Raw genomic sequence first — 65,504 nt, 5'->3', positions numbered from 1 at the left:
CTCAATAATATGTTGATTGCACGTTTATGAGAAGATAAGTCCTCTTGTTAGTTTTCTCAGAAAAAAAGAAACAGACATTTAAAACTTGGCAAGATTTCTGGCAGTCAGTATTCTACAAGGGTTCATGACATTTCCATGAAGCTGTCTATAACACATCACCTATCAACCTCTTTGACACTATCTACACCAAAACATCCCAAAGGCAGTCAGAGGTGAAGGCTCTGGAGTCTAATTAACCTGAAGTGTCAAGTTTTCAAATTCACTCCAGCCTAAAGATTCTAGGAAATTTCAATATGTTCATTAATTCAACAAATATTTATCAAGTTTAAGGCAATGTTAAGGATACAAAAATGAGCAAGAACAGGTTCTTGCCTTCAAACACCTCAAAATATATCTGTGTCATAAGAGAGTGCTAGTTTGAGGCGTAAGTGGGCTAGAAAATCCCTGACAAAAATTATTTGAGCTTTTCTGTAATAAATCAAATCTAGCCTATCAGAAAATTGTTTCCTAAGTAAAAAGGATTTTGCTAGAAGGAAAGAGATTATATGCTGTTTTGAAATGGTTGTAGTTTTTTTTAACCTGTTATACTCAAGTTTTAAAATTTCTCACAATAAATTTCTTACTGATTTAAAGCAGTTCGTCATATATAATACAAGAATTTAACACTTTTTAAAAAAAGAATATGAAGCTATTAATAGCCTTTGATAATCATGAAAGACCAAAGCTTTTAAAAATAATAATATTGTGCCTATTGTGTTACTTAAAGATAGAAAGGTAAAAGCAAACAACAGCCCCTACATGCAATTGGATGCTGGAACAGAAAAAGGGTATTAATGAAATAACTAGGGAAATCTGAATAAAGTCTGTACTTTAATTAATTGTATTGTAGCAATGTTAATTTCTTAGGTTTGATAAATGTACCAAGATTAAATAAAATGTTAACATTAGGGGAAACTGGGTGATATTGTATATGGGAACTCTATATTTTTGCGTCTCCTCTGTAAACCTAAAATTATTTTAAAACAAAACTATTAAAGAATAATGCATATCCCAAGTCATTGTTCAAAGCTATTTAGCTTTCCTCATATCTTGGTATAGACGTGAGAGAATTCAGACAGGAGCATTTGAAATTGGCCAGATAGGAAAAAAGTAAGTCCTGATAATACCTTATCTAAATAAGAGCACAGAAATATAGGCTTCTAGGGGGTCTTTCAAATGTGAAATGTACCTCTTTGCTAGGAGATTTAGAGGCAAAAGTATATAACTCTATGAAAGTAGAGTCAGAGGGATCCTTAGGTTTATTCCAGCTCTTCTCAATTTATCCATCAATAACTCCCTTATGGACAGACTGTTAATGGGCCTCCAGAAGGTATGGAGGTTTGCCAGAAGTGACACAATTACAGATAGAAACTATCTTCACAGTGTCAGGTTTAACTTCAAAACTTCTCACAATAAATTATGTTTCATATTATTTGCTTCTATAATTGTGTTTCCAAAGTTCTTATAAAATTGATGCTCAAAACAAAAACAAAAATTTCTGCTCTTATTACTTAAAAAGTATTAGCTGATTTTGCCATGTTGATCTAAGGGTATGATTTCATCTTTGGCACAACACTATGAAATTTGGTGAGGGGTGGGAGCAGGGAGAAGGGGTGGGCTGTAATTTGAGAATGACAGAGTTCTTGGCCTAATAGACATCTTGAGCAAACTGCATCAACTCTGTCAACTGAATTAAGACCAGCCACTCCTGCTGGATGGGGTGGGAAGGGGAGCGATCTTGAGCATATGGAAGTGCACACTCTCACTTTAGACTCAGGGAAGCTTTCAGCCCAGAAAGTTCCTGGGGAACTTTCCCATTTTATGTTCCCTGTCTTTGTTTTGTCATCCCCTGTCTTTTCCCCATATGGGGATGGGAAGAACCTTTTTCAATATATCAAACTCAGTCAATTTAGGAATCCAGGAGGCTGACATACATTTTTTTTTAATGTTTATTTATTTTTGAGACAGAGAGAGACAGAGCATGAACAGGGGATGGTCAGAGAGAGAGGGAGACACAGAATCCAAATCAGGCTCCAGCCTCTGAGCTGTCAGCACAGAGCCCAACGCGGTGCTCGAACTCAGAGACCGTGAGATGACCCAAGCTGAAGTCTGACGCTTAACCGACTGAGCCACCCAGGTGCTCCTGACATACATTTTTAAATGCCTTTTCTTTCAGTTTGTTACACTGATAAGCCCATTGTAATGGACTCTAAAAACTGCATGAGAATATGTGCCCTCCAGGGGCCCACTTCTGTCAGTTCTACAGAGCACAGGGTGAAGTGATTCTATTAGCCCACTTCAGGCAGTAAAGATCAGAGTGCAGCTCTGATTTGAGAAATACCACCCCAAATCTTATTTATAGAATTAAAGACAGGCCTGTTTGACTTATTTAGATAATCCCACAATTTATGGATTGGGTTGGTTTAACGGTTTTACCTGACATTTATTACTCAGATACTATTTCTGCAGTCGTTTCAAGTTCAAGATTTGCCTGTTTTTCTGTTTAACTCCAATCGATGGCCAAGATTACTACAGTAAAAATTGTTCTACTTTATATTCTATCAATTAATTAGAATTGCAATATAATGCACACTGATATAAGTTGTAATTAGTCTGATGAGCTAAAAATCATAAGTATTAAATTGCATATTTGTTCTACATATTGGAACAGGAAATACCACATCCTGTGTTTCTGGCATGGTTAATTTTATAACCACACCTCCAAAAAGCATGTTATTGTTTTTTCTTTTCTTTTCTTATTAGGAAAGAAAAAGAAAATCAGCCTGATTGGGGGAGAAAAATCCTAAGAACTTTAGTCAACTCTAACTAGCTTCTGAATAATTCTAGGAATGACATCAAATCCTCAGATGTCAAGCTTCTGAGAAACTTTACATAGATGCATTCCTTAGGGGCTGGTCAGTAAGAGTCATGTAAGAGGTGTTGGTAATGTAGCACAATAACATTTAAAAATTGTCATTTATCAGGGTGCCTGGGTGGCTCCATCAGTCAGGCATCCAACTTCGGCTTAGGCCGTGGTCTCACGGTTCGTGGGTTCAAGCCCTGCATCAGGCTCTGTGCTGACAGCTCAGAGCCTGGAGCCTGCTTCAGATTCTGTCTCTCTCTCTCTCTCTCTCTCTCTCTCTCTCTCTCTCTCTCTCTGCACCTCGCCTACTTAGGCTCTGTCTCTGTCACTGTCTCTGTCTCTGTCTGTGTCTCTCTCTCTCAAAAATAAATGTTAAAAAATTCTTTAAAAAATTGCCATTTATCTCCTGTTTTGTCACAAGGTAAGTGTGTTTCCTCTATTATCCATTGATGCTATTTTGAGTTTATTTCTAAATGTCTTTTAGAAATTGGAAGATGTGTTTGCCAGGTTTATGACTTACTCATTTTTATGGGTTATAAGTTTAAACCAGATTTGTCTTTTCTACATGATATTACTCTAATCCTAGCACATAGTTGAAAGGAAATTGCTAGATTTACTCATCCCCTGTATTCATGGAATATAATGTATTGGATTTTCTCCTGTGTTTCTCTTGAGTTCTTAGAAAAAGCAATGTGAGTTGTTTTTTTTTTAATTTTTTTTTCAACGTTGTTATTTATTTTTGGGACAGAGAGAGACAGAGCATGAACGGGGGAGGGGCAGAGAGAGAGGGAGACACAGAATCGGAAACAGGCTCCAGGCTCTGAGCCATCAGCCCAGAGCCTGACACGGGGCTCAAACTCACGGACCGCGAGATCGTGACCTGGCTGAAGTCGGACGCTTAACCGACTGCGCCACTCAGGCGCCCCAGAAAAAGCAATGTGAGTTTTAATCAGACCACATCATATAGAGGGTATAAAAAATTTTCAACATTTTATGCTATTTGGTAGAGCTTACTTTTCGCATGGTACAATATCTAAAATTATACATTTAGAAGGCATAAACTCAAAACAAAAATCTCTTACTTTAATTTTTAATAGTCACCCCATAAAAGGCAACAATACTTTTTGGAATTTTAAGGTGAGAAAAGTATTCCAGTAACTGAAAATTGAAGCTAAGCCATTTTAGACATCATCCAGATATTATAGTCTAGATATCCCTTCTCCTGTCTGCCACCAAAATATCCCCAATTGTATTAGTCAGGATTCTCCAGAAAACACAGAGCATTATACATATGTGTGGATGGAGAGAGAAAGAAAGAGGTTGATTGATAATAAGGAAACGGCTCACATGATTATGGAGTCTAGGGAGTCCTAAGATCTGTAGTTGGCAAGCTAGAGACCCAGGAATCCAGTGAATCAGAGCTGAAGGCAGAAGTGGATGGTCCCAAGCCAAAGAGAGTCAAGCAGGAAGAATGAATTTTCCCTTATTCTGCAGTTTCTTCTAAGGCTTTCAACAGATTGGATGGGGCCCACTCTCATTGGGCAAGGCAATCTTCTTCACTCAGTCTAGGGATTCACATGTTAATCTCATCCAGAAATACCCTCACAGAGAGGCCCAGAATAATGTTTAACCAAATATCTGGGTGCTTCATGGCCCAGTAAAGTTGACATATGCAATTAACCACCAAACCAATCAAATCATGGTAGGATGTTGGACATCAGATAGCTTATAAGCTGTGTTGGTATTTAGCTTCAGAAGAGTTCTAAGGGACATAACTTATGTGTCAAACTGTAGCATCTGTAATTTCTATTGTGCAGCATACTTCTTGCCTCCCATCCTCTGATTACTTGGAAAATACTTCCTTCATTCTATATGCTTCTGATGGAATATCAGTTATGCTTCAGAAATGGTCAATCCCAGTATTACATTCCCCAGTGAGAGTTGCCTAGGATTGATAAGCAGCTGTAGAGAAGAGTATTGCTTTCTTTCTAGTGGCTGTCAAACTAGGATGGTGTGAAGTTGTGGTTGTAGGTAGTCATCTTCCCTGCCCACGTGAAGGAGGCAGTCTGTAACAAAAAGTAAGGTGACCATCATGCACAGAGAAGTAGAGACAAACAGAAGTATGAATGGAAAGTAAGAGAGACTATTAAGGAGAATATTTGAAACTCTAGATCCAGTTGTATCTGAAGCCATCATTCCGAGACTTTCTGGTTAAGTGAGCTAACAGTTTTTTTGTTATTGTTTCAGTTCATTTGATTGTAACCAAGAGAGCCCTGGCTAATGCTAACTATGCTCCTATGTTAAATATATAATATATATATACATATATAAAATATGGGAGAATGTCATATGGATAGATTGTCCTTGTTGACCAAAGTTACAGTTTTGATGGGGATTACTTAGAGCCATGGACAGGACTAGGATTCTTGATCTTCCAGCTGAACAAGTCCTGGAGAACAGTGGCATGGCAGCATTCTAGCTGGATGACCCTGCTGAGAGTAACTCAATGAGATCATAGGAAAATTAAGTCTGTAACTAATGCTGCCACAATTACAGTCATTTAAAAGCCATAAGTCAATGGAGTACTACATTCAAACTAAGAGAGATACTCCAGGATCACTCCATACCAAGTAGCAGCTCTAGTACACAGAATACTAACTAGATTTCCAGTAAAGCCCACTCCTACAAGAGGTGAAAGAACAACACAGATCCTCTTCAAAGTGTAATGAAAGCCAAAATGCAAAACATCATCAGGAGCAAACACATCCTAGAGCTCTGTTAAAATCCCCTATGAACTTATACTTCTGTCAACCTCTGAGAAATCAGACAATGTCTGATTTCACAGATACATACTACCTGAGGGCTGAGGCTGCGTGTTTTGTAAGCAAAACTTTATGATAGGGTGTTTTGTTTTGTTATTGTTAATTAAGAAAGAAAATAGAGATTCTAAAAGGCATAGAATGGCATCCGGGGCCCAGGGATACATTATTGCCTCTTGCCCTCTATGCCACATACCCTGCATCATAGCCTGGCCTTCCATTATAGCACATTTTTCTCAGTGTCTTAATATGACATCACACAATACAGTGTCCTGCAGATGAGGGATGGGTTGGTCTATACTTGTCGGAAATTTATTAAAACAATAAACCAGAAAAGACATAGAAATATGTGTATAACACAGGGGAGGGAAGGATCATATTCTGATATACTGATATTCTAGCAGTATAAAAACTTGAAAATATTATCAAGATAGAAATTTAAAGAAAGGAAAATGAGGAGCCTCATCTCATGGAGTGACCAACCCTTTGTTATAGAGTGTGACCTCTCTCACCCTTTTCAGGTTATTCTGGGTCTCTGCCCAGAAGGTTGATGTGCAACCATACTAAGGATATCAAAGCTTTTCCATCCTTTAGCCAATCCTAGTCATTATAATACACTGACATAAAAAACAGATTCATTAACAGATTATAGCCCTTGCACTATATGCTAACTAATATGGATGTAAATTAAAAAAATAAAATTTAAATTTAAAAAAAAGGTAAAGAGAAAAAAAAAACATTATGGCCCCAAATTATTTTTTTTTCTGTGACTCATATTCTCTTAGATCTTCTGGATCTACAGTATAACTAACCAAAACACTATGTTTTTCAGACGTATCTTTCAAGCAGTACTAGCAAAATGAGCAATAATAATGCCACCCTCTGTATATGTTCATTACCGCCCAATCCCCTCTGTATGGATAGATGTCACATGGAACAACCACCTTATCCCAGCCACTCTTCATACACAGGGCAGAGCTATCCCATTCACTCATTCCATTGAGATCCCCCAGTGAAAGAAACTACAGGTCCCTACCAACACATATCATCTACCAGACGAGGACTTCAAAAAAAATTTTTTTCAACATATGAAATTTATTGTCAAATTGGTTTCCATACAACACCCAGTGCTCATCCCAAAAGGTGCCCTCCTCAATACCCATCACCCACCCTCCCCTCCCTCCCACCCCCCATCAACCCTCAGTTTGTTCTCAGTTTTTAAAGTCTCTTATGCTTTGGCTCTCTCCCACTCTAACCTCTTTTTTTTTTCCTACACCTCCCCCAGGGGTTTCTGTTAAGTTTCTCAGGATCCACATAAGAGTGAAAACATATGGTATCTTTCTCTGTATGGCTTATTTCACTTAGCATCACACTCTCTAGTTCCATCCACATTGCTACAAAAGGCCATATTTCATTCTTTCTCATTGCCACGTAGTACTCCATTGTGTATATAAACCACAATTTCTTTATCCATTCATCAGTTGATGAACTTTTAGGCTCTTTCCATAATTTGGCTATTGTTGAGAGTGCTGCTATAAACATTGGGGTACAAGTGCCCCTATGCATCAGTACTTCTGTATCCCTTGGGTAAATTCCTAGCAGTGCTACTGCTCGGTCATAGGGTAGGTCTATTTTTAATTTTTTGAGAAACCTCCACACTGTTTTCCAGAGTGGCTGCACCAGTTTGCATCCCCACCAACAGTGCAAGAGGGTTCCCGTTTCTCCACATCCTCTCCAGCATCTATAGTCTCCTGATTTGTTCATTTTGGCTACTCTGACTGGCATGAGGTGATATCTGAGTGTGGTTTTGATTTGTACTTCCCTGATGAGGAGCGACGTTGAACATCTTTTCATGTGCCTGTTGGCCATCCGGATGTCTTCTTTAGAGAAGTGTCTATTCATGTTTTCTGCCCATTTCTTCACTGGGTTATTTGTTTTTCAGGTGTGGAGTTTGGTGAGCTCTTTATAGATTTTGGATACTAGCCCTTTGTCCAATGTGTCATTTGCAAATATCTTTTCCCATTCCGTTGGTTGCCTTTTAGTTTTGTTGGTTGTTTCCTTTGCTGTGCAGAAGTTTTTTATCTTCATAAGGTCCCAGTAGTTCATTTTTGCTTTTAATTCCCTTGCCTTTGGGGATGTGTCAAGTAAGAAATTGCTACGGCTGAGGTCAGAGAGTTCTTTTCCTGCTTTCTCCTCTAGGGTTTTGATGGTTTCCTGTCTCACGTTCAGATCCTTTATCCATTTTGAGTTTATTTTTGTGAATGGTGTGAGAAAGTGGTCTAGTTTCAATCTTCTGCATGTTGCTGTCCAGTTCTCCCAGCACCATTTGTTAAAGAGACTGTCTTTTTTCCACTGGATGTTCTTTCCTGCCTTGTCAAAGATTAGTTGGCCATACGTTTGTGGGTCTAGTTCTGGGGTTTCTATTCTATTCCACTGGTCTATGTGTCTGTTTTTGTGCCAATACCATGCTGTCTTGATGATGACAGCTTTGTAGTAGAGGCTAAAGTCTGGGATTGTGATGCCTCCTGCTTTGGTCTTCTTCTTCAAAATTACTCTGGCTATTCGGGGCCTTTTGTGGTTCCATATGAATTTTAGGATTGCTTGTTATAGCTTCGAGAAGAATGCTGGTGCAATTTTGATTGGGATTGCATTGAATGTGTAGATAGCTTTGGGTAGTATTGACATTTTAACAATATTTATTCTTCCAATCCATGAGCACGGAATGGATTTTCCATTTCTTTATATCTTCTTCAATTTCCTTCGTAAGCTTTCTATAGTTTTCAGCATACAGATCTTTTACATCTTTTTTTTTTTTAACATTTATTTTTGAGAGAGAGACAGAGGAGAGGGAGACACAGAATCCAAAGCAGGCTCCACGTTCTGAGCTGTCAGCCCAGAGCCCGATGTGGGGCTGAAACCCACAAACCATGAGATCACGACCTGAGACGAGGTTGCATGCTTAACCGACGGAGCCACCCAGGCACCCCTACCAGATTAGGACTTCAAAGAAATGCTTCTTTAGAGATTCACTACAAGTGATTTGAGGAGAGGTTTCTTCTGAAAACAGGAAGGTTTAGTTCTAAAAGACTTTGTCTTTTTGTAAATTTCTCAGCATTTTCATGTGGAAATAATCCATACAGATTTAATATTCTCAGCATTTATTCATGCCTGTGGATTTCCTCCCAACTCCCACACACATCTCCCACATCCTGCTTTTCTTGAAAAGTAGAAAATTCTAGGCCTGCTCAGTGTGGAGCATAATGGAATTGTTTCATGGTTCCGATAAACTCTTCTTTCAAGTGCGTCCTCCAGACTTTGCTCCTCAACAGTGTAGTACTTTGTGGTCTGCTGTGGTCCAGGCAGACTCTGAGATTCTTCTTGTCCTCCCTCTCACAAGGTACCCAAACCCCTGACCCCCACCGTGTAGGGTTCCTCTTTCTCTTTCTTTGTACATTTCAACGGTTCCTTATGCTGTATATTCTGATCATCTGCCAGCTTATCATGCTCAGTTGAATTCTAATTCTCACCAGAGTGGAAATGATGAACATGGTCTCTCTTTTATCAGAGAAGATAAATTATTTTTGCGTTTACATCAAAAGTCTTAAATCAATAGCTACTTCAGAAACCCAACAGGATAGAGGCAAAAGGCTAAGCAAAACAAAACAAAGGAACACTGTCACAGATAGCAATGCAAGTATGAAAGGGTTGACCCTCTCCTATTCAAATAGCTCATCTTTCTCTCTATCTTCACCGTCTATTTGAATCTAATTTGTTTTGCCTTAAAATGTGGGAGAGCTTTTCACACTTAGGGGGATTTACTTCTAAGGTATTAAAGTCAATATTACCAACATTGTAAATCCTGCTTTGTGGTTTATGTACATTATTTAACTTGGTATTCATTACCACTTAAGTAGACCCCAGATAAATATTCATGTATTCAACAAAATAGGTATTGAAAACTGACATGCCAGAGAAAGGACAGCAACAGCCAACACTCTGGCATGATCCTTGGAAAACGGATTAGAAGATGCAAGCAGAATAGTTAAAAAGCTGGCATACTGTAGGTGTGAAGTGACTGTGGCGTGGGCTAGAGCGGTATTGGTAGTGGTGGTTCAGGAAGGGGGGAGAGGCAGATTTTAAAGATATTTAGGAGGGGCACCTGGGTGGCGCAGTCAGTTAAGCGTCCGACTTCAGCCAGGTCACAATCTCGCGGTCCGTGAGTTCGAGCCCCGCGTCGGGCTCTGGGCTGATGGCTCAGAGCCTGGAGCCTGTTTCCGATTCTGTGTCTCCCTCTCTCTCTGCCCCTCCCCCGTTCATGCTCTGTCTCTGTCTGTCCCAAAAATAAATAAACGTTGAAAAAAAATTTTTAAAGATATTTAGGATGTAAAATCAATATGTTGATGGACTGGATTGGGGGTCTGGGCAGGATATAATTTCCAAAGTGTGAGGTGTCAAGGAATTCCTAAGGTTTCTGGATGTGTTAATTGAATGGATGAAGGTACTATTCATGAGATTTGGAGACAGTGGGGGAGAACATTTAGAGGAAGTAGATCTATCAGTTTGGTTTTGGACAGTGTGAGTTTTGAGGTATGCCTGAATTATTACAAAGGAGATATGGGAAAGGCAGTTAGATATACAGGTCTGGAAGTCAGAGGAATAGTCTGTGCTGGAAATGCAAACATGGCAGTTGTCAATGAATGGCTGTTAAGAGCATGAAAACAAGTGTGATCATCTGGTGTGAAGCTGGAGAATGAAAAGAGTCCCTCAGAAAGTGCTTCCAGAAGAAGAGACGATCAAAGGAGACAAAAAATGTGACCATAGAGCTAGAAGCATCCAGGAAGATTGCAGTAAAACAGATAATAAAACAGATGCTGTAAATATAAAAGAAAGAATGAATATGTGGCTAACAATCCTGAGAAGTCACATAAGAGCTTTTTGTATTTATGGACATGGACTTCAAAGCTGGTTTTTGGTGACATAAGTTTCAGAAGACTAGAAAAGACAGATGAAGAGTGGAGTGGCTGAGTGGAGTGAAGAGTGTGCCAGGCAGCTTCCAAGTGCATTACATGCATAGCCTTATCTAATCCTCTATTATAGTAACTCTTACAGATGATGAACCTCCAAGTTCAGAGAAGTAAAGCAATATGACCTACCCAAGCTCATGCAGTTCTGGGAGGCAGCAGAGCAAGACCTTAATACCCAATATCAAAGATCCCTGATTGAATTTCATCACTGAGGCTTTTTTTTAATTAAAGATGAAATACTTCTTTTAAAAAGTGAGAGTAGAATAAATTTGCAAGTCACTTTTGAAATATTCAAAACAGAGGAATAAAGCACCATAGTCTTTATTTTAATGTGTTCTGTTTCATTTTATCAATACGTGAACAGATTTGAAAAGGGTTATTGTAAGAGCACCTGTACCCTGCTCTGTCTTCACCTTGTGTCTACCCTGTAGAGCAATCACTTTGAACCTTTTCAGCTGTGTAGTTGATCTTGGTTATGTTGTACTTATTTTTTCTATTTCTTTTTTTAATGTTTATTTATTTTTGAGAGAGAGAGACAGAGACAGAGCGTGAGTAGGGGAGGAGCAGAGAGAGAGGGAGACACAGAATCTGAAGCAGGTTCCAGGCTCTGAGCTGTCAGCACAGAGCCCGACACAGGGCTCGAACTCAGGGACTAGGACTTACTGCCCATGAGATCATGACCTGAATGGAAGTCAGACACTTAACCAACTGAACCACCCAGGCACCCCTTATTTTTTTCTATTTCTAAACAATGAGTTTATGCTACTGTTTCTGAGTTAATAATTTTTTGATATTAACTGTGCACTTCCTGTTAGAGTAGAAATAGCCCAATTACACATGGCCCACTCCCCCTTCTCTTCCTAGTGAATATAATTATATCATGATTTTAGTTATAGAAAATTATGTCATATGTTAATGTAACTTTGTATATATTGTTCATTAGAGACAGGTGTTGCATCATGTGTGGATTTTCCTTTGAGTTAATAATTGCCTCTTTTTAACTTGCATGCTTTTTTTTTTAATTTTTTTTTTAACGTTTATTTATTTTTGAGACAGAGAGAGATACAGCATGAACGGGGGAGGGGCAGAGAGAGAGGGAGACACAGAATCGGAAGCAGGCTCCAGGCTCTGAGCCATCAGCCCAGAGCCCGACGCGGGGCTCGAACTCGCGGACCGCGAGATCGTGACCTGAGCTGAAGTCGGACGCTTAACCAACTGAGCCACCCAGGTGCCCCAAACTTGCATGCTTTTTAAAAACCTATTCTTTTTTTTAATTTCTATAAGCCACATAAAATTGATTTAAGTATGTCATAATTACACCTTATACCTAGGACATACAGTACACTAGTCAGTAGTTGTTCTTCTTGGTTTTATTTATTCCATCACCAGTAAAAAACATTTTGTATATTTTATATTGTCCTAGCAATTAAAAGACAAGCTCCGGGGAACCTGGGTGGCACAATCAGTTGAACATCTGACTCTTGATTTTGGCTTAGTTCACCATCTCAAGGTCATGAGATCTAGTCCCACATAGGGCTACCACTGGGCATGGACACTGCTTAAGATTCTCTCTCTCCCTTTGCTCCTCTCCCTGATGAGTGCTCACATACTCTCTCACTCTCAAACAAATAATAAATAAATTAATAAAAAATAAATGGCAACCTCTTTGAGGGCATGAATGCCATTGGCCTTATCTGTTCTTCCATTATGATTTGTGTCATAGTTAAAGGCAGGGTCGCAAAGTCTCAGGCACATAATGGTGTAAACCTATTCTTGATTTTCCACCTTAATTACTTTCCTGGAGTCACTATAAGCCAATCACTAGTTGTTTCAAATTGCTCACATTTGTGTCCTCGCATTTTTGTGCCTAGTTATGTTTTTATTCTCCCTCCATATACTCTTTCTTCTGGATTCCCCTGGAAGTGTGCTTTTCTCTTATGTTCTTATCCTACCCTTCTTGCAATGGAATCTAGTTTTAGAGGATAGAAAACAACCTGATGCCTGTTCCAGGACACTTTGAGTGTTAGATCCCCACAACTGTGAAATGGAAGGACTGGTTCCCTGCAGAAGGCAGGTGAACAGAGGACAGGGGGATCCTATCTGCACTCTGAAATCAGCCTAACAGGCCACCATGTGTCACTGCAGGTGTTGTAATGTTGCCTCCTCAGTTTCACAGGCACGGTTCAATTAAGACAGTAACTGAACTTTCCATGAGGACCCTCCCTCCACAGACTGGTGCCATGATCATTCTTAGTTACAGAAACATCTAAGTGAAGGTTGATTTCAAAACAATCTATAAACTATACATTATTAATTTTGCATTAAAACAAATCATTCCTTAAAATGTAATTTATGTTTAGTAAGTAGTTTTTCCTAGTTGTTAAAGGACATTTCTAAATATTTTATAAGCAATTGGTGTCACTATGTCAGAAATATAATAACATCAGGGAACTTTACATTTATTCCTAGGAAAGTAATTATACAGTAGGTTGTAGAGCAAAACAAACTGGTTTATAGTCACTGTTCATTTTTTTTTGCAAGGACTACTGCTGTTTTAGAAAAATCAAGCAATGCTAAATATGTACAGTTGTGAACTAGATACTCTTAAATATATTAATTGTCTTGTTCAACTTAATTGGTACTTGCTGTAATATAGTTCTAAGCTGAATTTTATAAAGGACCGTATTATCTTGCTCTTCAGACAATGACAGCCTCTGGTTAAGGATGGCACATAGACCACAAAGCATTAAGTGATAAAGACCCTGTAAGTTTTAAGATCTCTGCTGGTCAAATTCCACTGGCCTACCCATTGGCTAGGTCATTAGACCCAAAATGAGGTCCCAGCTCCAGCAGCATCAGAATAACTTAAGCACCTGTTAGAAATGCAAATTCTTAGGCTGTACCCCAGACCTACTAAGTCAAGAAATTCTATGAGTGGGGCCTAATGCAATCTTGCTTATAGCAGTAGTTCTCAAACGTTAGTGTGCCTGAGAACCACCTGGACACCCATTGTTGGGATCAACTGTAACCCAGCAGTTCCCAAGCGATGCTGATGCTGCTGGTCAGGGGATATTGGACAACTACTGACCTAGGAAAATAAGATAATATATCAAGTATGTTAAGGGGTTACTAAATGGGATGTGACTGTCTTTGTTCTATGATTTTGTTTAGGGAATTTATCTGATGTCCTCCCCTGGATGCACACGTGTGCAAGGAAGGGAAGGGGAAAGTCAGTCCCTGAACACACACGCATTGACACCTACTCTGTGGCGGGCACGAGAAAGACAAGGACCGTACATACCCCTATACCCTGGAGTCTACATACCAGCAAGGGGAAAAAAATAAACAATAAAACAAATTATGGTTATGGTTATTTTACACGCTTCAAAATGCAAAAAGGAGTAAGCGCTATACTATCAAAGTGTCTAAGAGGGGAACCTGACTATCTGGGGAAATCAAGTTTTCAGCTTGCAGTCTGAAGGAAAATGTGTTAGTTATCTGTTGCTACTATAATGAATTATGCAAACACAGAGGCTTAAATAACCCAAATGTTTTATCTTACTATTCTGTAGGATAGAATGGATCTCCCTGAATAAAATCAAAACCTCAGCAGGTCTCTATTCTTTCCTGTATTCTCTAAAGAGAATCTGTTTTCTTGTCCTTTCCAGCTTCTAGAGGCTGTTCTCATCTTCCCCTCATGATCTCCTTTTTCCTATCAACACCAGCAACACTTTACCTCTCTATGCCTCTCTTCAAAGCTTACTTGTCCTCTAACCGACTTTCCACTTCCTCCTCCCTCTTCCATTTGTAAGGACCCTTCTGATTACACTGGGCTTACCTGAATATTCCAGACTAATTAAAGTCAGCTGGTTAGCAACTGTAATTCTAGCTGCAACTTAATTTCCCTGTAGCATATGCACATTCACAGGTTCTGGAGATTAGGACAATGACAGTGTTGATGATTGCATTCTTACTATAGATGATATGAATGTATCAGGGTTAAAAAAAAGGGAGAGAACATTCTGAACACATATTGTCCCATCAATAACATATGTCAACACCCAGGCTATGAGAGGAGCATGACATTTTAAAAGGTGAATGGGGTGACTGAGTGGTTTAGTCTGTTGACTCGATTTCTCAGGATATGATCACACAGAGAGTTCAAGCTCCATGTTGGGCTCTACACTGACAGTGTGGAGCCTGCTTGGGGTTCTCTCTCTCTCTCTCTCTCTCCCCCCCCTTCCTCTCCCCTCAAAATAAGTAAATAAACTTTAAAAAATAATAAATACATAAATAAATAAAAAGGTGAACAAACTCCAGTGTGACCTGAGTAACAAAGTGAGGGGGAATAAGGTAAAAGAGGAAGATGGTGATGAGGAGGTAGGATCTCCAGAGAAATTTGCAAACAACTCAATTAAAGTTATAATTCTGGCAAAAGACAAATAAAAAATCTGGCAAATAAAAAAGAAGTCACTGGAATGTGATGGACTCCTGTTAAAGCAAATATACCCCAAAACTTTTATCCAAGTAATGTGCAGAGATATACAACCCTCAGTTTTAAAGTGAATATTTTGCTTTGTAACAATGATACATGTATTTCTGGGAATGCTTAAAGTTATATTTAAGTTTCCTAGATTTGTGCCAGAAATGTCAATAAGAGAAAGGCCACTGCTCTTGAAAGCTACATAATAGATGAAGAGCTTCTAGTAGGAGAAGGGAAGGTTTCCATGTTATTTTTCTTACCCAGGCAAACCAGTTTTTATCTATTTGATATGATAATTCATAAAGAATAATTTATCATTGTCAGCAAACATTACTTGGAAATTGCAATGCAGAAATTCTGTTTTCTTTCTGGTATCTAAAATGTCCTGAGAGACAGGAAGATGATTAGTACATAAGATAATTAGTCTATTTTGCCCATGGGAAGACCCTCAAAGGGACTTTTGCTTTGAGTCTAAATGCAATTCTCTGGGGGTGCCTAGGTGGCTCAGTCAGTTAAGATGGTTAAGCATCTGACTTTGGCTCAAGTCATGATCTCACAGTTCATGAGTTAGAGCTCTGCATCGGCCTCTGTACTGACAGATTAAAGCCTGGAGCTTGTTTTAGATTCTATGTCTCCCTCCCTCTCTCTCTGCCCCTCCCCCACTCGAGCTCGCTCGCTCACTCTTGCTCTCTCTCTCAAAAATAAAATAAACATTAAAAAAAAATGCAACTCTCTGTGCTGGAGTTGGGACTCTTAGGCAGAGCCTGAAACTCCTGACATTACCTGTAAAGTTATCCAGGTAGGTCCATGTTCCATGTCCGTTTTTAGAGAGAAAAAGAGATTGTGGCTTTAAACAAAGGGTTATCTGACTTTAAAAAGTGTAAGATTTATAGAGAGCAATGAAACTGTTCTGTATGACATTACACAGGTAGATATATATCGTTATACATTTGTTCAACCCATAGAATGTATACCACCGAGACTGAACTCTATTGTAAGGTATAGACTTTGGTGATAATGTTGTGTCAGTGTAGGTTCAAAGAGGTATAAACATGAAAGCATCAATACCATCACAACTGATAATCATTGTTCACATTTTGGTAAATATCTTTCCAGATTGTTTTCTGTTTCTAAACACACAGGTGCACATGAATGGACACATACACACACACATAATACAAGTACATATAAATTAAAGGTATGCATTTACATTTGAATAAATAATTTCCATAAAAGGAATGATACTTAAAATATGTCATAAATATAAATTTATGATACTAGCACAATTTTCCTAATGGTTATTTCACTGAAGTTCTTTTTCTTTTGGTAGTTCTGTTTGTTTTTAATGTTTGTTTATTTTGGAGGGGCAGAAGCAGAGAGAGAAGGAGAGAAAGAATCCCAAGCAGGCTCCACACTCAGCATGGAGCGCAAGGCGGGGCTTGATAGAGATCCAGATCATGACATGAGCCCAAATCAAGACACGGATGCTTAACTGACTGAGCCATCCAGGTGCTCGTCTTTTGGTAGTTTTTTGTAATGATGAACACTATGGTGTTACATGCTTTTACACTCATTGTCTTCTTGGGAAAGGTGTTGGTGTTGTTTCTGCTTTGAAGTATGTAATCATTTAAACTTTTGATACATATTGACAAATAGTTATACAGGTTTTATTGATCTACATTTTTATCGACAGCACATTTCTCTCAGCACGAGACACTTTAATTCAAAAAAAATTTTTTTTGCTAACCTCATAGGCTCCATGCCCTACCCTGTTGTTAATACATGATATTAACATCAGTGGTTAGTTGGAACACCAGTAATTAATTTGATTGTAAACAATTAATTTAACTGTAAACTTAATACCTTCTGTACAGAATTGCCTCTACCCTAGTATCTATTGAAATATTTCTCTTTTATTTACTGGATTTTAAAACTTATGCCATATTATAATAATTTATGTATATATTTTGGTAATATACATTTTCAGTTTATAATTTTTTGACCCAGAAGCGAGCATGTATTACTTTCACTCCTGTTCATTGGCTACATGTAATGGCAAGTGGAATGGGGAAATTTAGTCTCTGGCTAGGCTGTTACTTCTCATCTATAAATGTATACTATAGAAAGGATGAACAAGACTTAGAGGACAGGTATACTTTATGATATAACTTATTTGAGACGTTTTGACAAGCAGAGGTGTGTGTGTGTGTGTGTGTGTGTGTGTGTGTTTGTATGTTTTTTAGTTTCATAAAGTTAAATCAACCTTTCTTTTTTCTTGCAAATTATTTTCTGATTCACTGCCTGGGGGCATGGAGACTGAGCAGAAATGGGTGGCCTAGAACTTAGGACAGTCTTCTCATTGGGATGTGGAAACAGAAATTGGAGTTCAGAGATTCCAAGACAACCAGGACTTGAAGGACCAAGATCCTAGAAAAAAGGACCTGCAGAAAAGTGAGCCCAATCCTTTGTATATAATCTGCCCTCAGTACATTTGCTGGCCCTAACCAATGCAAATGTGGTGAGAGGCTCTGAGAAATCAGGCAGAAAGCAGCTTCTAAAGGGCTAAACCTTGGGGTGCCTGAGGGCTGCCTCAGTTGGTTAAGCCACCGACTTCAGCTCAGCTCATGAACTCACGGTTCTGGAGTTCCATGAGTTTGAACGCTGTGTCCGACTCTGTGCTGGCAGCTCAGAGCCTGGAGTCTGCTTCGGATTCTGTGTCTCCCTCTCTCTCTCTGCCACTCCCCTGTTTGCTCGCTCTCGCTCTCTCTCTCTCTCTCTCTCTCTCAAAAATATTTAAAAAAAAAATTTTTTAAAGGGCTAAACCTTTAAGCAGAGAACACAGGGATTAGGAAAAAATTTTGAATTCACCCAAGAGAAATGGCCAAGGCCCAGAAAGAATGAGAGCCTGAAGGGGCTATGCTGTAGGACTAAGGGCAGATAAAAAATAGAATAGTTCAACTGCATATAACTACCTACCAGAATAAAATTGAATCTCTTGAAAAAAATCCTATCTAGCAATTCCACTTAAAAGCTCTCTGTATCTGTTATGACTAGAGTGATAAACTAGTTACAGGCAACCCAGAATGATTCAACATTTTCCCCTCTCTTCCCGTCATCTTTGGGTTTTACTTGGAACACTAAAAGAATACTGGTTAAGTGCCTTGGGGTCATAAGTTTGTTTTTAATTAATCAATACATTTTTTTTTCCCAGAGAATATGATTTGCTTGTACTGCCATGAGGTAAGCAGCGTCTGCTGAATGTCAGAAAAATATTTTTCTTTCTTTCTTTTTATCTTTTGTGGGCCATAGAAATCCTATAATTCTGGAATAGGTGGTTCATGTTTGACTTGGCTTCAGTTACAAATTGGACTTTTTATAACTCAAGAATTTATTATTGCCATTTAAAAACAAATTGTAGAACAAGCAATTGGTTTATGTGTTTAATATGAAAATATAGTCTCATTCCTTTATTTTAATGTGACTGTATAACCAGGGGCAAAAATTCATTCTACTGTTGACTATACATGCTCCATACTTGCTCTCTTCATTAACACTGAATGTGCTTGTTTCTCTGTTATTAAATCACATTTTTAATGGGGAAAAAAAAAACCCTTATTTTTGTTACTTTGTGCAAATACCTCCCATTTGAATTTTTTAAGGAAAAATCTAAAGGAAAAAAAACAATGGAAACTAAACATTGTATGCTTCTAACAAATAAGAAGAGAATCAGCCTGTGTGTTGAAGGTGTTTTGGGGGGCAAATAATATCTAATTATATCTTAGTGAATATACTTCATTTCTTAAGCAAAATGGGTTTTTAAGAAATATAATGTGAGAGTCTGGAAATGAAGGATGAAGCAAAAAGAGCATAAGCCTTGTCTACCATTATATTGCTGTCATATTGTATTTCAACTTGTGTGCAGCATATTCTAATTAAACTGCATGTGTGTGTGTTAGTGTGTGTGCAGAAAGTAAGGGTCCAGTTTAAAGTTTAGGTTCATTAGTGCCATCAAAGCAAGTACTTGGGTCTGAAGTAGAATCCCATCTCCCCTATCGCACATGCATGGATGCGCGCGCGCACGGGCACACACACACACACACACACACAATGTCAACTGCAGCTTAAGATAGCTAGGAATTTATATAAACATAAAAAATATGTTTTATAAAAGTGGACTAAATCCTGTGGAGTATGTGGGGAGAAAATTACTTTTGTTCTATACTTTTGCCTTAAGGGTACTGAAGGAAAGGGAAAATTCTTTCCTACCTTTCAAGGTCTTCTAGCTGGACTAAGAATTAAATTTACATGAGATAGATAAACAGAAGGAAAAAAATCAAAGTTTTATTACACATGCATAGAGACCCAGTTATGAAATTGAGACCTAGAGAAGTGACCAAGGGAAATAGTTTCATGCTTTTGTGGGCAAAGAGATGATAAATCTGTAAGGAGTTGACAGGACAAAGAAAACTCAACTTTGGGAGCTTCATTTAGTAAGGAATGCTAAACAGAATTTGGGCTGGGATAGTAAATTAGTAAAAAAAAAAAAGTTACCAGGGTTGGGGCCCCTGGGTGGCTCAATCAGTTAAGCCTCCAACTTTGGCTCAGGTCATGGTCTCAAGTTCAAGTCCCTCCTGAGTTCAAGCCCCTCATTGGGCTCTGTGCTGACAGCTCGGAGCCTGGAGCATGCTTCAGATTCTGTGTCTCCTTCTCTCTCTGCCACTCCCACGCTCACACTCTGTCTCTCTCTAAAATAAATAAGCATTAAAAAAATATATATAATTGCAAACATATTTTTTTTTTTAAGTAACCAAGTTTCTTCATATAGCCTTCTTGGCATTAAATGTCCTATCTCTGGTGATAAAGGATGTCTCTTTACTTCCTGGTACTGGGAGGGTGTCTTTCACAAGGGAGATTTATTTTCTGCTTTCAGGGGGACAGAGGAGCATCTGAGTATCCTTGCACAGGCCGTCTCTTCTATAACTTTTATTTAAAATAATATGCTAAAGTGGCACATTTTGGGACTGCCTCCCTATGGTTCTTACAGTATTCATGAAAGAGGTTTTTATTTTATAGCTATTTGAAACATTTCATAATTGGTTCCAAAAAGAAATGTTAGATTCACCATAAAGAAGAGAAAATAAATACACTTTTAAGCTCTGGATTTCTGTTATATTTAGATTTTAAAAGTTCAAGTCTAGTTTGCTAATTTCCCTCCATTTTCCTTTTAATAGAACAAGTTCAGAATCTTGCAATGGATCAGTTCCAGAGTAGTTTCATTTTACCTGTAGAAATTTCAGTTTTATGAGTACTGTACTTTTCAAATGTATAATAGATATGCTTTGCCTTTATACTAACTTGTTCTATTTTAATTTTTACTGAGACTCTCTCGTGTTTGCTTAAATCTTTGATGCTTCAGGCCCATGTATATTTAAAAACAGAACTCATTTTGTTTTAAAAGCATTGAACAAAACAGAAAATGCAGCATACTATACACTGAGATGGAAAATGCTGAAATTCCTTTTTTTTTAAAGCAAACCTTTCAAGTTTTAGCATTACATATACTCTACATTTCAATTAAGAGTTAGTAGAGATGGTAAGAAACAAGAACAATAAGTTAAGCCAAGGAGTTAAAAGATAATATAAACAGACCCACAGGTGATTCAGATGTTAAACCCATACATTAAGAACCTGTAATGAATATTTTCAAGAAAATAGGAAAAAAATCATCAGAACCCAATGGCTTCACCAAATAATTCTTCCAAATATGTAACGAATTAAGCCAGAATAACCTTGATTCTAAAACCTGAGAAATCATTACAGGAAAGGAAAATTACAGGCAAATTTCTCTTATGAATAAAAATACATAAATTTTTAACAAATGTTATCAAATCAAAGTAAATAGTATATAAAAAAAAATAGTTCCAAATCATGGCTAAATTGAGTTTACTCTGAGAATATAGAATTGGTTTAACATTGGAAAACCAGTTTAATTCACCACATTTATTTTTTTTAATTTTTTTTTTTAACGTTTATTTATTTTTGAGACAGAGAGAGACAGAGCATGAACGGGGGGAGGGTCAGAGAGAGAGGGAGACACAGAACCTGAAACAGGATCCAGGCTCTGAGTGGTCAGCACAGAGCCCGATGCGGGGCTCGAACTCACGGAGTGTGAGATCGTGACCTGAGCTGAAGTTGGCCGCTTAACCCACTGAGCCACCCAGGTGCCCCAATTCACCACATTTAAAGATATTAAAAGTTGATTAGGGGCATCTGGGTGGCTCGGTTGGTTGAGCATCTGACTTTGGCTCAGGTCATTAACTCGGCAGTTCATGAGTTCAAGCCCCATGTTGGGCTCTGTGCTGACAGCTCAGAGCCTGGAGCCTGCTTCAGATTCTTTGTCTCCCTGTCGCTCTGTCACTCCCCCACTCACACTCTGTCTCTCAAAAATAAATAAAAATTAAAAAAAAAATTTTTTTTAAGTTGATCAGCTCAGTTGGCTCAGAAAAAGAATATGATAAAATTCTACAACCATTAATGATTTTTAAAAAAACTTTTTTGGCAAACTAGGAATATAAATGTATTTAATCTGAAAACTATGAGAAGTAGCTAAGAAAACATTTTACTTAATGTTATGCTGAAAGTTTTCACCTTGAATTTGGAAATAAGTTCGCCACTGTTCACAATTTGATTGGAAGTTCTAGCCAGTATAATGACAACAACAACAAAAAATAGGACGAGATAATAGACCAGGCATTATGATGAAGAAATAAAACAATCTACTTTTTATAGATAATTGTCTTAGATCAGTGCATTATCTATAAAAATTCCGTTTTTTTTAAATGTTTTTTTTTAACATTCATTTTTGAGACACAGAGAGACAGAGCATGAGTGGGGAAGGGGCAGAGAGAGAGAGACACAGAATCCGAAGCAGGCTCCAGGCTCCGAGCTGTCAGCACAGAGCCCTACTCGGGGCTCGAACCCACGAACTGCAGGATCATGACCTGAGCCAAAGTCGGATGCTCAACCAACTAAGCCACCCATGTGCCCTTATTAGAATTTAGTTTTATTTCATTTTTATATACCAGAAACAGAAATTAAATTCTTTTTTTTTTTAATTTTTTAAGTTTATGTTTTTTGAGAGAGAGACAAAGACAGTGCAAGTGGGGGAGGGGCAGAGAGAGAGGGAAAAAGAGAATCCCAAGCAGGCCTTGTGCTGCCAGACAGAGCCCAATGTGGAGCTTGAAACCTCAAGATCACGACCTGAGCCAAAACCAAGAGTTGGATGCTTAACTGACTGAACCACCCAGGTGCCCCAGAAATTAAATTCTTAACAAAGATACCATTTATAATAACATCAAAAATATCAATATTTAGGGATAGTGTTAACAGAAATTATGTAAGATTTCTACATGGAAGACTATAGAACATTATTGTGAGAAACTGAGGAAACCTAATGTAAACATAAAGATATCATTGATGGGGCACCTGGGTGGCTCAGTCAGTTAAGTGTCTGACTTCAGCTCAGGTCATGATCTCACTCGGTTTTTGAGTTCGAGCTCCACATCAGGCTCTGTGCTGATAGCCCAGAGCCTGGAGCCTGCTTCGGATTCTGTGTCTCCTCTCTCTCTCTCTGCCCCTCCCCCACTCACACTCTATCTCTCTCTCAAAAATAAATAAACATTAAAAAAATTTTTTTTAACTGCAAAGGGAGCAGGGTAAAGACTTTCTTGAATAAGAACATGGTAGGAAGACTTATTCTACTGAATACTGAGTCTTGTTGTCAAGCTGTTGCTAATGCAAGGATACAGAATAGAAAATTTAAAAATTATTTTAAAAGATTGTAAGAATAGACCAATGGAATAAGAGAATTTATAAAAATAAAAGGCCATAAGGGGCCTCAGTCAGCCAGGTGTCAGACTCTTGGTTTCCGCTCAGGTCATGATCTCACAGCAGTTCCTGGGATATAGCTCCGCATCTGGCTCTGCACTGACAGTGCAGATCCTGCCTGAGATTCTCTCTCTTTCCCTCTCTTTCTGTCCCTCCCCTGCTTGCATGCTTTCTCTGTCTCTCTCTCTCTCTCTCTCTCAAAATAAATAAACTTAAAAAAAAGTTAAAAAAATAAAAAAGCCATAAGAACAGAGGTACTTAGTTTATGAGGAAGGATTGGGGGACAGAAAGGAAAAAAAAAACAGTATTTTCAACAATAATGAAAATTATAAAATTGGATATTCATACGGAAAAAAATGCACCTTGATTCCTACCTCATAAGAGCAATTACAAGTAAAGTATAGATATAAATGTTACTGATACATTACGAATAACTAAGAGTGCTAGAATATTCAGATGTCTACAGCATTGTTCTTCAAAAGTGTGACTAGCAAAGATCTTACACAGCCTCCACCTTTGGGGTGTCTCCAGATGAATTTAGGGAAGCTAAAACATAACTATTCACCCATACCCCCAATCAATCATGGAGAATTCATTAAGTGCCATTAAATGCTGATGAGAAAAAATTAGAGTTCTGGTGTGTTTGAGGGGAGTGAACCTGAAAGCAAGGACGTTTAGAAACCCAGCAAGATTTAAGGTGTTTGAAGCTTACAATAACATTGTTAGTTTTGGAATGGAAAGAAAGGGGCAAATCAAAAAGATATTTTAATAGGGCTTAGCAGCTGTGTTGGTATGGGGGCAAAATGGGAAAAAGTCTAAATGACCCAAAGGTTTTGAGACTTATCCTTTTCTTAAGGACAGAAAATCAAGAAGACGTGGTGCCTGGGTGGCTCAGTCAGTAAGCATCCAACTCTTGGTTTTGGCTCAAGTCCTGATCTCACAGTTGGTGAGTCTGAGCCCCACACGGGGCTCCACACTGCCTGTAAGGAGTCTGCTTGGGATTCTCTCCTCTCTGCCCCTCCCCCACCCCTTGAAATAAATAAATAAACTTTAAAGAAAGAAAATCAGGAAGGCAGTCTGGTTTGGGAGAGAAAATTATTGAGTTTGAGATGACAGAGGCATATGCAAACGAAAATGCCCAAAGAAGTAAGTTATTGGCAGTAAAGGTGCAAGGGGTGAGGCCTAGGATATTCAACAGTGTCTGCGGACAAATGACACATGGCTACTCACTGTCTGTCTCAATTCTCTCACATCTGTTTTTTGAGTTACAATTGTGGTATCATCTGCATTCACAGATCACTAGCCTGGTTTTGGAATGGAGGGGAAGGGACAAGTGCTGATGTTAACAGAGATGGACAATTACTGCTGAGAGTTGCCTTTGAATAACTCTTAAGTCACACAGAACATCGATAAAACTTTAAACTAGCCTCGGTTTAAGACATTCTAGATAAAGAGATATTTCAGTAGATTCTGGCAAGCCACTCCATTATTTCACTAGCATTAGAATCTGTCGGTCACCTTCTTTCATCAATTAAACTCACCCAGTAGAATATTAGTAAGGGATGATGCCACATCTGAGGAACAATCCACTTAACTTCTTCAAGTGGGCTTAGGGAGGACATCAGTTATCTGGTATGGAAGAAAATCTTCTTCATGACTACTCTTTTCCTATTCTCTCTAGTATAGGGATAAGGCAATATATAAATATTTATGGCCATGCATGATGGTTGTCATTGACCACCATTCCACTAATGGATGGCACCTGGATCCAAAAAAAAAAAAAAAAAAAAGTTATTCTTTAATGGAATAAAGTTCTGAATGATCCAAATTTCAGAGGAGTGCATAAGCATGAATATTTATGTAACACATTACCATTTAAAAACATTTTTTCTCCTTTCAAAGCTTTCTAATTGAGCTATAAAAATTCATGCTAGCCTAGAATTAGGCATCCATGCTAAGTGCCCAGAAGTGCCATGTTAACACTTTAATCAAGTTTGGGGGCTGGGGCTGAGGTGGAAAATTTTCTCTCCCCTACTCCTATGATACCAATTTTCTAATTCTTTCTGTAAGAATTCTTATTTCCACATAATTCTTTGCTAATAGTCACTGATCAAACTGCCTTTTGACCTTGGGGCCTATTTAAAAGAATTTTGGGAGGTGGGGGAAGTACTTTAGGAATAGAAGAAATGAAATCAAATTCATCATGTTTCCTTTTAACAATCAGGAGCTTTTATGCGCAGGTAAACAGTGAAGCAAAGATGATACTTTATAACAGCAAAGAGTATTGTAGGGGACAAAGGCAGACCACCCCAAGATGGGCCACTTTATCAAAATTATTTTGAGTTATAAGCCATCAAAACCCAGCAGATTTAGGAACAGCTCTTTACCCCCCTCTTCTGCTTAAATTTACATTGGAAGGGAGAGTCTATACCAGGAAGAGAGCTATTAGCAGATGCCTTTTTACCTAAGAAACTTATCTGCATAATAGGGCAACCCTTGTTTTCTAAACATCTCCTCTCACCTTCCTACTAATGGCCTTCTTCCCTTTTGTGTCCCTGGACTCCTAACCCTCTCCTTAGCTCAGAATGTCATATAAGCCTCTTGTTGCCTGTCTTTGGAATTTCATGTCTGTGTGGATTCCCTCTGTGTACAAAATTAAATTAGATTTTCTCCTGTTAATCTCTGTCATGTAGATGTAATTCTTAGTCCAGCTAGAAGAAGCTTGGACAGAAGAAAATTCCTTCACTCCCCAACAATACAAATTTTGGCTCCATTTTAATGCCAGAAATGGTCTTCTTATAGATAAGAAAAAGAAAAAAAAAAGCTTGCTATAGAAGAATTTGAGATTAATGAATTGCTCTATTTCATTACAATGTGGGGGTTGGGTTTGATTTCAGAATCCCTGTCAATAACAAATGGGTTCTAAGAAGATATGAGGGAATTCAGATTGCCTCTCTATAGACAGTCTGTGTGGAAGCCACAACTTGAGACTTAACCTCCACCTCAGGGAGTATCAGAGAATCCAGTGTGCTTCAAATAAGATCAGGTCTTTATCTTGTCTCTGTAGAGAAGATGTTCTTCTAACCCCAATAAAGAAAATTCAATAAAATAAATAGTAGTGAAAGCATAGTTAGGAATACAGATCATTGCCCTTACTAACAAACCATAACTTTTATGGCCAGTTTATGATTGTGATAAAGGCCCTAATGATGTGAATGAGCACAAAGCCTTTACTTTTCTAAGCTATTCCATGAAATCTGTTTATTGCTCAGAGAACAGAGACTAAGAACTTTTATGCAAATGCGCAAATGCACACATGCTTTAATGTACTAATAAATAATATTTTCCCCTACCCCAGCAACCATTTCCTATAGAATCTTCTCTGCCCAAACTTCTGCAAACCCTATCACTCAGCATCAACTGATTCTACTAATCAGGGATAGACACCTTAGTCATCTTTGACCTATTAGATTTTCTCTTCCAGGAAACTGGGTTTGGGAAACTGCCTAAGAGATTGCTACAGGGATCAAACTGAAGGGTCAGAGAGACATGGAGCTAAAGCTTTCATGTTGGGATAGCTGGAAATCTAATTTTCAGAGAGAAGAATAAAGTAGATGGGAACTGTGGAGAAGAGACACCACATAGGCCCAGAGGAACAAAATTGGCTCCCTCTACCACCTCCTCTCATTTAAAAGTAATGTGCTTTCTCACTTTTAACACAAAAATGCTCTTGTTTCTATCTAGTGTCTTTCATTCAATATTATATTTGTGCAGTTCATCTATGCTGTTGTATATTGTGTAAGGTTTTCCATTCTCATTCCATTATATGCTAATGTATGCATTTACTACAGTTTATCCGTTCTGTGGATGGGCAAGTACACTGTTTCAACACTTGTTGTGTTCAACAACACGTTGTTGTTGTATGTATGTTCACCTATTGTTACTCTATGCCTAGGAACAGAAGTGGTGATTCAGTAGATATTGTCAAACCATTACCCAAGATGGTTATACCAATTTACACATCCATCAGTAGCATCAGGAGCATGTGGTTGCTCCACATCCACACCTCTATCAACACGTGGTACTGTATGTGTGTATATGTAGCCATTTTGAAGGAGGTATAATGTGATCTCACTATGGTTTTTATTTGCATATTTCTGATATCGAATGATGTTGAGCAACATTTCAAATGTGTATTGGCCATTTGGATATCCTCTTCTGTGAAGAGGTTTTTTGTCCATTTTTTTTTAATTGACTGTCTTTTCCTTTTTAATTTGCAGGAGTTCTTTCTGTATTCTTCATATCTTTACACTTCACTAATGATGTTTGATGAACAGGAATTCTTATTTTTAATGTAGTGAAATTTATAAGTTTTTCCCTTTTTGGTTAATGGCTTTTTTTGTGTCTTGTTTAGGAAATCCTTTCTATCCCAAAGATACATATATTTTTCTTAAGATTTTATTTCACCTTTCATTTTAGGCCTGTAATCCATCTCAAATTGATTTTGGATAAGAAAAAGGTAATAATAATTTGGATAAGAAAGAGGTAATAATTCTTTTTATCATATGAATATAAATTGAGTACTATTTATTGAAAAAAATGAACTTTCCTCCATTGTACTATAGTGTCACCTTTGCATAAGTCAAGTGATGATATATAGCATACAAAGTTGAAATATGTTGATATAGAAGTACCATAAAACAAATCAAGAAGTCAGGAATCAGTTGCAAGAAAAAAATACTGAAAGCACAGATAAATTTTAAAGGAAACACCACACTTGATTGTCCTAGAATGTGGGTGTCAAACAACAGTGATTCTTAGAATATGATTCAATCATTAAATGTTTTGTAGTGCTCTGAAACCATTACATTCAGTCCGTAAGAATAAAAAGAACCAAATATTGAATATGACTATGGGATTATGGTTAATAACGGATAAAGTGACAAACTTGTTCTTTTAAACTCTGGCTACAGAGTACTCCTGTGTCAAGACTGAGGCAAACTGAAATGAGACAACTTGGGTACACCTGTGACATAGTGTTGGCGCACTTTTAGAAATCAAGAGTAGAGAGGCCATTTGTGCAATAAAACAAAAATTTAGGTGAATGTCTCCTACATAACAACTGATAGCATTTTCTAGCACTGAACAACTTATTGAAAATGTTTTGTCTCTCACATATACATAACTAATCTGGTCTATTGGGAAAAAACAAGTCAGCGAGTGGAGTAATTAAATAACATGTCTGTCAAAGTGTCTGGTAGTGTTGTTGCACAAATAAAACTACGTTGTGGACTTTGTTTTTCCTTTTGTATTTTGGATGTATCAATATGATAATTCAATATAGTTCTTGAGGAATACATCCTATTAATATAAAATGAAAATCAACTTGACTAAATTAGTTTTGAATATAAATAATGCACAACACCCATATTTTAAAATGTACAACACCAATATTTTCTAGGCAATGGAAATTAAACCTATCATCTTTAATCTAAAATGTTTTAGAAATGTCAAAGATGTCTCTGAAATTGGAATATTAAAAGGGCAGCCTGTGCAAAGTGCCCATTTTGAAATTTAGCTCTGCTGTAGGCCCAAATATTCAGGGAAAAAAAAAAATTGAAGTTACTGATTAACTGACATTCAGGAAGGAATCATTTCCCAGAATGAGGTCTTAGTAACACTAGAGTTGCTGGAAGAATGAAACTTCTTGGAGTGAAACGTAAGATAGAGCCTCATCCCTGTGATCACACCTCATCACTCAAGTTTGTTGGGATTGTGCCCAACTTGAGGAAATTTTTTCTACTGTCTGTACACATACGCCAGGTCACAAGTATTTCACTCATCTATGGCTCATTAACCACTTACTGGAGATAGAAACCACTTGGTGGGTGGTTGGGCAGAACTACACAACTTACAACCTCTTCCCTTCCTCTTTCCCTTTGTTTCAGGCATTACATGAATTTCACTGCATAGTTATTTCACCTTGATCAATCTCTCACTGTGGATATACATTCTATATTCACTCTCTCCCTTTTTTGCTACCACTTATGGCTCCCATTGCCTTGGAAGATTTCTCTCTGAAGACTGGGGTCAGGTGTGCAACTTTTGCTGTGGCACAGGACCCATTGCTAGAAAAGCATCACACTTGGCTTAAAGCCCTGTAGGTACGGTCTTGAAATGTTTAATTTTGTCTTCGAACTTGTGTTTTGAAAATGAAGTCTAATGGAACAATGGGGCATGCATATGAGCAAGAGATAGGTGCAATATACATATTAATTGTTTCTTACCACCCCATTCACATGTAACATTTGCCATGCCCCATGAATGTAGAATTCCAGTGGACCCATAACACATGGGAGTTCAAAAAAACTCGGTGAATATAAGTATGTCAAGTCTGTGACTAAGTGTGGGTACTGAGAGCCACAAAAAGCCACATGTTCTTCTTCAGAACTTCTTCTGTAGAAAGAAAAAAAACATCCAAGGAACTCTGTCATATTTTTCCTTATTCATCTTGCTTCCTTGTATTAGCCAGTTGTATTGAAAATGATGACATAAATGGAAAGGAAAAGGTAGAGCAACCCACAATTGCTTTTCTTTTCAATCCCTCCTAACTCATCAGTAAGCTGAAGGTAAAGGGTTGGTAGAATACCAAGACACAGTGCATATCAAGACATGGAATAAAACAGTTGAATTAATTTTGTACAGGACTTCGACAACATACATATTCATGTATTAGCTATGAAATATGAATTATATAATTTTGGTGATTTCACATATGAGTTAAATGCTCTTATGTTTGAACCTAAAACTGTATCATTGCACAATATAAAGATGAAGGGTAAAAATCATGCCAATAACTTAAAATTTCATTTTTTAATTAGAATGGCATTAAATAACAAAACATGGTGACAACTTGGTGAGTTGTAGAGAAAAAGCTTTATTTTTTAGTACCTTAACTGCACTTTTTTCCTGCTCTTTGAATGAGGGGTATTGCATTTTCATTTGTCACTGGGTCCCACAGATATGCAGCTGGTTCTACTGAAGACTTTTCAGTTGGGAGTCGTGTGCCTCAGTTTTACTAATTGTGGCTGAGAGCATTACAGCAATACTAGCAATACTCCTGAATTATAGAAAGGGAAGATCAAATTTCTTGCTCTTTGAAAACTCCTTGAAAATTTCCTTTGCATTCTCAAGTGGTTTTGAGTAAAACTAATGTCCTCTCAAACAGAATAACCAAGATAATTTTTAAAATTATTTTTTTCTTTAATTATATTGCTTATTTTATCATGAGGATTACAAAATTATTTTTTCTACTGTTTTTGCTGAAAACGAGGTAGCATTTCAGCTGTACTATGGGCTACATGAACTTTGATTGGCCAGCATAGGAACCACAATAACCATATGTTTTCTAGGGCTGGGTTGGGAAACTTACCACCATTTCAATCTCTGAGAGAAAAGTGTTTTCATTGCCAAATAACTAACTTACAAGCCAACTTTCATTCCATAGTCTGTTTGTAAATCAAGGGCTATCTCCTTTTGTTTTACATTTTCTTGTGGTTCAAATATGATGCTTGATATATACTGATGCTTAATGATTGGGAAATGTGTTACTGTTTATTTAAGACCTTGGTATGTTATTTTTCTTTGGATTAGACCTGGTCAAGAAGAGACAGGACATATGGACAGGAAGCAGACAAACAGGAAAACCGGAGTTTCAAATTTTTACCGAGATTCAGACATTTCCCACTCATTTTCTTGCTTCTGTAATGACTACTAGGAATACTTATTTTAAGTCATTTTTAGTCACTCATTTCTTTAGTCATTCAAACCCTCAGAGATTGAATGTTTTCTATGAAATTATCCAATAAGAATATAGAAAAGTTTCAAAATGCTATTTATCTCCAAGAATTGTATTTGTCTTTAATCAGTAAGAAGAGTGGGAATTCTAACTTGAAGAGAAAAATAAAATAATAAAAATTAAATGATATTCCCTGTAGTCTTGTATGTCAATTGTGGTCACATTTAATAATTATTCTTCTGGGTATTAAACACATCACTTCCAGTTCATCTTTTGAATGCATAATCTTCTCAACCAGTAACCATCCTAATTTGAGACTGGCAACAGTAGTGATAACCAAGTGCCTATATTTGGATTTTTAGGTCACAAGCTCAAGATAAACCAGTTTTGCCTTCCTTGAGTTATATTCTTGCTATATTTCATTCTCCCCCCTCCCCCCCCCCCCCCCCGCCCTTTAAAAGCTATATTTTATTCTCAGATCTCCCTACCATGTAAGGGAAGTCATTTATAAGAGGACAAGTACATAGGTAATTTAAATAGTCTGTTTAGGTAAACTTAACATTAGATTTTTTAAAATTACATTTATATAAGAAAGCCTTCTTTAAGATGATTTTTCTGACATGTTTTGTTTATAGAACGTGTGTACTTTTTTACAAAAGAAGGGACTGTCACAGCTTGTAACTTAAAAAGGGAAGCCTGACCATCGTTTCTCTTACTGAACCTTCATGGTTATTTGAAATATTTGTCCCTGATGCGACCTTCATTTAATTCCATAGATTTTAAAGAATGGTGGTTTATTTTATTTTTATGAAGACTGTATTTCTGTCATGACACTCTTGGAATGAGTTTATTTCTCAACTTAATTACTTTCATTAAAAATTGTTTTTGTGTGTATTTTACAAAAGTAACCTTAAGACAGAGACTTCAATGTTCGTATTGAGAAACTATGACCAGGGGCGCCTGGGTGACGCAGTCGGTTAAGCGTCCGACTTCAGCCAGGTCAAGATCTCACGGTCTGTGAGTTCGAGCCCCGCGTCAGGCTCTGGGCTGATGGCTCAGAGCCTGGAGCCTGTTTCCAATTCTGTGTCTCCCTCTCTCTCTTCCTCTCCCCCGTTCATGCTCTGTCTCTCTCTGTCCCAAAAATAAATAAACGTTGAAAAAAAAATTAAAAAAAAAAAAAAGAGAGAAACTATGACCAGATTTTGCATTCTCAGAAATCTCTAGTATGCAGATTATTCCACTGTCATACAGCAACAAACAACAAAACCACAAACACCTGGTGTTTTGTTTTTTTTCAATATATGAAATTTATTCTCAAATTGGTTTCCATACAACACCCAGTGCTCATCCCAACCACCTGGTGGTTTTTTAAGCATCTACTGTGTATCAGATTTTTTAAAAACTTATTTCATTTAATCTTCATGATAATCTTGTGAGATAAAATGAAATTCTAGGACTAACCTGTAGCCTTAAGAAATAACAGCTTTGTTTTAACACTATAGGTTAAGAGATAACAGCCTTATTCTATCAATCAAGGGATGTGATTAGTGTTTGATTGGATTGGGGCAAGGGCCTGTTTGAACTGTTTCCACCTGGGAACTATTGCTTTGTTCTGTTCCCAGGTGATAATAAGACAATGTGGTTGGCTATAAAAACTCTGTACCCCCGGCTGTTCGGCTGTCCGGGATCGCACTCTGGTCAAGAGCGTCGGTCCTGATCGATCGGTCTGCGTTGCCTCTCATTGCAGTAAACTTTGTTGTGACTGTCACTGGTGCCCATAGCATTCTGTTTCAGGAATCGTGTGGATGCAACATTTGGTGCGTTGGCCGGGAAAGTTAAAGGTCTGAAACAGGGCCGTTTCCGCGGATTGCTCCACCGACCCCTGGAAGGAGGCTCGGGATTGGGAGAGGTAAGGATTGGGGCACGCCATTTGAATGACTCAAGAAGGGTCTGCTGGACGTGGCTATAGACTGAGAGTCAGGGTTCCTACCGGGATGCCGGTGGATCCCACTTGGTTTGGTTTTTGTTAGAAAGGATCCTATTTTCATGTGGCTGCCGTGGCCTACTGGCCTCGAGATCTCGAACTTGTGTTCTCTTCGTGTCTTAATTATTTTTTCTGTTGATTGTCTTGTGTATCCTACTTGGTTTTGCCTAATTGTTTTCTTTCTGTTGATTATGCATCCTTCTCAATTTTGCCTAACCCATTTCCAGGACTATGGGAAAGCTGCTTCAATTCTCGACTTCCATGTCAAGAAGCCAGTCCTTCGAACTCTCTGCGAGGTGGAATGGACCAGCTTTCAGGTTGAATGGCCTCTGCAGGGGTCCTTTGACTTTACTCTGGTACATACGGTTCATGCTATTGTCTATTCTAGGCACAAAAATCAAATCCCATACATTGAGGCATGGAGAACCCTCATTGAAAACCCTCCAGATTGGCTAAAACCTTTCCTTCCCCCTCACCTCCCTAAAGCACAGGTTTTGCTGCTTAAAGTCCATCCACTTGATAAGAATATTGACAGGACTAAGCAGCCGTCCCCTTTACCATCTGCACCGGAGGAAGAAGAAGAAACTTGTAAATGGCCCTATAGTTCCCACCTGGAGAATACGGGTCAGGATGCTTCAGACCAGGAGACAAGCCTGAGTCGGGACACTCCCCTGAGCCCGTCTCACACCCAGTCAGGAACCTCCTTCCATCCCCCTCCCGCTGCCTTACCCCTTTGGCCAGAGCCACCCCTGCAGGGTGATGTCCGACCCTTTATGATTTATGTACCCTTTTCCACTAGCCACTTTTATAATTGGAAGCTTCAAGACCCCCCATTCTCAGAAAAACCCCAAGCATTAATTTCTTTCCTGAAACTATATTTGTGACCCATCAGCCAACCTGGGATGACTGCCAGCAGCTCTTACAGGTTCTCTTCACTGCTGAGGAACGGGATAATATCTGTCACGAGGCCCGGAAATTGGTGATGGGGCCAAACGGGCATCCCACCGAGGATCCCGCCTTACTCAAGGAAGTCTTTCTTTCCTCGTACCCTGAAGATTGGGATCCAAACACTCCTCACGGTAGGTGATCACTGACCCTATTTCACCAGACTCTACTGGGAGGCCTCTGAGCAGCCACCTTCCGGCCCACAAACATGTATAAGGTAACTGAAGTAAGTTGTTCAGGGGACCGAGGAGACCCCCCTCAGCCTTCTTAGAAAAGCTCATGGAAGTGTACCGTACCTTTACCCCTATTGACCCTGAGGCACCTGAAAATAGAAGGGCATTAAACCTGGCCTTTGTCTCACATGCAGCCCCAGACATTTGGAAGAAATTGCAAAGATTAGATGGGTTCGAAGGGAAAAATTTATCTGAGTTAGTTGAAATAGCCCAAAAAATTTGAACAATAGGGATTCTCAGGAAGAGACACAAAAAAATTGACTAGAGTCGTAGCGAGGGAAGGGGACCCCAAACACCCAAAGAATTCTGGTCTGGGAAAAAGAGAAAGGACAAAGGGTTAGAGCGCCAGTAGGAAAAAACCAATGTGCATATTGCAAGCAAGAGGGACACTGGACAAAAGATTGCCCCAACTTAGCCGAGCGTAAAATTCGGCCACCCCAGGAGTTGATAATGAAAGCTGATTCCGACTGATGGTGCTGCGGCTCGGTGGCCCCTTCTGAGCCGTTGGTTACTGTTAATATAGTGGGCCAGCCTAAGACTTTCTTGGTGGACACTGGGGCAACCTTTTCAGTTCTAAAACAAGATCCTAGCCCCACCAGGCGAGGAGCAACCCTGGTGCCAGGAGTGACTGGGTCCCAAACTTGTAAATGGACCAGTGAACAAGTAGATTTAGGCCGTAAAACTGTTACACATTCTTTCCTAATCGTGCCTGAATGTCCCTACCCTGGATTACTGGGTAGAGACCTATTACATAAACTAACTGCTTCTTTGAGATTCGCTGAAGGGGGTATGCATGTTAAAGTCGGCCAGGATGGCTCAACAATAGTAATGGTGACTGTGCCACTTGGGGAAGAGGGCCTACTTACCCCTGTGCCCAATGAAAATGTTCACACAGTCGATCCCCTCCTTAAAAGTCTCCAGGCGGACTTTCCCCAGGTATGGGCCGAGACCAATCCACCTGGACTAGTGATTCATCAAGCCCCGGTAATTGTGGGACTTAAGGTGTCTGCGCTTCCAGTAAGACAAACAATATCCTATGTCCCGGGAGGCTAGGCAGGGAATTGCTGTTCACATCAAGCGTTTGCATGGCTCGGGCATTCTGACCCCATGCAAGTCACCATGGAATACTCCACTTCTTGTCCGAAAGTCTAACTCATCCGATTTCCAGCCAGTTCAAGACCTGAGAGCAGTAAACACCAGAGTAATGGATATTCATCCCACTGTACCCAACCTGTATACTCACCTTAGTCTGCTTCCCCCTTCTCAGGTGTATTATACAGTTCTGGACTTAAAAGACGCCTTCTTTGCCATCCCGCTGGCCCCACAGAGCCAGCCACTGTTTGCATTTGAATGGACCGATCCTGAAGAGGGAAAAGCTGGACAGCTCACCTGGACACAACTCCCCCATGGATTCAAAAACTCTCTTACTCTTTTTAATGAAGCCCTGAACCAGGATTTAGAACCATTTCGAATCTCCAAGCCGCAGGGAACTCTGTTGCAGTATGTTGATGATATCTTGCTGGTGGCCCTCTCTCGTTCAGAATGCCCAAGTGCCACCAAGGAACTCTTGAGTCTTCTGCAAAAACTGGGATACCGAGTATCAGCCAAAAAAGCGCAGATCTGTCACACTGCGGTCACTTTTTTAGGTTACAACATTAAAAAAGGTAAGCGCTATCTCAGTGAACAAAGAATTCGTGCTATACTCGATATTCCTCAGCCTAAAACTCGCAAACAAGTTCGCTAGTTCCTGGGGGCAGCAGGCTACTGCAGACTATGGATACCTGGCTTTGCTGAAGTGGCAGCCCCTTTGTATGCCACTCTCAAGGGATCTCTGGAGTCCTTCACATGGGGGGAGACTCAAACTAAAGCCTTCCAAGCTTTATGAGAGGCTCTCATGACCCCACCGGCCTTGGCCCTGACAGATCCCACTAAGCCATTCCGTTTGTTTGTAGCTGAGAAAGGGGGTGTAGCCAAGGGAGTTCTGACTCAGCACCTGCGACCTTGGCACTGACCAGTGGCCTATTTATCCAAAAGGCTAGACCCAATTGCTTCCGGGTGGCCCACATGCGTTCGACAGATTGCTGTCACCGTGCTACTAGTTAAAGACCAAGATAAACTAACCCTGGGACAGATGTTGCCTGTTACGGTGCCCCATGAAGGAGGCCTTACTGCGGGCTCCCCCAGAACGGTGGCTATCAAATGCTTGGATTACCCAGTATCAGGCATTGCTGCTCAACCAGCCCCAATACGTTTTTGTGCCCCCACAGCCTTAAACCCAGCTACTTTGCTGCCCAAAGGACTAGGTCCCCCTCTACATTCTTGTCCAGAGACCTTAGCGACAGCTTCGTCCCTCTGCTCCGATCTCACGGACCTTCCCCTACAGGATCCTGATATCAACATGTTTTCAGACGGCAGTAGTTTTGTGTTTCAAGGGCAAAGGCATGCCAGTGCTGCAGTTACGACAAACCGTGAGGTTCTATGGCAACAGACCCTTCCCCCAGGAACCTCAGCCCCGTGCACAGAGCTCATCGCACTAACTAAAGCCCTTGAAACTTGGTAAAAACAAGCCAGTTAATATTTATACACACAGCTGCTATGCCTTTGCAACTGTGCATGTGCACGGGTCCATCTATCAAGAGCGTGGCCTCCTCACAGCGGAGGGCAAGGACATCAAAAATAAAGCCAAAATTCTAGACCTTCTAACAGCCATCTAACCTGCAAGTCTCGAGATCATTCACTGCCGGGGACATCAAAAAGGCAACTCCCTAGAGGCATTCGGAAACCGCCTGGCTGACATGGGCAGTCTGGGAAAGCTGCCCTAACTGAAAGTAAAAGTGCTTTGGCACTACCGATCTTGATAGACCCCCTGCTTCCACCGGAGCCCTATTACACTCCTAAAGATGTGGAGTGGATTTCAAAAAAAGGAGGAAGTATGATACCAGGACAAAAGTGGTTTCAGGATCCTGAAGGTAAGATACGCTTACCCGCGTCACTTGGGCGACGCATGGTGCATCTCCTCCACCAAGGGACTCATCTGGGAAAAACAAAGATGGTGGAATTGGTGCAGAAAAAGTTCAGGGCGCAAGAGCTAGGAAAAGAGATTGAGGAGACGGTTGAAAGATGTGTAAGTTGCGCCCAAGTAAATCGCGGTGCAAATAAGTTTTCAGAAGCTAAAAGAGATAGAGGAACTGAGCCAGGCCGGTTTTGGGAAGTAGATTTTACTGAAATTAAACCAGGGAAATACAGATACAAATATCTGCTCGATTTTTTTGGACACCTTCTCCAGGTGGGTTGAGGCGTTCCCCACTAAATCAGAAATGGCTCAGGTGACAGTTAAAAAATTATTAAATGAATTAATTCCTAGAGTCGGGCTGCCTTTGAGCATAGGATAGGACTGGTCCGGCCTTCACGGCACAGGTATTGCAGGGTCTAGCCAGAGCATTGGGAATAGATTGGGAATTACATTGCTCATATAGACCCCAGAGCTCGGGTCAAGTAGACAGGATGAATCGGACTCTAAAGGAGACCTTAACCAAATTGTCCCTTGAGACTGGCGAAAATTGGGTTGATGTTCTGCCTTTTGCCCTTTTGCGAGCACGTTGTACTCTGTTTATCAAGGGATTGTCCCCTTATGAAATTTTATTTGGCAGACCTCCACCTATCTTGCCGAGGCTAGGGGATGACATAAAGGAACAGCTAGAACAGGACCACTTGTTGGCTTCACTCATGGCCCTGCATCTTGTACAAAAGGAAATAACTAATGCCTTGAAAGAAGCCTTTGCCCATCCTCCTGTTCTTCCCCACCCCTTTCAACCAGGAGACTTAGTTTGGGTCAAGAGGCACGAGCCTAAACCCCTGGAGCCATGCTGGAAAGGACCACACACTGTGATCCTGACTACACCAATGGCCATGAAGATAGACGGTGTCCGAACCTGGATTCATCACTCTCAGGTTAAGAAAAAGTGCGCGGAGGTGGGAACACCCAGGACTGATACAGGACCAGAGAATGAACAGCGATGGAAGGTTAAAAGGAATAATAATAGTCTGGGTTTGTATAATAATCTTGGGAGACTGTGCGGAACTGCACCCCTTGTCTTTTTAGCCATACCAATGGGAACTCAGAGACACTGTCACGGGGAAGGTGGTAACATCTAACGCCTCTCGTACTATGCCTTGTTTCTTGTTCGACCTGTGTGACCTGGTAGGAGAAGAATGGTGGTTGCAAACCTGGGCAAGAGCTCTCGGAAACATTGGGGAGAACAATTGTGGATGTGGAAATAGGGCACTAGAGCAAAATTTGGCTAAGATGCAGACAGAAAAAAATGAATGTGAAGGAGAGGGTCAATACCACTGTGCCAAATGGGGTTGTGGGATGCCAGCCCCCTGGTTAACAGGACGGGACATTGACCCCCTAATTACTCTCCTTAGAACCCCAAACCCCCAATGTGAGGCCCAAGGAAAATGTAACCCAACACCAGCTCATCTATTTTTTCCTCATCCTGAGATACTGGGCACACTTGGGGCCTCTGAATGTATGATGTCATTGTGCCCTTGGGGTTCGCGACCAATTTTAACCCTAGAGGACCTCCAAGGGCAGGGTTGGTGCATACTGTGTCATGCCAACAATTCCGGATGAATTCGAGACACTCTCAGTTTGGTAAGGAACAATCTTAGAGCTAGGGAACGTGCCAGGGAGGCCAGCAATAATTGGTATCACTCTTGGTCCCTCTGACTCACATCGCTGCTCACCACCATAGCTGGGCCACTACTGTTGTTACTTCTCGGGTTAACTATCAGCCCATGCATTATCAATTGGTTAGTACAGTATGTCAAGAGGCAAGTTAGTGAAATAAAAATTATGATTAGGTCCAACTATGTCCCCTTAGTTCCTAATGATGAATCAAGGGATTGATTCACTGACAAGAAAAGGGGGAAATGTAAGGGTTAAATTGTAGTGTAGGGCTAACCTGTAGCCTTAACAAATAAGAGTTTTAACACTATAGGTTAAGAGATAACAGCCTTATCCTATCAATCAAGGGGTGTGATTAGTGTTTGGATTGGGGCAAGGGCCTGTTTGAACTGTTTCCACCTGGGCACTATTGCTTTGTTCTGTTCCCAGGTGATAAGACGATGTGGTCGGCTATAAAAACCCTGTACCCCAGCTGTTCGGGACCACACTCTGGTCAAGAGTGTCTGTCGGGACCGATCAGTTTGCCTTGCCTCTCATTGCAATAAACTTTGTTGTGACTGTCACTGGTTCCCATAGCATTCTGTTTCAGGAGTCGTGTGGATGCAACATTAACCCGGATTCCAGTACCCCCCCTAACCTTGCCAACAGGCTCTTAAGCCCTTACTATTTCACACATGGTAATGTGCAATGTATCTCAATATCCTTTGTGTACGTTAGAAAGATCTAAGTGGGAGAGAGTTTAGGGGTCCTTTGGTCCTCAACAACTAATAGCCAATGTTCTTTCTAGAAATGCAACCAATCCAGTAACAGGTAACTAACTTATTAGTGCCTCCGGAAGCCAGGTTCCTTTTATTAACCACTTTATTCCAAGCAAGAGTCCTATTCCAAGTGACCTGAGTTTTCTAACTACTGTGTGACCCAGCACAAATTTGTTACCCTCTTCCTTTCCTTCTGTGGGTCTCAGATTACTTATGTATGAGACCATTATCTTGAACAAAGTTTTCCTGGACTTTCCCTGAACTGACTCTAGAGGTCAGAGGAAGTAAGAGGAGGAATCAGGAAAGATGAGTCAACCATCTTCTCAAGGTCTGAGAAGGGCAAATCAACGGGGTTCAACTCGGTAGGCAACAAGCTGAGAGTAACGTCCAGGAAGCCGCGAGGCCAGCAGCAAAAACCCAGATCTTGAGAACCTGAGTCGGAGCCGCCCCAGCGCTCGCGCCTCTTCCGGAAGCCACGCCCACTCTAGGAGCCCGGTTCACGCCAGGCGGTTTTACTACCTGTGTCGACGGTAAACTACATTTCCCAGAATGCTATTCAAGCCGCCTCGCAGAGCAGTGTTAAGTGCCTGCGTGACGTCATCAGCCGGCGCGCTGTTTAGCGTCCACTGATGTCGTGGCGCTTTGGAGAAAGAACTTGGTGTTTCTTCGGGCCCTGGTTCTGAAGACGCCGTCTGGGGGGCCCGTGGCTCCTTTCTACCCACCCCTCCTTCTGCTTTTTTTCCCTACTGTGGCAGGATGAGGCGTGCAGGCCTGGGTAAGAAGAGGGCTGAGGTTCGAAGTTCGGGGGCCCTAGAACTGGCCGTACTGGGTGCGGGGATGTGGAAGGAAACCGGACCGGTCTTATGTCACTGGAATCTGGGCCAGAGAACAGGATGTATTGGAAGGGTCTTTGGAGGCGGTGCCGAGTGGAAACACACCATTTGTCCCAGATCCAAAAGCTTTTCTTTAGTTTGGTTCAGTCCTAAGTTTGAATGGTAGGTTTATAGAGTAGCGGAGGAATGGGGGTGGGGTATGTCCAGGTGCCAACTCAATAGTCAAGGTTGTTTTTTTTAATTGTTAATGACTGTCAGAGTGATTATGAAAACCGCTGGGTTTCCCGAATTCCGGCTTCGGTTTCTCGTACTGTACTCGTCCTGGGTATTAGTTTTTTTCAGAAGCGAAACTTGAAGAATGAATGTTGCACGCGAAGCACACTAACAATCATATTAAACTGGTAACAGTGAGTTACAAAGGTAAACGTACATGTCGTTACTGTTAAAGACTGTAGTGTGTAACATTGGGGGCAAAGGCCATTTTATCCAGAACATTTCTTATCTGAGTCTTGCCCCACTGTGAAAACTTAGGAAACAGGTTCACCAAGCACAAGGACTTTAAGGGGGCCATTATAACGCACAGCTAATAAAACAGCATTTTCTGGTTTTTGAAGCTCTCTAGTAAGAGATACTTTTTTAAAAAAAAACCTGCTAAATCGGGGTACAGTATACCTGAGAAAATACATGGAATATTTGAAAAAAGGGAATGTTGCTTTTTTCAGTTGTTACAATTAGAGGAAAAGTTTTTCAAAAGTGCCAGGTATTTAAAATTAGTGAAATTTTCCAGTAACTTTAGACGTATACATTGATTAAAAAATTGTATGAGGAAGAGCTTTTGAAAAATACAGCTTTTATGAATACTTGGATCATAGAAAGTTGGCCAAGTAACTTGTAGGGGAAAAATAACTAATTTTGAACAGTTTTATATGCTTAATTTTTTTCTTTTTATCATTATTAATGACATTTATTGTGTACTTGAGTAAGCTCTAAGTGCACAGTTAATTGTGGCCCTGTTTATGCTCCCAGAGCTTCCAGTCTAGATGGTGAGTAGGAACATGTACAAAGATAAATTATGGTATAAGTGATAACTATGCATCCAAATACTGAATAAGTTCTACAGCTAGTGTCTCAGAGGTTTCAGAGATAGAGCACTGCATACTTTGTGGAGATATCAGAACTTGGCACTAGAGCTTGAATAATGGAGGGTGAAACAGGCAAGTTCCAGTTGGAAACCAGACTCCCCCCTCCCCTCTTCCTACCCCCCCCCCCCAAGTTGTAGGACTAGAATTATGAATAGTGTGTTTAAGGGTTATCATTAAGCCAGTTTGACTGAAGTAGGAGACATGGAACCAGAACCACATTGAGGAGATCTTTTGAGTGCCGGCCAAGGAGTTTGGATCTCAGCAATAGGTCCTTTGGGCCCTTTGAATGTTTTTTTTTTGTTTGTTTTTTTTTTGTTTGTTTGTTTGTTTGTTTTGCAGCAGTGTGCCATCATTTAAATTGCAGGAAACAAAGTGACTTGAGAAGTTGTGGTTCTTAGCCCTGACTGTACATTATAATCACCTGGAGAGCTTTTAAGGCATTGATACCTGGACTGCAGCCCAGACTAATTATATTAGAATCTCTAGGATGGATATGGATAGAGCTTTTGTTTTGTTTTGTTTTTGAAGTTCCCTTGTAGTTGAGTGGAAAGACAAGACGTTTACTTAAGTGTCTATTGTTATCATTTACACTGGTGTGCTGTGATTGTAATTTTTAATTCTGTGTGTTGTTTTGTATCAGTGTGTATTGGCCTGGAATTTTAAACTTGGGATAAATATTGAAGCTGATAGATATTCATGTGGAACACTTCACATGAATCTCTAAATGATTTGGCTCAGTTATTGATAGAAACTACCCAAAAGAAGTAGCATATATCTAAATGGACAAAGGCTAAGGATGACCTTTGGCATTCACTAGCTTTCCTACAACTTTTCATACTATATTTGGAGAGTTTTATGGATGGTGTGTCAGCAGTTGAGGGAAAATTTGGGAAATGCAAATCTTTCTACCCTGGAACACACTTGTTTAACATTTTGTTGTGGTTTCTGTGGTGGTGGAAATTGTGTGTCTGCTGCATGTAAAGTACTCATTAGGTACAGGGGATATAGAAGTATGATACACTGTCTCTGCCCTCAAAGAAGTTTATGATTCCATTCTTGAGAAAGGCAGGCTCATTCAAAGTTGAATAACAGTGAATTCAGATTCTATTTAATTCATTTACAAGTATTTATTGAGTGTGCCTTTGTGTGTGTGCATCTGTGTGTGTGTGTGTGTGTGTACACATTTGTGGGGGATATATAGCCATAAGTGAAACAAATTTAGTTTTTGCCCTTGTAGAACTATCTAGAGTGTGATATTACTGTTATGTACAGCAAGAGCTGTAAGAATTCAGAGGGAGTTTTACCTTTTAGAGAAAGTGAGGTTCCTGCTGTGTCTTGAAAGAGCTTCCATTTTTTACACTTCAGCCATCCTTCAACTACCAGCACTGACTGCTGCTTCCTACCCTTCCATCTTTTACTGTCCCTGTTGCCCCATCTACGCTTTGAGTTTAGAGAGACCTAGTCTCTGTATCATCCCTTCCTCATTTCTCCATTGTAACTACTTCAATTCCTGCCCAATATAGACCCCATATTCCATATCTTAAACCTCTCTTTTGTCAAGCAGTCTCGGCCTTTTGGAGTTCTGTTCTTCAGCCCCAGTACTGTAAATCTCTTGATGAAATTCTTGATCAATCCAACGATGCAGGTTCTCACGGGCTAACTCAGGCTGATGAGTCCTTCTTCAGAAAAATCACACATTCAGGAGGATTGAAACCACCACAGTGTGTTGCCTCGGCCAGGATTATTTTCTCACCCTAGGATCCGTGTAGTCCTAGTCACTTTCCCTCATTATTCTCCTTACTGCTTTTTCCAAATGATACCGTTCCTTAAAGACAGCCTTATCTCTTCCTTTACTGAGAAAACTGATTGTATCAACTATCTTTTGAAAACGTGGTTAAATAAGACCCTCAACTATGCTTTCCTCTCTCAATCCTTTAGCATATTTATATATAGATTCACTCCTCAGGCTCACTCCACCCATTTGCTTGCCTGGTGAATATCAAGTACTTTATTAGGTAGTAGCTGGGACTGTGTATTCTGAAGTGCAATTCCACAGACGATAAGCTCCAAAAAGTAGTACCTAGAAAGAACAATGGATCTGACACATGGAAGTTTCTGAAATATTTGTTGAATGAATTCCCCTCTTAATTCTCAGGTAATGTTCTCCATAAGTTATTTTCCATAAGTTCTCTCTTCTATTTAAAAGAAAGAAATGAGGGGCGCCTGGGTGGCGCAGTCGGTTAAGCGTCCGACTTCAACCAGGTCATGATCTCGCGGTCCGTGAGTTGGAGCCCAACGTCAGGCCCTGGGCTGATGGCTCAGAGCCTGGAGCCTGTTTCCGATTCTGTGTCTCCCTCTCTCTGTGTCCCTCCCCCATTCATGCTCTGTCTCTCTCTGTCCCAAAAATAAATAAACGTTGAAAAAAAAAATAAATAAAAGAAATGCAAATAAAGGACCCTCCCTCTGCCATGAGCTCTTTCCTGCTACATTTATCCTCTTGCTCCCTTTCCCTTCGTAGCCAAGCTTCTTCAATGGATAGTTGAGACTTACTTTTAGATCCTTTTTAAAAGTTGTAGTTTTATGGAGAGGGAATGTATCCTGAATATCCTTTTAGATCAGTGCCTATTTTAGTGTCTTGTGGGCAATTAATAAGCAATCAATAAATAAGTATAAAACAAATTGAATATTCTTTGCTTAAAAGAGGGCATTAGAAAAGAATTGTTCTGATCTCCATTTGGTTATTAATTTTTAAAATTCCTTTGAAGTGTGAACGTTATAGACATATGTGGTCTGCAACGCCCTCCAGGGGTCTTTTTTGGTTCTTTTCTATCAAGGCTTCCAAGGTGGCTTGTTTTTGCTACAACTATACTGTGACTCTGATCCTTGCAGGTGAAGGAGTACCTCCAGGCAACTATGGGAACTATGGGTATGCTAACAGTGGGTACAGTGCCTGTGAAGAAGAAAATGAGAGACTCACTGAAAGTCTGAGAAGCAAAGTAACTGCTATAAAATCTGTAAGTACGTAACAGATGATATACTTTCCAATTTGTGTATTTATGTATACATATGTACTTATAAACTATTTGTTGGTATCATATGGAGGAATTCAGTTACCCAAGTTGTGTATAGTTCAGTGAGGTCAAAGTACACTCAAAATTTAAACATGATTTGAATAGAAGATTAAAAGTGTGGCCAAATCAAAACATAATGGTACATTTATTTTTTTTAGCTGTGTGTGTGTGTGTGTGTGTGTGTGTGTGTGTGTGTGTGTGTAAATCTACAGTACTATATGTTGTCTGTAGTAATGTCTCAGAGCGGTACATCTTCCACCCCCAAGCAGTTCTTCTCCTGACTTTTGTTCTTCTAGTATACTAAGCTACACATCTCAGTGTTTCTATCTTTGTACATCATGTTAGTCACTGAGTTTTGTGCTTCCTTCTTTCTGTTTCTACTTTTCTCTTCCTGAGACTATCCCCTGGTTTTCGTAGGCAAAGTATGGAGAGAGCCTCGTAACCTATTTGTTCCTCATTTTTTGCATGTTCCGCCATCTTTTTGGAGTGTTTGTAAAATTGCATCCTTTGCTCCCAGAAGTCTTCAGTGCCTTCCCATGATGTAAGAGTAAAATCCATACTCTGTAGCTTGGTTAAATGGGTCCTTTAGAGATTATCCACAGCTTATCAGACCTTATCTCCTACACTTCTGGAATGTGTATATGTTTTCTGCCAGACAAATTAGAGAATCTCTCGTCCTGTGCATGGTGTCACTTGCACTCCCACATCTTTGATCATACTCTCCCTTTACGGGGGAGGTGTCCTTTCCCTCCTTACATTGGCCAAAGCCTTTAATAGTAAAGGCTCCACTTCTCTGCACTCCTTCCTTCCTGCAAGCTTTACCTAATTACCACATCAAAAGTAACTCTTTTCCTTGTGAACATAAGACAGTTTGCACCATTTCTACAGCATGTATTGCATAGGAATCTGCATTGGGATTATTTGTATGTAAAAGAAATTTACCAGAATGTAGAGTTTTCTGTTTTTATTTTTATCTTTAACACAGCACCTAAGCATAATTCGTTATCAGTGGTATTGAGTTTAACATGTGTTAAGTAAAAGAATTACAAAAATATGATTTTAACAGTGTATGTAATTGATTCTGTATTACAGTAAACATGCTATAAACTCATAGAGCCTTCAGTAGAAACTCATGTTGCTAAAACTTAATTGGTATTTCATTAGTCTTTGGAAAATACAATTGTGTTCAGCCTGGATACTAATAACATTCTGAAAAGAGTGTTGTTTTCAAAGTCATATTAGATCAAAAAGAGTTGATCTACGAACTAAGTAATACTGTATAATGTTAACAGTTTAGAAAATCAACATTGATAGAGAATTAAGAATTATTTATTTTTAACTCTGACATTGATAATTTAGCTCCTTATTGGAATAAAGCTTTACCCCCACCCCACCCCCCCACCCCACCCCCGGGAAATTTCTTTCCTTGTCATGAATGACAGTTGTAGAAAGTAGTTAGGTGATTTGGGCTATTTGGCTTTATAGTTGCTTTATTATCTCTGGATTGTTAAATTTGGGGAAAAAGCTCATGTTCTGATCTGTAGAATTCTAGTGTGATTTTGTGTATCACCCCATATACTTTCCACACAAGAGAAGTTGAGAACAATATTTGCAATGGTTTGCCAAGATTTTCATTTGTTGCTTGTAATTTATCCAAATATCTTGGAAGTGAAGCCTTTAATGAATTTGTCATATAAAGTATTGAATAGGCTTTGGTCTGCATAACAGCCATAATCACTTAAATTGTATTTTTTTAAGGCTCGGCTGAGCCTTAACAATAACTTGTCAGTCTTTTTCCAGTTTATTGTCATACTTTAAAGGAAAACTTTTAGAATCTAAATAGGGCACCCCATGACTTAGTTAAGCCTCCTATTCTTGATTTTGGCTCAATTATGATGTCATGGTTCATGAGACCGAGCCCTGCATTGAGACCGAGCCCTGCATTGGGCTTTATGCTGACAGTGCAGAACCTGCTTAGGATTCTCTTTCTCTCTCTCTCTCTCTCTCTGTCCCTCCCCTGCTCATTCTCTCTTTCTCTCAAACATTTTTAAAAAAGAATCTGAATAAATAACTAGTTTAGGCATATATTCAAGGTAGTGTCCCATGTAGATTTGAATTGATAATATACTTATATATATCTCTTAAAATGTAAAGAAGAAAATATACATATAAATGCTGTTGTATGAATAATATAAAGAGAGGAAGAAAAAAGCATGCAAGGATAAGAGAACCAGAGAGAAGTGTGTACCAAAATTAAAAGATGGAATTGAATATTAAAATGAAATCAAAATGAAGAGCAGGGAGACAATATCCATAGTTGGGAAACAGTAGAAATTCTAAATTTATTTTCCTTTAATGTCAGTGGAAAAATTACCAGAAAAAAACTATATGTAGTTTATAGTTTTAGAAGACAGTTTTGAGAAAATGTGTATGCTTAGAATGGCATTTTACTCTATAACACTTAAATGCCATTATGTGAGTAATAATGCATGTGTCTTTTTTTTTTTAATAGCTTTCCATTGAAATAGGCCATGAGGTTAAACATCAGAATAAATTATTAGCTGAAATGGTAAGTGGTTGTGACTTTAAATTTAAGAAAGTTGATCTAATATTCTCAAATTTAGTCTGTTAATCAGGAATAATATCATTTTAACTATTATCCATTTTGAAATTAATCTAGAGATCATAAGTTCTGGATTCCGGCCTATTTGTATCTCATTGCTTTGAAATAACTAATAGGTTTATTCATTCTTGCATTTTTCATCTTCCCTAACACACTGTGAGTAGGAGGAGGAGGTGGAAGCCATTGTATTTTTAATCTTATGTTTAAAACACTGTTAAAGACTCAGGAAAAATGACTGTTTTGAGTGTTCTTGGAGATCTCAATGGATACTGACTACCAAGTAATCAAAAAGCACTTCATATCCATCCAATTGATTGTCTTTCATGTAATGTGAGCCTATTTCTATTTGATCTCCTAAGGATCACTTCTGAACAAATCAATAAGATTTGAACATAGTAACATCCCAGAGCCTTTTATCTCTCCAGTCTAAGGGAGCTCAGCAACATATACCTTTCTTTGTAGAACCTCTTTCCATTCTTTAATATTTATTTCGAATGTCAAATTTCTCTAGACCTTCCCTAGTTTCTCCACTTGCTTTTAAAATTGTGTTATTCAGAAATGAATATGTCATTGAAAGCAATGTTCTTATGGAGGTTGTACATTCACATCACTAGGGAACTTTCTGTAAGTGTTTATGCTAGTTCTCAACCTAAATAGAATTTTAGGGGGAGGGACCTACATATATATATTTTGGAAAAAGAAAAGTGTCCCAGGTGATTGTGATACATAACCCTGGTGAAGAGCTATAGATCTAAAGTGCTTGAACTACATAGAGCCCGAGCTGTGCAAATGCTGTCATTCTGCTGGGGCCTTTACATCTTAGGATACTGAGATTTCTGTGAAAGTGCAGTATTTCTAATCTACACCTAGTCCTCTCATCTTTAGGACTTTTCCAGTTTCCAACTATGTTTTAATATGGTAGTTTTCCCCATCCATATTTGGAGTCTTAACCACATTTTACTGCCTTTACATGATATTCTCTTAACTTTTAATAAACTCTGCTGTACTTCAAAGTCAGCTATCTGAATTAAAGAATCTTAAAAGTAAAGTACCTTTAACTGCTAACCATATTAAACTTTATATCGTACTGAATTACTGAAAGCAACCAACCATTTGCCCTTTGAGAGCAATGCCCCAACAAAAACTGAGAATCAAACACCTGTATGATAGTAGACAAACTACTTACCTTTATTATTAGTGTCTTAATTCACACAATTGGAAAAAGACCTAAATAGTTTGGGATTTTGAATTACTCTGATGCTGAAAGAAATGTTTATTCAATGAAAGAGCTTTTTATTCATTGAGAGAATTACTCTATTTTGCACAGAGTAATCAGGCTTGATTACCCAAGTTATAAACAGGCTCCTGAATTGATTAAACACTAAAAATTTCATTAAAAATGTATTCTAAGGACAGTATATTCAATTACTTAAATGTGCATATGTACAATATTAGAATCTAACTATTTTGTTTTCCCTTTCTCCTCATAGGATTCACAGTTTGATTCTACAACTGGATTTCTAGGTAAAACTATGGGAAAACTGAAGATTTTATCTAGAGGGAGCCAGACAAAGCTGTTGTGCTATATGATGCTGTTTTCATTGTTTGTCTTTTTTGTCATTTATTGGATTATTAAACTGAGGTGATGCAAGTAAGTGTGAGTTTGGGATTTGTTCCAACTTAACTGTTTGGAGTGAGTACCATTTTGGTAAAAAATCAGCATCAAAACATTCCTAATTTTCAAATATTAAGACTTTTTCCATTGACGATTACAGAATTGTGCTTGTTTTATAAATCACATTAGGTAATACAGTACTCTTTGAATACTGTTTCTTAATGATTAATTTTTTGCCCCTATTTTCAGGGGTACTGAGATGGGCTGAAGTCAGTCTGGCCCTAAGAATTTTTTTTCCTGTTGTTTGCCATCAGATTAAACAGCCGTATAATACTCTGTTGTTAGCATAAATGTGGGTTTATGTTCCCGTGAAGAAACTTAGTGGGAGAATAACAATGCCTGGAGAGCCTGATGTTGAGCTCTTGAGGTAGTGAACAAGTTTGTGATTGAATGCTATATGTCTTTTCCCAAGTTGTCATCAACCCTGATAATGTGTTCCCCTTTCTTCCTTCATTTGGTTAAAATTATAGGCTGATTTCCTCTTACCTAAGTTTTCCTCAAAATTTTTGATGATAGGACTTCTTGTTCTCCTCTGCCCAAGGACCTCATCTTTTACTAAAGCTTGTTATTTTGGCATATTTCTTGTAGGGCCCAAAACAAATGTATACTAGTCTAGTTGTTGTTTTTTGTTAACTTTATACATACCATTGACTTGGCTTATAATAATTTTATGATTTTAGCTGCTTAGGTAGGCCATTTGGTTATAATTTGTGATAGAAGAATGTGAAGCTAAAGTAATTGCTAAGCTCCGAGTGGAAATAAAATTAACTGCCTCTGCTTTATTATGTGTTCAAAATAGATATTGAAAGTACTCAGGCATTGAATTTGGGGTTAAGAGTATTGTTGCTTTAATCCAGTATGTTTGTTTGTGGAAAGGAAAACAAAGATGGATAGAAAGAAATATTAAAATGTTCTTAAATACTCTGTATGGCTACTGTTTGGGATTTGCCCATTGATGGGCTCTAAAAATAAAATTTTTAATGAAATATATTGTCTTTGTTGCCTCTTCAAGTGTTTTTGTTTTTTTGTTGTTTTTACATAGAATCTGAGACATGGTCCTGAAAACAGATCCCAAACAAAATCAGGAAAAGTTAATATATTTGTATTATTTCAGAATTTGTTTCAAATGACATAAATCATGACTTCGGTTTGAAAAATCTCTTTCTTTGTATTTTCAGTTGTAAGTCTATTATCTTTGATTTTGCTGAGTGTGCAATCCTTTTTGCTCATCCTTAATTACCTATCAATTCAGGTCCTGTCTTTGGCTGTGTTTATCATCAGGCCTCTACTGGACAGGTGGAAACAGCAGAACTGAGAGGGGTTAAGTGACTTTTCATATAAGAGGCCGGAGGACTTATGATGTGATATATAAGGGACTCTGGTTTGAGTTAGATGACCTGAGTTCAGATCACCATTCCTTAACTTGCTCAGTCCCTGTTTGGGACTGTTTCTTCATTCTTCATTCACCTATTTCCTAGGATTGTTGTGAGAGGTAAATAATTTATTGAAAATACATGACACATAATAAATGTTAGTTCTCCCTATTGTTAACAGACACATCAGATATTTTACAAGACAACATGTTGGTGTCAGGCTTTGAGATGATGCTGTGACTTCCAAGTGGACATCCCTATCAGAGACTGATTCAGTTTTGAAGAATTATTTAACTGTGTACTCTGTGCCAACTGTGTGACATCAGAGCTCAGGGGAGACTCAAAAATCATTGTCAATAATTAAAATTGCAAAAGGAAGAACAGAAGGCCAAAGAAAAATGACTAGAAGATGGAAACAAGAGAACCAACAATGCAAATAAATGAAATATCAAAGCCTTGGGAAAACCAGTGATGGCAAGTGGGGGATGGATTTCAAGATTAAGGTTTGGCTGCTATATGACAGTCTTTGTAAAGTATTAAAACACTATTTAAATGTTAGATATTATCAAGGAGGTGGGCATTTCAGGAAATGGGGTTTGGGGGTGATGTAAAAGTGATTCTCATCACTGCACTGTCCATTTCTTATTTTACAATTCTTTCTAAAAACTGCCTAAAACAGGTTGGCTGAGATTCCTGGCAGGCAGCAGACTTCTCTGGAAGGGCCTGTCCCTGCCCCCTCAGAGATTCTTCTGGCAGCACCATTTCTTCCTTTTGTTTGGAAACCCCTAGCAAAAAGTACTCCCAGAAATAAAATTGGGGGAACACCTCAAATATGGAAAAGTTTAAGCCCTTCATAATCCTTCACAAGACCATTGCTAACTCTATAGTACTTTATTGCTATAGGTGTCTGGGAAGTTGATTATAACAATTCAGGCAAAATATTCACTTAGTTTTTATTCAGACAGTGTAAGACTTTCAGATATTTGGGTGGTGGGTGACACACTATATATTCTATATTTTAAAGGGTGGAGAAAATTGAGGAAGCAATTTATAAAAATCCCAAATGTCCACATTTTTCTGCCAAGTATCTAGTCACTTCATTTCAGTATGAGTTGGTCCTTGGAAGTATGCTAACACATTTGCACAGAAAAGAAAGTACTACTTACCTCCACCATCCCCTTTGGATACAAGGTGTAGGTCTCTACAATGAGGAGAGGGAGAATTACACATATTATTGATAGAATTTAAATTGGCATGCAAATTAATTCTTGGATACTACTGGAACAGAGAATAGTCGTTAAATCTAAAACAAATATGCACCATCTTAAACATCAGAATTCTGGAGAAAACCCAGCACCTGCATCCATAGAAAGCTGGTTCTATAAAATAAACTGGTTGTCCTATTTTTTCAATGCTCTTAAATTTCAAATTATATGTATTGAATTTGCTTCCTTGTAGAGAAAGTGGGAAAGGCGCTTGATAATTTAGGTTCATTCAGTTAGTAAATAACTTCATCAGGCTATACTGATGAATAACCTTTGACTAAATATTTACTGGGAAGCAGAATAGCACCAGAGCTAAGACTGAGAGCTATGAGGTCACACTGGCTGAACATAAATCCTGGATCCCACTCATAAGTTTGGGTGGATGACCTCTCCACCTCAGGTACTCTCTTTGTAAAACAGGAAGAAAAATTGTATATAGGTAGTGGTAACACAGCATTACTGTGCTAATTAAGTGATATTACTTGTAAAGAAATTAGAATGGGTTCCTGGGACTCAGTGGTAGATGTTGCCTCTGTGGTCGGACGCTTGGAAATCTAATCGGTCACACTCACCCACATGTTGCTGAAAAAATTTCTCCCGGCTGCCTGGCCTCCCCGCCCCGCCATCCTGCTATAGAAGGAAGCCGCTGTCTTTCCTCTTCTAGTGAGGGGTCCCCACTTTCTGGAAGTTAGTTCAATTAGGTTTCTTTGCAGCCTCAGCAATCTGATGGAATTAAAAAAAAAAAATTTAACGTTCATTCATTTTTTGATAGAGACAGAGCATGAGTGGGGGAGGGACAGAGAGAGAGGGAGCCGCATTATCTGAAGAAGGCTCCAGGCTCTGAACTATCAGCACAGAGCCCGACGCAGGGCTCGAGCCCACGGACCGTGAGATCATGACCTGAGCCAAAGTTGGACGCTTAGCCGACTGAGCCACCTAGACACCCCTGATGGAATAAAAAAAAAAAAAAATCTATGATATTTTAGTGTATCTATCTTATTTACATTATTAGAATGAAAGCAACAGGGTTCAGCTTTGGAAGCAGAAGTCTGAAGAGAGAAACTTAGAAAGTTGTCTACCTGTAGAGGTTTGATGAAACAGTTGATAAACATTCTATTTCCTTTTACTTTCTCTACAGTTATATTTTTTAATTCTATTTTGAAACTTACCTAACTGTATGAGGTACAGGGCACAAATGATTTTCTTTTTTTTTTTTTTTTTTTAATTTTTTTAAAATGTTTATTTTTGAGAGAGACAGAGTGTGAGCAGGGGAGGGGCAGAGAGAGGGAGACACAGAATCCAAAGCCTCAGCAGAGAGCCTGATGTGGGGCTCGAACTCACAAACCTCAAGATCATGACCTGGGCCAAAGTCAGACACTTAACAGACTGAGCCCCACAAATGATTTTCTTTTTCATTTACAAAGTGCCAACTAGTTATTCTCACAGTAAATATTGGATAACATTTTCTTGCTCTTACATATAGGGTGTTTTGCTGGGGTATTTATTTTGTTCTATTCCGTTTTCTATTCTTGTACCAGTAACACTATTTTAATTATTGGACTTTCATAGTATTTTCATAGTTAATAGATACCTATTCATTCTTTCTGATGAACTTCATTATACTTTGATGATATTTTAATAAAGCAGAGTGGATTTTTATGAGAACCACGTTAATCTTTTATAATATTCTCTGAAGAAAATCTCCAAAATGTTTCCCTAACTGGAAAGTTGGATTCTGACTCCAAGCAAATTTCTCATTTCATTTCATTACATATTAATATTTAATGGTATAGCCCCAGAAACCAGCTTTCTGGGGCTGGGAAGGGTAGGAGGGTGATTTATAGTAATTTTTTATTTCTTTGGTGTAAATATTCCCACCACACTTGATTTCAGTCTACCGATGTGACATCACTGAACACAGTTGTGAAAATATCTGCACAATTGGCTCTCATGAGCTGGTACAAGGTACTGTAGCATACCACTGGCTATATTGATGACAAATATTCTTTTAAAAGATGTATAAGTTACTTGTTTTTTAGATGAGGATATCTCACTTAAATTTTAATAGAAAACAAAATTAGGCAACATGAAGTTAAATTGATAAATTAACTTGAGAATAGTATTTTTCAAAGACAGTGGACTCTTAGAAGATCATTTGTGCATTTTGCATGTCAACCTTTTCTTAATTGGTATGCGTAAATTCATGCTACATTTATGGACCTTCCATCCTTTGATAGTTCAAGTTCTGTATATGAATCATATACAAAAAGGGTAGGTGATTATTGTCATTCTCCATGCTTTTCCCTGCAATTGGATGTTCAAACAGAGTGCAAGGGTCGCTCTGTATATTTAAAAAAGCTTTTTTCTCTTTAGAAAAGTATTGGCTTCTGGGGCGCCTGGGTGGCTCAGTTGGTTGAGCGACCAACTTCGGCTTAGATCATGATCTCGCAGTTTGTGAGTTCAAGCCCCGTGTCAGGCTCTGTGCTGACAGCTCAGAGCCTGGAGCCTACTTCAGATTCTATGTCTCCCTCTCTCTCTACCCCTCCCCTGCTCACACTCTGTGTCTCTCTGTCTCTCAATAATAAATAAACGTTAAACAAAATTTTCTTTAAATAAAAAAAAAAGAAAAGTATTGGCTTCTAAAGTTTATCTTAGCTGAAGAGTTCAACTCACTGGGTCTCACCTTTTTGGAAGAATTTTTCACAAGCCTTTGAAGGACTACCATATAAACTGAAGAGACTTGCAAAGTGCCAGGACCAGGTCTTAAAATAATCTTTCCTTACTTTTCAAAATGAACAGAAAGATAGAAAAACACAGTATGTTTTAATAAAAACATTATCCACAAACTACATGTGAGATTCTAAAATTCACATAAGCTTAATAATTTATAACTTTAATAGCTACAAATATAACCATATTATCCATTGTAAATGTAAGTATTCTACAAAGTTTCTATGATGTTTATAAAGAAAAATAAATGTTTATTGTTTTCTTTTTAGTAATTAAGTCAACTTTGCTAACTTCAAAAAGGGTCTAATATTATGTAATTCTATAAAAAAATTGTTCCCATCATGCTTTTTCAAAGATCCACAATCATGGTGTGATTCACATTAAAGCAGACAGCTGAATCTGACTTTCTCAGTACTTAATAGCTTCTCTCATGACCACAGTGAATTTGGAAATAACAAAAAAACCCACACCTGGAAAAGAAAAAGGCCCACATAAAACAGATTTTAATAAACAGTGAAAAACTTTGTTAGGTCATCAATTTATATTTCAAAAGAATATTTATAATTATTCCTTTCTCCTCAACTTTCTTATTAATGAATAGTCCTAAAAACCAATAACTTATTAAGCTTTCTGCATTATTCAATAATGCATTGGCTTTAAACGTATATCCTTTACTTTCAAGGAAACTGGAGCATAAGTGTTATGTGAGATAAACCGTACGCAGAAAAGTTATTGGAATAAAATGCTTTAGTCTGCTTATAGACAGATTTAGTGTTTAGCATTTTAAAGCCTCCTTTTAAAGTATTGTAATTTCACATTTATGTATATTTATTTAATATATTACTTAAACATTATTTAAACAAAATTAAAGGTACGTTGGGTTTGTTTGTGCATGCGCGTGCGCGCGCGCGCACACACACACACACACACACACACACACACACACACCAGTTTTCCAGGGAGAATAAATATGTTCCAGTGATTTTTGTTAAAGATGTCCATACTACCAGATTAAAATTCCTTCAGTGATTAATGGATTATCTTCCAGGTTATTGCTCAAAAGACAAGAAAATTTCTTTTTTTTATCTTTAAGACAGGAAAATTTCTGGGGTTGCTTGGGTGACTTAGTCGGTTAAGCAGCCAACTTTGGTCATAATCTCACAGTTCGTGGGTTCGAACCCTGCCTCGGGTTCTGTGCTGACAGTTTAGAGTCTAGAGCCTGCTTCAGATTCTGTGTCTCCCTCTCTCTCTGCCCCTCCCCTGCTCTCTCTCTCTCTCAAATAATTAAACATTAAAAATAATTTTAAAGACAAGAAAATTTCTGAATGGTGTGTGCTAGTCGGCTCCCTTGGATTCTCTTTACTTTTTCTGGATTTACTTCTCACGATTAAATAATTTAAATTTAATTTTAAGCTATTTCTCAGATAGTTTCTAGAATTCATAGAGAGAGCTATTTAAGTGGGATCAATGCGGATAGAGAACATTCTTATTGATTACACACTGTTTCATCTTCCAAACTTCCACAAAATTACTTTTGAAGGCTCAGCAGAAACAGCATGAGGGCATTGGCATATTTAAGACTGGCAGAAAACTAGAAAAGCACAAAAATTTTCTTTGCACTCCCAATCAGGGTCACACAGAGCAAGTGGCAACACCAGACTCCTTACTGTGAACTTCTTTGCAGGTGAGATAAGACAACTTGCTTAACACAAAATTGTTTAATGCAAAGTTTAATTTATCTGCTTTCGTACATGTAGTATATCTGCATCTGCCTGTTGGGCTAATGGTTAGCCAACTGCCTTCAAGGGAGTCACTTAAGTCCTTTGTACTTTCATACATCCAAGATTAACCACTAGGAAATTCTCATGGAATAGGGCTTAATATAAGCTAAATATTTGTAAACAAGTGAGAAGGAAAGAAGAATATATATTTTCTCTCTCTACATAAAATTTATTCTATATATATTTATTTTATATACATATTTATGCATGACTGTCAATTTTTGTTCTAGTACTTACTTAGAGCTATTGTAAATACATTGCTCTGGTACCACCTAGTATTTAAAACTCATTTCTTCCTTACCAATGAGAAACTTTTTAACAACTGTTACCTCTTCAAAAACTATCTGTGGCATCTGGTGACTATATATCCCATATACCCAGTTTTACTACATTTTTTAGAGATATGAATTTCTCATAATAAAAGAACATGAAAATTATTCATGGAAAAGGACATTTTAACTATCAAAACTAAGGTATTTTTGTTGTATTAAGAAATATTTGGTATCTACCAATATAAGAGATCTTATATTAAACACCTGTGCCTTCCCTAGAGCCCATGGCACAAGAGTAAATTCCAAGACGCATTTGATGAATAAATTAACCAGAGAACATATCTTTCTTATCATCTCTCACTAAAATTCCAGTGCTGATACCATAGAAAATCCTTAATAAAAATGTGTGACTTGGGACACCTGGGTGGTTCGGTCAGTTGAGCAACCGCCTCTTGGCTCTGGCTCATGTCATGATCTCATGGTTTGCGGGATCCAGCTCTGTGATGGGCTGTACACTGAGAGCACGGAGCCTGCTTGGGATTCCGTCTCCCCCCTCTCTCTGCCCCTCCTCTTCTCACACTCTTTCTCTCAAAATAAATAAATAAACAAAAAATTTTTGTGGCTTGATTAATACTCTGCCAAGTTCAGTTACTAGCTGAGCTTCATTGAATATTGGAGGCACAATAGTATACCCATTAAGTTAATTAGGGACCAAAAAATGTTGCTAATTTCACATTTTTCTCATGGCTTTCCCTTTTATAAAGTTGAGGGAGCATGAGTTAAAATCAGATGCTCCCCTACAGGGTCAAGAACAGATGCCACTTCATCAGGCACAAGTGGCACAAGAGTGGAGGAAAGCTATTTCATATTCCTCCTCTCCTATAACTATTCATACTTTAAAACATAAGAGGTTTATGAGCATATTGGACCCAAGTTGATCAGGTTAGCAGGGCCTTCCATTCCCAAAAAAACCTAGAGTAAAAAAAATGTTTATTTTGAGAGAGAGAGAACAAGCATGCATGCAGGCATGCATGAGTAGGGAAGGGGCAGAGAGAGAGAGAGGGAGGGAGGGAGAGAGGGAGAGAGGGAGGGAGAGAGGGAGGGAGAGAGGGAGGGAGAGAAGGAGGGAGAGAGGGAGAGAGGGGGAGAGAGAGAGAGAGAGAGAGAGAGAGAGAGAGAGAGAGAGAGAGAATCCCAAGCAGCCCTCACGTTGTCAGCTCAGAGCCCAGTGTGGGGCTCAATCCCATGAACCATGAGACCATGACCTGAGCTGAAATCAAGAGTTGGAGACTTAACTGACTAAGCCACTCAGGTACCCCATAACCTAGACTTTTTTTCCTTCTGTTTCTATTCCTAAGTAATTGGAACTGACTCCTGTCCTTAGTGAAAAAGTCTGCATTTCGTACAAAGTCCTAACAAGATGTGTAACCCATTTAGTCAGCAATGTAAGTGGCAGCTTCTCACTAGGAGTTGTCATTGGCACACAGACCAAGGACTTATTCAGGTCAAGGAGTGGGGCAGTACATCACCACTGCAGGCAGATAGGCCCATCCAGTCAGCCTAACATTCCTGGTGGGCCACGTTTTGCTGCCATGGATGATACACTGTATAGTCGTCACATTTTTTTTTTTAAGTAGGCTACATGTCCAATGCAGAGCCCAACGTGGGGCTCCAACTCATGACCTTGAGATCAATGCCTAAGCTGAGATCAAGAGCTGGACACTTAACCTACTGAGCCACTTAGGCATTGCTAGTCATCACCTTTCTTTACATGTCACCTTGATACTTACTGAAAAGGGGAATCAGAGGAAATACAAGTTTTATTTTATATCTTTCAGGTCAGACAGTCCATTCTCATTCATGAAAGGCAAGTGATAAATATTAGCAACTTAGAAACTCAGCTCTTTAGGTCTACCACGGATTTTCAGACCTATAATTTTCTGGCAGGTTCACAGTACTATATAATTTTGAACTGGAAATGAGACACTATCTAATTCCAGCACATCATTTCATAAATGCAAGGTTCTGGTCAGCATATTTTCACAGGTAAAACTGAAAGAAAACTGAGGATCGATTGAGACAAGAGTGTACATGTAGGTAGAATAACAAAGACAAACAGATTTGTCTTGCTGGTCTGGCTACCTTATTTCTCATTCTCACATTTCTGATCATTAGCTTAGCCAACAAAATAGCAGAATTGGTAAGAAGATTGGTGTTAGGGGAACAGAAGAAAGATAAAATCATTAAATTCACACATCACAGGAGTACCACTGTGGTTCATCACAAACAGCACGATCACCAGCTCTAAAACGTTCTAGGTCCTGGATATATAAGGAGAAAAGAGAAAAAAAAGGGAAATCTGCAGATGGCCGAACGTGATTGAACAGACTATTTAGAATGCAGCACAGAAAGACAACAAGCAGAAACTGAAAGTGAAATAAAGATACGCAAAATGAGAACTCCAGTTTGTATCGAATATTCCCAAGGGAAAAAATGGAAGAAAAGGAAATGGGGAAAAGTTTTAAGAGGTAATGAATGAAATTCTCTGATATGCCACCCTATGATGCAAGCAGACTCATAAAGGAAAGAGAAGAACAAGAAATCCCACAGCTATGTGTACCACATTAAAAATGCAAAACATGGGGCACCTGGGTGGCTCAATGGGTTGAGCTGCTGCAGACTTTAGCTCAGGTCATGAGGTCGCGGTTCACGAGTTCGAGCCCTGCCTCAGGCTCTGTGCTGACAGCTGGGAGCCTGGAGCCTGCTTTGGATTCGGTGTCTCCCTCTCTCTCTGCCCCTCCCCCTCTCGCACTCTGTCTCCAGCTCAAAAATAAATAAAAATATTTTTAAGAAATTAAAATGCAAAACACTAAAGATGAGGAAAAGCCATCTTAAATGTATTTCTTCAATAAGAGGAATAATGAACATAGAGTACCCGATTTATTTGGTCATATTCTTTCAAATGTGAACTGTCCCTTGCCTTATTTTCAGGGCTTTGAGACCAATAAAAATGGGGGAACAATGGCTTATGAAATGAAACCACTCTAATCGACAGAACTCCATAATGGAGCCTAAAGTAGCACTCCAGACTTAAAGGTTAGGACTAATGGGAATGAGGGGAGTGGTCAGAGAGGAACTTAAATTTATTCCCCAAACTCATATAATTATGTCACACCTGCTATTGCATGAGGAGATGGTATGGCCTCAAATGTGCTGTTCCTTTTCAAAGCCTTGTGCCCACTGGTATAAGAAAAAGTATCCTTACAGATAGTGATAAACACAGCCGGAGAGTCAAATCTGGGAAAACACATAGGATGATGGTAGTTTAAGGAGACTTATTCCACTCACTTGTAACATCAGATCATATACCAGCTTCACTAAGACCAAGAGAAGTGGTGAAACCCTCTGGCAACAGAGGGAAAAAGTCACTGCTGTGTAAGCTCTTGGCTCCCATGCCTGAGGTTAAGAGGTCAAAGGAGCACTGGATTAAAACTGGCCATACTTATTGGCAAAGTAAATGATCAGTTCTATCAGAATCGGAGCTGTTTGTTGTCAGCCCTGGCCAATTCCCAGTGTCCGGGTGCTCAATAAATATTTACCGAGTGAATGAATTGAAGTAATCTGAAACACAAAGGAAGGTATAACTTTAATACGCAACTTAAATCCCTCTGAAATACATCATACTCTCTGAAGGTAAATTTAAAAAATAAACAGAATCTAGCTACTGGTTTTCTGTGCAATCATATTTAAAAGAGGACAGGGTTATAAAAATTTTAGATAATGGTAAATTGAGTTTACTAATTTATGACTTGACACGTAAGGGAAAATTCTACTATTTTCAGGCCACACAAACATATTTTTAAATGAAAATACTTATAAAGCACTTTTCAGTTGGTTGTATATCCTTGCCATTACATAGAAAAATGACAGAGCAAGGCTTGTGTGGTGGATGTTGGTTGTTTTTACGTACCCAGCTCCCAGGCACCCCTGCCTATTATGGGGCAATCTCTGTATGAGTGTTGCTTCCCACCCCGGAAGCCAAAGGGGCTGGGGACTCTCCTCCTGCTCTCCTGGTAGTCTGGGTGTAGGCTCATTGGGTATTTCCAACCAGGGCTTCCAAAGATGCAGGGACCTGAAAAACCACTAATGACAGACAGCATCAGCTATGCAGCAGATGCAGAGTCCAGTGGCAGCAGCCTCGAGTGTCCCACGTTGAACAGTCTGGCAGAGACACCGAAACAAGAGCCTTGTTGTCCACTAGCGGCAGTACCAGTGACAACCACCAGGAGTGCTCATCAGTCATGACTAGTTAGGCTTCCTGCTGTTTGGCCAACCTTCGTTTCCCCGTGTCAGTTTTCTGTTCTTGATCCCCCAACTTCCGGAATGATTATGTGGACAACTTGAAAACAGCTTCATTTTCTCTTCAAGTTAGCCAAAACCATTTTCTTGACATAAAACTCTGACTGATACACCTTGCCATTCGTGATACAACTTCATGTGAGATAGTAATGTGTAATATTACTAAGAGAAAACACACAAAATGAGTCCATCGTCCCTTACTTTACACATCTGCACCTGAACTTGGAGAAGAAAAAGTTCTATGAATTGTGGGCTGAATTAATTAATTTGTTAAGAAGAAGTATTTCTAATCTGTTTTGGCATTACATAAACTGCTATCTATGCAGACGGCAATGCAGACCATAATAGCCGCAGATGACTTTTTATATTTGGCTCAAAATCTGACTATGCTGCATCACACACTTTGTCTTTCAGACAATGCATCCTTATTACAAAGACATGCTTCATTTTTAACTAGGTAACTTACCTCTCGGGAATGTGATATTGATGATGTTTTTGTCTATACACTGATGTAACTTTCCTATGACTCATAGGTAGCAGCTGATCAGGGACACGTTGATGCTAATTCATCATCTAAACATCCTTCTGGGTCATACATAAACATAAAACAGACTAACTTGTATACACTAAAGTAATTTCAAGGGCTTCATCACATCGTCATAGCTTTAGAGGAAGAAAACTAGATGCTATTCCAAATAGTCTCTCTTTTCTGGAGGAGACGAAAAAAGAAAAAGGAATTGTATACACAGATGTATGTATTCTACTGCAGAAAATCTAATTCTACCTATATCCACAATTGCACTTAAATTTCCCTTCACTCATTAATTCGGGGACTTTTTCTGTTAAGAGAAATTTAAACTTTAATAATGAAAAAAGAATGAAAAACATTCCCAATCTTAAATGGGAGGAAGATGCAGTAAAATAAATGTAAAAATATTGGTCATGATTCCTAATGGCAACACAATGGGATTCTTATGATAAAGAAGATTTTTTGTACCACAAACTATTAAGTCCAATAGTTTATTCTTGAGGGGAGGGAACATGGGAAAGTGCTATCCCTCAATAGTCTTCTACTAACAGGGATAATGTAAAATGATGACTTCTACTGTTTTTCAAAGAAAGACAGAAAGAGAGAGAGAAAGAGAGGGAGAGAGGGGGAGGGAAAGAGAGAGAGAGAGAGAGAGAGAGAGAGAGAGAGAGAGAGAGAGAGAGAGAGAAAGGAAGGGAGGGAGGAAGAAAGAAAGAAAAGTTTTACTACTTGTGGATTCTCAGTCCATCTTTACAAATTTGTGGTTTTGGGTACTAAAAAAGAAGGGGATATGTCATTTTCTTAATTAAGGAAGAATTCATTGTTCATTGGCCCTAATACTCGATCTAAAGAACAAATGGGCTCTTTCCTTTGACTTCTCCCTACGTGCCATTCAGCAGTTACTAAACTTCTACACAATTTCTATTCATGCAACTGCCTTATCTAGTTATTTGGAACTATTTTAAGTTATTTATGTGTAACTATTTTACAATCACAATTTTTATTTTATTTTTCTTATGTTTATTTATTCTTGAGAGTGAGAGTGACAGAGAGCAAGCAGGAGGAGGGTGAGAGAGAGAGGGAGACACAGAATCCGAAGCAGGCTCCAGGCTCTGAGCTGTGAGCACAGAGCCCATCTTGGGCTAGAAATCACGGACTGCAAAATCATAACCTGGGGCGAAGTCAGAAGCTTAACCGACTGAGCCATCCAGGAACCCTTATAATCACAATTAAAATAAATAATAATTTGCAACCAAAAATAACTAGTACATATCTGTTTAGGAGAGAAGGGGACTATGGCTTGTATCAAAATGTTTTGAATGCGTAGGTGAATGTTTTCAAATTCGATAGTATCCGGTGAAGCTCATTATCTGATAAATGGCTTCTTAAAGTTGAGAGCTATAAAATATATAGGAGACTGATGTAACTTTTTAACACATATGATAAATATTAACAACTACTTAATAAGTAGAATATCAACATTAAAAATTCATAAGTCTGGGGCGCCTGGGTGGCTCAGTCAGTTAAGCATCTGACTTCGGCTCTGGTCATGATCTTGTGGTTCGTGAGTTGGAGAGCCCCGCATAGGGCTCTCTGCTGTCAGCCCAGAGCCTGCCTTGGATCCTGTCTCCTCTCTCTGCCCCTCCCCTGTATATGCTCTCTCTCACTCTCTCTCTCTCAAAAAAAACACAAAAAACAAAACAAAACAAAAAAAACTTTGTAAGTCTATTATAGCCACATAAACTGCATAAAAATATATGACATTAAGAAAAATGAAAGCCATGATAAATTTCTATTCCACAAGAATTAAAGTAGTTAATTTAAAATTATTATTTCTAATACCTATTTCCTTCTATTATCACAAGAAATAGCAAAATAATACTTTTTAAAAAAAATGTTGTGAAAGAGATTTTAGTGGCAATGTGGTCCATTTAAAAATGGAACTTTAAATGTGTATATTTTTATAAAAATGATAAAACTAAGAGATCACCATAAGAATTGAACTGCCTAAGATCACAGTAGTAGGTGGGGGCAACGTGGAAAGTAGGCCAGGTTCCCTTTAAATCAAGTGTGTTTGCTCACATCACTACCTAGACTCCAACTCAGCCATGTTTGCTTGTCAATCACTTTTGTCATGAGAACGTTACTGAAAAGAAATAGAGTTAACAGCAAGTTTGTTTGTTTTAAAGTATCTAAAGGGACATGTAGCATTCTGGTCATATTTCACTGGCAAAGCTCATCTCATGACCACCCAAACCACGGAAGGCAGAAGAGAAATCTTCTTATGTGCCTAGAAGTAAAGGGAAATATTTGGTGAGCAGCATTAATTACATATATATATATATATATATATATATATATATATATATATATATATATATATATATCAGCTATTCCTTTGAGCTTTGCAAGGAAAATATTCACTTCATTACACATTCACTGAATAATGAATATTCATATATCTGTGAAAATGCTACCAGAAGACAGAAGGCTAATGAAATTTGATATCTGATTATACCTATCTGCTTCATGAAATATATTACTAAGCAGATTTTTAAGTGGATAGCATGCAAAAACCTAGAATTTAGAACCAGATTTTAAAACCCTATATTGATTGGAATGTAATTTCTTCAAAATACACTTGTTTATTCATTAGGTAATGCTGCTTTTTCCCCCATTCAGGTTTACCCAATTTAGTAATGAAGTCAGTGCAGAAAAACTATGCTATAGGTATTTTTTTTCTGTTTGATTGAAAAACCATTGTGGTTTGAAGGAAGTAACTAGAGAAAGGATAAAATACCCTAGCTGTAGAGGGGCCCTAAACATCTGAATGGGAATATCAAGATTGCCACTAAAAACACTAAATGTTCTTAGGGGGAAAAATGCTAGAAGCCAATTTAATTACACCTTTATTGTTTAGAATATACGTGCTATGTTAGCCCATTTAAGCATTCATTATTTTTCAGGGGCTGTGCAGCTTATATAAAGTTAATATACAAGAACAATTGCCTTCACAAAGACCAACGATATGACACATTTAAGAATGTAATTTACTCAGAGGTCTTAAAAAGCCAACCAACTGAAGTTTTGATGAGGCAAGAAAAGTTTGAGTCAGAAATACTTAGGTTTACATTTTAGCTTTTCTATTTTTAGCTGTGTGGCTAGTCATGTTTTCTTTGTGGCCCCATTTCCTTTCCTCTAAACTGGGGACACTTTTATCTGTATCACAGAACTGTTGCAGGAATCATTCCTTCACTCCTTCTGTGAAATATTTAATAAGCCTCTCCATATGTCATGTGCTTTGCTAGGCATTAAGGTTACAACGAAGCACAAAGCAGGCAAGAGAGAAGCTAAATCCACAGATAAACAAAACAAACATGTTTTGATAAAGAAATAAATAAGAGTGAGAGTTACCGAGGAGGCCACTTTAGATGGGGTGCTCAGAGAGGCTTCTCTGAGACCCTGTGATTGGGAGGATGTGGATGAGCTTGGAGGAAAGACCAGCTGAGCAGAGGAAATATCAAGTGCAATGGTGTAGAGGCTGACTCAATAAAAAGCACATACAGAAAATGCAGCACTTAAGCCTCACCAGCCGCCCCCGCCCCAGCCTACTCACACTCTTATCACTACTCTGTCCTTCTGCTTTGCAGACTAACACTTCACTGGAACATGTGCTAACAGTTGCAATGAGTTTCAAAGGAAGCAAATATAATAAGTAAAATAGAAACCAATGAGAGCCTTTGGGGAACTTCACTGTTAGTGTGAATACAATCATTTAAGCCTAAGTGCCTGAGACATTTTCCAAGAGGAGGAAAAAAGTAATCTTGAATACAGTTACCTGAGAATATGTAATCTTGGAACAGGTCATCAATTCTACAACATTCGAATAAAAATGAGATTGGCACTTGCCTTTCTACAATTTAATTAGTAGGTTAATTGTCTGTATTGACTTTCCACCAAAATATTCTAATGATATATTCCTTTTAGTCCAAGTAACATTCAAGTTCAGTTACTGGATCTCAGAGAGTAGTAGCCAAGGTTGCTAAATTACCCAGTATGAACCGAACAAATATATTGCTTATATCTTTCAGCCTAGAGGCGCCTGGGGAGCTCAGTGGGTTAAGTGTCTGACTTCAGCTCAGGTTATGATCTCGCAGTTCATGAGTTTGAGTCCAGCATCTGTGCTGATAGCTCAGAGCCTGGAGCCTGCTTCAGATTCTGTGTCTCCCTCTCTCTCTGCCCCTCACCCACTTGTGCGTGCTCGCTCTCTCTCTCTCTCTCTCTCTCTCTCTCTCTCTCTCTCTCAAAAATAAATAAACATTTAAAAA

At 38.8% G+C, this 65,504-nt stretch overlaps 1 protein-coding gene and 1 long non-coding RNA gene across 3 annotated transcripts; one reads left to right on the top strand and one right to left on the bottom strand.

The window, feature by feature from the left end:
- The first annotated feature begins 40,106 nt into the window (after positions 1–40,106).
- BET1 (Bet1 golgi vesicular membrane trafficking protein) lies at positions 40,107–50,798 on the top strand. 2 transcript variants are annotated; one of them, XM_006929186.5, is made up of 5 exons: positions 40,107–40,298; positions 44,388–44,512; positions 47,082–47,138; positions 48,683–48,716; positions 50,422–50,798. In XM_006929186.5, exons 1-5 carry the CDS (start codon positions 40,280–40,282, stop codon positions 50,478–50,480), a joined length of 294 nt encoding a protein of 97 aa, XP_006929248.1. In that variant the 5' UTR covers positions 40,107–40,279; the 3' UTR covers positions 50,481–50,798. The 2 variants fall into 2 exon arrangements, with proteins under 2 accessions (XP_006929248.1, XP_003982812.1); XM_003982763.5 differs by lacking the exon at positions 50,422–50,798 and having other exon boundaries at positions 40,113–40,298; positions 48,683–49,853.
- Positions 49,338–57,211, bottom strand: LOC123383878. The gene is made up of 2 exons (XR_006594213.1): positions 54,189–57,211; positions 49,338–52,228 (listed from the first exon to the last, which is right to left on the bottom strand). It is a non-coding gene; the product is annotated as an uncharacterized LOC123383878 (long non-coding RNA).
- Positions 57,212–65,504: the final 8,293 nt, after the last annotated feature.

Source organism: Felis catus, chromosome A2, assembly GCF_018350175.1.
Source record: "Felis catus isolate Fca126 chromosome A2, F.catus_Fca126_mat1.0, whole genome shotgun sequence".
In the NCBI taxonomy this organism is placed as follows: domain Eukaryota; kingdom Metazoa; phylum Chordata; class Mammalia; order Carnivora; family Felidae; genus Felis; species Felis catus.
Note: the sequence above shows the minus strand (reverse complement) of the source record. Positions and strands in the feature narration are given on the sequence as shown.

Coding starts and splice junctions, on each gene's coding strand:
- BET1 (XM_003982763.5), top strand. Junction 44,513..47,081: donor AAGTAACTGCTATAAAATCT/GTAAGTACGTAA, acceptor TTTTTTTAATAG/CTTTCCATTGAAATAGGCCA. Junction 47,139..48,682: donor ATAAATTATTAGCTGAAATG/GTAAGTGGTTGT, acceptor TTCTCCTCATAG/GATTCACAGTTTGATTCTAC.